The 67,858-nt window shown below is 43.1% G+C and overlaps 1 protein-coding gene across 1 annotated transcript; it reads left to right on the top strand.

The window, feature by feature from the left end:
- The first annotated feature begins 22,615 nt into the window (after positions 1-22,615).
- LOC146694679 (uncharacterized) lies at positions 22,616-65,254 on the top strand. Its single transcript, XM_085430941.1, has 4 exons — positions 22,616-22,852; positions 55,874-57,453; positions 59,664-60,200; positions 64,218-65,254. The coding sequence occupies exons 2-4, from the start codon at positions 56,085-56,087 to the stop codon at positions 64,238-64,240; spliced, it is 1,929 nt and encodes a 642-aa protein (XP_085287067.1). The 5' UTR covers positions 22,616-22,852; positions 55,874-56,084; the 3' UTR covers positions 64,241-65,254.
- The last annotated feature ends 2,604 nt before the right edge of the window (positions 65,255-67,858 follow it).

The raw sequence follows: 67,858 nt of genomic DNA, 5'->3' as shown, positions 1-67,858 counted from the left end.
CCTTTCCTGGGTGGCTGTTGGTCAGGTTAAAGGTGAGCTCAGTCATCCATCAAAAGGGACGTGTCTTCTTTCTTTATTCACAGCTCATGACCAAAGGTAGGGAGTGAAACTGTAGACTTAAATGTCCTTTTTTTCTTATTAGACCCACTTTCACATCGGGTCAAAGGTCAAGATCTTTGGTAGTAGTAGCCTTCTGATTTCCATTTGTAGTCTGAGTGGAGTCCAAGTCCACCAAAGCAGAGTGGGCTTTGGTTTCATGTTTGAGTTTGGAGAGCAAGCGAAGGACTGAGTTACAGCAGATTACCTACATTCATAAACAATAACTGGAACCCGGACTTGAGGTCTTGGTGTGGATCTTTGTCATGTTGCTGCAGTTAAGCAAACACACATACATGATGTTCATGGCTGTTTTTCTTTCATACAAACATGAAATATGAAGTTATTTTCTTCCTTTCTGTTGAAATTATGCTTCTCTATCAGGATAATATACCCAGTCTCCAACTGTGAAGCAGTCATAACTGTAATGAGATTAAAGTGATAATGCAGCACATTCCTACCAAAATTAAACCCAAGACAAGAACACATCACTATAAAAATGATTGCCAGGTTTCTTAATATTCTGCACAAAACCCAAATATGAGTTTCTGCTATTTTATTATGCTTGCAGCATAAGAATTTTCCAGACAAAACAAGAAAAGGGCAAACTAAATAAACTCAGTTCTTATTTTCTGTCTGCAGCCGTCCTGACCCTGTTTGTCCTCCTGCTGCTGCTGAGGTTTCAGGGCTGTTTGGGGATGTGACCCAAAGAGGTGAAAGACAGCAGACAGCACTAGTCAGCACAGATAACACACACACACACACGGGCTGAGCAGCCAGTAGGACTTGTGTTTGAGTGCTACCAGCCTGACTGTCATGTCAGCCCCTGCAGCTCTGCCATGAATCAGCAACACAGAGACAGACGGAAACAGGCCACCGAGACACAGAGAAGGACAAACGGATGAAGAGCTGGAAATACTGCATGTAAACAAATCAATTAAGCGACTTCATCATTTTATCTTAAATATGTGCAAAATTACCGCCCACTAAGCACAAGAGCTTCATGGGGGGTAAATTTTGTACCAAATCTGGTATTTAACCCTTTATAAGATTTATTTTCATGTTCAAATTCTATTTAAAAATCCACCCATCTATTCAACCATCATCCATCCATCCATGCATCCATTATGCATCCATCCATCTATTCAACCATCAATTTATATAGCACTTACAGAAAACTCCCAACTGAAAACAAAGTGCCATACACTGCGATACATTTAATACATGCATCCATGCATGCATCCATCCATACTTACGCTTATCCAATTCAGGGTCCTGGGGGGGGCCTACCCCCCGTGCCACAGGTTGAGAGGCAGGGTTCGCCCTGAACAGGTTGCTATTCTGACACAGGACTTGGTTAAAAAGTGAAATGTTTTGAAGACATAAACATCGGCATCAGCTTCAGGTATTGAGCTCATTAGCACACTGATACAGCAAACTACAGCTGTGTCTAAAATCATGTACATACTCACATGCTAACTATTCTGAGGGCATGCGTGTCTTCACACCATCGACTACTACCTCATAAAGGGCTCTAAGAGTATGTGACAGGTCAAAAAGCTGGATGCTCACCATCTTGGCTTCGGAGAGGAAACAGAAAGATCACAAAACATTTTTCAGCCAGTGGAAGCAAGAAATGAGGATGTCAAAGAATCCAGCGTGAATGGGGCTCTGTGAAATGTAGACTTTGTGGGGAAAACACTTTTCTTCTGGAAATTTTCATCACATTTTTGACAGAAGGGGCTGAGATAACAGATATAGTGGAATTTTTAGATTGTTTTCGACTGGTTTCTGTTATAGTAAAATACCTTTCTGTGAGTATCAGGAATGTTTGAGCACCACGAGCCGAAGCATTTGGTGAGCAGCAGAAGATTTTTAGCTGCAGCCTCCTGATGGTATCCTCTCCAACCACCACGACCAGCTGCTTCTACACACATGGAAGCTCCTGCTGGGCTTTAATTGCACCTTAACGTGTTCTAGTTATTAAAGTAAAACCTTAGCTGGTCAGTACTTATTTTTCACAAAGTTGTCTAATAATTTTTAACTATGGTTTGTTCAGAAGTTGGCATCAACTCATAAACATATAAAAGATGGACCAATCCACTTTGACATCACCCACTGGTGAGTGAATTCACAATGATCCACCTTTCTAACACAATGGCCAAAATGTATTTTAAAAAAATGCTTCATGTTTCATTCAGTAAGACCTGAAACTCGTGACTGAGACCATGAACCCATCAGGGAGGTGTTGACAGGCGTCACGGCTCATGGTTGTTTGTCACACACACGTCTATAGGACTGGAAATCTTTTGCAGCCACAGCTGGTAGTTTCACTTATTTGATTCTGCAGTTTTATGCTGGATGCTCTTCCTCACACAAACCCAAAGGAGATTTAAAAATGTTTAGTAGACATCAAGATCAAACCTCGCCTTTGTTTCAGAAGGTCAAAATAATACCACATTTGACTGACATCTGGGGAGATACGCCGAAATTCGATGTTCTTGTGATGAGTACACACACACACGTATGTAAAGCTTTGAACTTTGTGTGTTCACCATTGGTGTGCTTGTGCTCGGGTCAGTTAGGTAAAAATAGGCCAAACGTTGTGCTGAGCTGCAAACTTGATGTTGAATCAAGTGACACTAATCTCAAACTCACTCCTTTATCCAGGTTAAGGCTTAAGTAGAGGTTATTTGATGCCTCCAGCAAGCAGCTGGTGGCTCCTTACTCCTTTCATCTCAGCTCCACCTGGACTGAACTTTGGGTTTTTTTGTAAAGATGATAGAGCGAACAAACCCGAATTCCAGGATTCACGGCATCCCCTCAGCTTTTCCCTACAGTCTGCAGGATTTAGAGATGTTACAGATAAACAGCTCTCTGCTTCTACTTACAACAGCACAAACTGATGCATTTATGGAGGCCAATAAGCAGATACTCACATGGAGGATTTTCCTCATCCCTTCATATTTTCCACTATTATGGTAAAATAACAGTACAATGTCACTAAGCTTGGTGTGAGCATCTCTATTCTTCAGCATAGCTTGAAGTCTCTTCTTGTTCTGGTCCCTGTCCGGATGATCCCACACCGCTCCAGTAATGTTGAGGTTCGGGCTCCAGGGACACCGATTCATGACTGATAGTGATCACCTTGTGAAAACTGCCACCTGAGCATACCCGAGACCATTTCTGATGAGTGAACAGTAGATGGATCAGATGCATCTCTCAGGTCCTGTGTCAGGTCTTTGCTGGATGTTTTCCTGGTTCTTAACGACGTGACTTTCAGATCCTGTTTATCTGCTATGGATAGTTTTTTAGGCCCTACACTTTGGTCCTCCACTCGTCCAGTTTCCTCAGCTCCTGCACACCGCGCTGAGATATGTTTTCAGATAACAAGTCTTTAATAATGGTGCAGAAACGCTATTTTATGTCTGTCAAACGGTCTTATCCTCGATAAAGGAAATGTGACAGGCCATTAGTAACAAAGCGCCTAAATGTAGGCAATTTGTTAAATGATGTGTTATGTGTGAGTCTCTTTTTCATGCCTGAATGATTCATAGGTCAGTATTAAGTGGCTCAACAAGCAAATGACTCCTCTGAAAGCAGTCAGATACAACGACTGGAGTGAAAAAGCAGCCAATGTCAAAAGAAAAAGGAGAACTGTTGCTCAAGACTACTTTAAAACATCGCAAGAAAGCCTTTGATTCAAGATCAGCACTAGACTTCAACCAGAACATGGCTTATCAGGTAACTTCCTGCTGACTTATTCAGTTAACCCTCTTGGATGCCCGGCCACACTGATTGGTTATCACAGCTGAAAGAATTTGGACTGTTTTTGACTCTCAGGGGAGCCTGGACGTTTGTCTGAGGGAGCGTTTGGACCTGGTAATGGATAATGACGTCAGACTTAACGAGCAGATAGGTAGCGCATTGGTTTGTCATTATCATGTTAGCAAGGTGACATTAGTGTTCGACCCAGTGCAGCTTTGTAGAGCTGTGACTGCGGCATGTCTAGTTAGCCTCTCGGCCTGGGGCTCGGTCACTCAGGCACAGCTGGGGGCCGGCGGAGCTCACGGGCGCGTCACTGCAACTCCCCCTGACTTCTGCTCCGCGGCTGCTGGGCGAGCCCTCATCTGGGACTCTCCTCAGCTCTTACTGGAACAGTGGCGCGGCTGCCCCTCTGTTGGTCTTCCATGGCCTCTTGTGTTCTGGGGGCCTCTGGATATCTGGAGTTTTGATCTCCTCCATACCCGCTTCACACCCTGGAGGACGGGGCTGTGGCCCCCCCACACTCCCTAGCAGATCATTACATGGAGAAACCTTTGGAATGCAAGCATGCTGATCCACACAGGTATGCACACATGGGTATTCACAGACGCGGACTAAAGCTTTCTTGGCTGCTACCTCAAAGCACACTGTGCGCTGTCTATCTTGCGTGCTGCACAATATCGTTTATTATTTAGTAAATATTGATATCTATGGCTAGCTAGTTTATTGTGATGGTGCTTTGTTTTCTCTATTATTATGTTGCTCTTTGTTGTTTGCTGTCTCCTCTGTTTGTTTTTTTTGTTTGTTTGTTTTTTTTCTCCATACAGGTGACCCAGGAGTTCTTTTTTTTTTTTTCTCTCTCTTCCTCCCCCTTCTCACCGTCTCTTCTCCCCTTTGGTTTTCTTTCTTTCTCTCCCCCTCTTTCTCTCATTCATTCCCCCTGTCCTATTTATTAAAAAAAAAAAAAAAAAAAATGACAAAGGATGAACTGAAGCTCTGCCATCACGTAATGTCGCATACTGCTGTTTCTGATGTCATTTAGAAAGAAAAAAAAAAAAAAAGAGCTGTGACTGCGGGCTTGTAGTCTTGTTCCTTGTTTCTATCCACCATGAATAATTAAACTCAGTCCTTCCAGGTTCTGTGTGAACGGGGCTCCAGAGATTTAGCCAGGAAAAAGAGAAGCTGGAGTTTGTAGAAAAGCGGAGGAAAAAGGAAGTGAATGATGCAGAAAGAAAAACAAGAGAAGATACAGAGAGGGAACGAATGAGTAGGAAAGGTAATGGAAAATTAAGAGAGAAGAGGAGGAAATGTAGAGGAAGAAGAAAAGGAAACAGAAGAGGAAGGCCAAGGAAAAAGATAAGAGGAGGAAAGGAGGTAAAACAAGCTTCGAACCTAATTACACAGATTAATGTGGCGTGGAGAGAGCAGTTACCCAAATGGACTAAAAAGACAGAATGAGAGAGAGAGCGGGTGAGAGAGAGAGACTATTAGACTCCATGATGCTCCAGACTCTAATGTTAATAGATGACTTCCCCGCTCGCTCGCTCTCTCCGCTTCCTATACCTTTCACCCTCTCTCGCTCGTTCTCGTTAGACAGCATGTGTCAGCACTATACTTTATAATCTCCCTCACTTTTTCTAATTTCTCCTCTCCCTCTTTGTCACTTCACTTCAATTCGATGGGTTTAGTGAAATAAAGCGCAGTTCAGCGTGTGGCATGGCCGAACAAAATAACACCTCGTGGAAATGACTGAGCCCGTCCCGAGTGGGCAGATTTTCAGTGGCTTTTAAGGACAGATTAACACGTTTCCATTACACCGTTTCTGAAACAAATCACTGACATCACCAAGAATTGGAACTAATGAAATTCGAGATCCAGAGAGTTCCGTTTGATGGATTGATGTGTGAGTTTGAAGGCTGCACAGAAACAGTTTTACAACTCCGGAGAGTTATCACAGCGACGGCTGCTTTATCGTCTGTCTCACTGATTCTGAGGTAAACAGTAAATTTGGGAGGTTTCCGCCTCCGCTGCTGCAATTTTCACCATTCTTTTACAATCCCTCAACTTTATGTTTATATAAAGTGCAACATTAAATCATTGCAGAACTTTCTGAAATAACTTTTTCCAGTATTTTCTTATTGTTGACAGACAGCAAACACTGGGGAGGGGCTCCACAGACAGAACAGCTGTTCTTTCAACATCAGTAAACTTACAACGTCTGCACAATATGATCATCTTATTAACCTGTTGGCCTGAACACATCATTTATAGTGCATCAACAGGTTATAGTGCAGAACTGGAAACTGCTTATTTTCTGGCACCTTTCCTAACTATATGGTTAAGGAAAGGTGAAGGCGGTTACCCAGGCAACTTATTTCAGGTAGTACATTTGGACTGGGCTAACACCTCGTAGAAATAGTCCTGAGTGGCCTGATTTATGGACAGATTAACTCACTTCTATTACCCTCTATATTAAACATTTTTTTCTGTTTAAGTTTATTTATATAATGCCAATTTACAACAATATTCACTTTTAAAAAAGGGCTTTATGGTGTGAGGTACAGTAAATGGACTGGTTCTTATATAGCGCTTTTCCACTCTTCTGAGCACTCAAAGCGCTTTACACAACTTGTGCATTCACCCATTCACACAACTGACATTCACACTCCAATGAATGCATCGGAGAGCAATTTCGGGTTAGTATCTTGCCCAAGGATATTTGGCATGCAGACTAGGGGAAGCCGGGAATCGAACCACCAACCTTCCGATCAGTAGATGACCTGCTCTACCACCTGAGCTACAGCCACCCAATATTGGAGAAAACCTCCTTCCAACATTCAGACAACCCCCTGTGGGCAAGCACTTTTAGATGGTGGGAAGAGAAAACTCCCTTTTAACAGGAAGACACCTCTGATAGCACAAAGCTCAGGAGGGAGGAGCATCCATCTGTCATGACCAGCTGGACGTGAGGGGAAATTACAGACATTAAGAACTGGAACTAAAACCTCCTCGGTTATGTTTAAGTAACAAAACTATTTGATGAGCTTTAGATCAGTGATGGAATATTCCAGATTACTTTGGTTGTGATGATGTGAATTCGTGGTTCTAAAACATCAGGTGGAGTTGTGACCATCATAGCATAAAAAATGTAGCCTGATCTTTTTGAAATCCTATCCGATGAGTCAAAGCCAAACGTCAGGGTGAACCAGAGTGTCCTGGGTAAAACTCTTAACCAATGAGTTTCATTCTTTGTTTGGTGTTACTGTACACTTCCGTCATGGTGTTTTTCACTGTATGGTTGAGTTTAGGCACCAAAGCTGCAGAGTTAGTTTTACAATAGCAAGTGTTTCAAATCCTGGTCAACTAAATCCCAGAAAGATGATTCTGTTTGTCTAGATGGAGAAAAGACTCCGCTGGCTGAAGGGTTACCCAACCCTATGAAAGTACATCTGTATGATGACCTGCAATCCGTTTATAAGTGATGACGTATGAACAGTGTTGGGAAGGTTACTTTTAAAATGTATTCCACTACAGGTAACAGATTACATGCCCCAAAATGTATTTTGTAACGTATTCCGTTACGTTACTCAATGAGAGTAACGTATTCTGAATACTTTGGATTACTTAATATATTATCATGCTTTTTACAACTACATGAATGTGATTTATTACTATTACTGAAGGTCCGCGGCACAGAACCGTACTAAAGGGACCTCTGGCTAATACGTCGGGTTCGTGTTGGCTCGTAGCCAAAAATTAGCTTTACTTTGTTGTCTGGGTCAACTTTGAGACAGAGAGAGGCGTTGAAAGGCTGCTCCAACGGAACTTATTGTTTCAGAGGGAAACACGAACACTGTACAGTCGAGTCTTAATAGCTTACTTACAACTGGGCTCATCAGGCTCTCTTCTTGGCTGCAGTGGTTATTATTATGTTTAGACCTTAGTGCAGCATTCGATACTGTCGACCATAATATCCTATTAGAGCGATTAGAACATGCTGTAGGTATTACAGGTACTGCGCTGCAGTGGTTTGTATCATATCTATCTAATAGACTCCAATTTGTTCATGTAAATGGAGAGTCCTCTTCACACACTGAGGTTAATTATGGAGTTCCACAGGGTTCAGTGCTAGGACCAATTCTGTTTACATTATACATGCTTCCCTTAGGCAGCATCATTAGAAGACATAGCATACATTTACACTGCTATGCAGATGACACCCAGCTCTATCTGTCCATGAAGCCAGATAACACACACCAATGAGTTAAACTGCAGGAATGTCTTAAAGACATAAAGACCTGGATGGCCGCTAACTTTCTGCTTCTTAATTCAGATCAAACTGAGGTTATTGTACTCGGCCCTGAAGAGCCTAGAAATATGGTCTCTAACCAGATTCTTACTCTGGATGGCATTACCTTGGCCTCCAGTAACACTGTGAGGAACCTTGGAGTCATTTTTGACCAGGACATGTGCTTCAACGCACATATTAAAAAAATATGTAAGACTGCTTTCTTCCATTTGTGCAACATCTCTAAAATTAGAAATATCCTGTCTCAGAGTGACGCTGAAAAACTAGTTCATGCATTTATTACTTCCAGGCTGGACGACTGTAATTCATTATTATCAGGAAGTCCTAAAAACTCCCTGAAAAGCCTTCAGCTAATCCAAAATGCTGCAGCAAGAGTCCTGACAGGGACTAGAAAGAGAGAGCAGATTTCTCCTGTTTTGGCTTCCCTTCATTGGCTTCCTGTTAAATCCAGAATTGAATTCAAAATCCTGCTCCTCACATACAAGGTCTTAAATAATCAGGCCCCATCTTATCTTAATGACCTTGTAGTACCATATCACCCTATTAGAGCACTTCGCTCTCGCTCTGCAGGCCTACTTGTTGTTCCTAGAGTATTTAAAGTAGAATGGGAGGCAGAGCCTTCAGTTTTCAGGCCCCTCTTCTGTGGAACCAGCTTCCAATTTGGATTCAGGAGACAGACACTATCTCTACTTTCAAGATTAGGCTTCAAACTTTCCTTTTTGCTAAAGCATATAGTTAGGGCTGGACCAGGTGACCCTGAACCCTCCCTTAGTTATGCTGCAATAGACGTAGGCTGCCGGGGGATTCCCATGATGCATTGAGTTTTTCCTTTCCAGTCACCTTTCTCGCTCACTATGTATTAACAGACCTCTCTGCATTGAATCATATCTGTTATAATAATAATAATAATGGATACTTTATTGATCCCCATGGGGAAATTACTTGTTTTTCTCTGCATTTGACCCATTCACTCAGTGAAGCAGTGGGCAGCCCACTAAGCAGGCGCCCGGGGAGCAGTGTGTAGGGACGGTACCTTGCTCAGGGGTACCTCAGGGTAGCCGTTAAGTGGATTCGAACCGCCGACCTTCCGATCATGGGGCGACCACTTTACCTACTGAGCTATCCCTGCCCTTATTAACCTCTGTCTCTCTTCCACAGCATGTCTTTTATCCTGCCTTCCTTCTCTCACCCCAACCGGTCGCAGCAGATGGCCGCCCCTCCCTGAGCCTGGTTCTGCCGGAGGTTTCTTCCTGTTAAAAGGGAGTTTTTCCTTCCCACTGTTGCCAAAGTGCTTGCTCATAGGGGGTCATATGATTGTTGGGTTTTTCTCTGTATCTATGAAGCGCCTTGAGGCGACTTATGTTGTGATTTGGCGCTATATAAATAAAATTGAATTGAATTGAATTGAATTTACATGCTTCCAGCTCCCGTTTTTGCTCGATGACAGCTCGTACTTTTCCACTCTCATTTTTCTACCTCCTCGCGCTCACAGACACATAACGGGTATGGCAGTCCATTCTCCCTGCAGCACGGACTACACTGCCCATGAGGCTACATTCTTTAGTGTTATGCCTGTAGCATTCTGCCTATTAGCTTAGCACAACAACAACAATAAAAAGGCGCTCTCTCACCCAGGAAACACACAGTCGCAGTTTGTTCCGTTTACAGCATCCTGCCATACGACTGCATTTGTCCGTAACCATCAGGAACCCTCACGTTAACTTTTATCAAGTGGAAAAAAAGTTCGCGTTCATCCTCCAGCTTCACTGTGTTTATGCTACGCTAACATAGCTGTGTAGCTAGCCACCACATAGCACATCATTATATACCAGCTAGCCCAACTTCAGTAACCCTACAAACGTCACTGCTGTTTAGTTTTCTGCTGTTTAGTTTTTCTGTCTTCATTTATGATTTATGATAGCAGAGCTGTACGTTTGAATTTTTCATGAATCCCTCAATCTTTAGATGGAAACTAGCGAGCTAACTTCCTGCTAACTTCTAATGCCGTTAAATTTAATAAATTCTGTTTTCATGGATGCCTGGATGTTAAACTTAATTGTTACACCTGGTAGAGCAGAACGCTGATCCTTTTATTAAAGATGAAAGAATTTAGACAGTTTGTAGCTCTCAGACTTTGACTTTGGGACCTAAAGCGGAGTTTGGAACGGAAAACGGCTAATGACATCAGACTTAAAGAGCGGACGGTTGCAGCAATTCCCCAGCTCTCTGTGAATGCAGTCATGGTCATTGATGAGTCTTCACTACAGTTTGCATGTTAATGATCATGAAACTGACCTCACAGCTGAAGGTTACTCAGTGGTGCCAGTTTTAAATCAACTTTTTGAGACTTTCCTTACCTGGATCATTGAGTGCGATCAAAACACAGACCGACTAAACTTATTCCATGTTGTGCCGTGAGATGCGGTAAGTCTTAAGTGATAACTCTATAGTGCACGTTGTGTGGAGCTAACAGTTCAAAAACTGGTTTACTGCACTATCAGCAAAAACACTCACACTTTACATTTAGCACCTACACATTTGTGCACACAATTTCACACACAGTTAATGAAGCCTTGAGAAAAATGGTTTTATTTTTCACGGTTTTACTAATATCACAAGTTCACAAAGCCCTCTCCATCTGCTGTTCCAGCCCCCAGCCTCTCATTCATTTCATTTTGCTGCCATTACCTCACCTCTGTGTGAGCGTGTGTGTGTGATGAGTCATACTTTTATTTTGTGGCGGTCTTTAGTTCCAGCCGATGGCTTGGACCGCTCAGGGTGACAATGACACACACACACAGCCTTTAATTCATGTGAATGGGGGGGTTGTGGGATATTTGGGGGCGGAGGACGCTGACATGCATCAACGCACAGCCACTGAAAGGAGACCAGCTTCCTTCGTACCCCCTTCTCTTCTACTCCCTTTCCCATGTCCTCCACCTCTTCCCCCTTCCTGCTTCCCTCTTCTTCTCACTGTTATGCTACCAGTCAACATTGATTAGATATTGAAGTTAATCTCGGCTAAACTCCTACACTTACAGCCTGCACGTTTCAACCAGTCAGAGACCAGCTTGCTGCTGACTGGAAATCTAAACTGCATCCGTATTGGTCCGCAACAGCTGCATCCTGCTGCACGTGCGCACCGCATATCTGAAAATAAGCGAGCATGATAAGCGAGCGGGAAATTAATTTGACGGGTAGCACAAAGAGCTTGATGACACACACACACCCCAACCCTCGACGTATACATGAGCTCACTGATGAGTGCACAGACATGTAGCCGAGCGTGAAGAGGCCATAGGTTTATAATGTACGCTCTCACCGACAGCTCGGTCTCACAGCTGAAAACCTGTTTGCTCATCTCCACAAACACAAATTAAGTGTAACAATGTTTCCGTTACTTTTTCTTAGGACGCATCACCACACCAAGCCAGAAAATACAAAGGTCTGAAAAAGTTTCTGTTATATTTTCACCTAAACTGTGATCTCTGTCTATCGCTGAACTTAGTTTTGATTGATTAACCTGACAGGGAAGTTTTTATTGTCTAAAGCTTCTTCTTCTTGTTTCGGCTGCTCCCTTTAGGGTTCACTACAGCGGATCATGCTCCTCCATTTCACCCTATCCTCTTTGGTCACATCGACCCTTTCCGTGTCCTCCTTCACTTTGAGGTCTTCCTCTTTTCCTCCTGCCTTGCAGCCCCTCTCCCTCCTCTGTCCAAACCATCTCAGCCTTGTCCTTCTAACTTTGTCTCCACACCGCTCAGCCTGAGCTGTTCCTCTGGTGTCCTCATCTCTAGTCCTGTCCATCACTCAGGGTAAAGATCTTCAGTTCAGCTTCCTCCCCTTTTGTTGGTTCCTGTTATGGAAATCTGAAATAGTAGTCCACGCATAGAAAATCCAGAAAGGGTCAACCCTCTTGTCTCTCAACGGTGTGAGATTAGAGGCTGGAAAGCCAGCCTTCCAGGACGATCAGTCACCACCATGTAACCTCTCTTCTACCTGCTTCCTGCTCTCACTGGTCAAGCAAATAGTTTATCTGCCTAAACTTAACTAAGTAGTTATTACCTAAAGCTAACCAATAGCTGGTATCTATTAATGCAACAAGAACCAGACTTTCTCATGAGGTCTCTGTGGTCTTCCTCTTAGTCCCAGTGTTTAAAGTTCCTCCTCTCACTTCCACACTCTGGTGTTCCTTCTCTCTCGTTGCCTCCTAACACACCTTCCTCTTCTCCTCTTCCTTTGTCTTTGGTCATCAGCAGCACAGTTTCCACCCTGCTGGCCACCAGTGAACCCGGGCGGGTGGTTCTGGAATGGAAATCTCACTCTTGCTGATCCACATCATTGAACTGGCAAAGATTTTATGCATTTCGCCCTCTCTGACCCAATCCTAGGTTCACCTTGCTTCGTGCCCCCTCTTTTAGTTTGGGACGTGGCGTGTCAGTGCACCTTAAATCTTTTAGATAAACATCAGTGAACAAATCTTGAAACCAAATGTCACTGAAATCACGCCAAAGTGCAGAATTATATCCATCAAAAGATTTGAAGGTTTGCAAGATACTGCATAACTGTTGCTTTTTGCCACCAGTTCAGCTCCACCCACATGACGTGTCATCTCAGCTTGTAAACATAAAAAAGCTCTACGCCAGAACAGTGTGGTGGGAGGGGCTTATCCAATTACTTTTCCTAACAGTTTGCCATCCCTAGGACCACTGACCGTCCCTAACACCGTTTATCAAGCCTGTCTGTCTCTGTGTCTGTCTGTCTGTCTCTCTGCTGTATCCATTTCTTTCCTGACATCCCAATGACTGTTATTTATTACCCGGCAGTGTCGGCTTTACCCGAGCATGCCAAAGCTGGTCGCTCTGTCCTCAGGCAAACTCTCTCCCTCTTTCATTACCCATCTTTCTCACTTTATCGATGCCTCCCTCTCTCCCTCTCTCTCGTTTTATGCCACTGTCTGGCACATTCTGCATCTCATTTCTTCTTCCTCTGTCTTGCCGTCTGTCTGTTGTTATTCGCCTGTCGTGCTCCATCCTCTGTTTGTGTTTTTTCCCCCTCCATTGGCATCACTGTTTGCACACATACAGACACAGACTGCTGTCACCAGAGGCAGGAGGCTCTCTCCAGACACCTCTCTGTCTGGTGACATCCAGACGACATTGGATTGTGTGTGTTTGCTACGGGTGTGTGTTCACCCCCCTCTCTTTATTGAGATAGATAGATAGATAGATAGATAGATAGATAGATAGATAGATAGATAGATAGATAGATAGATAGATAGATAGATAGATAGATAGATAGATAGATAGAGATGGTATGTGGTGATGAAGAAATCAAAGAATGGAGTCAGGAGGTGGTGAGTGAGGGGAAGCGAGATGAAGTTCATGAAAGGGGGGATGAATGTGGAGGTGTGTGTAGAGGGGGGGATGAGGGCAAGTAAAAGAGAGAGAGAGAGACTTGAGATGGAATTAAAGATGAAACCATGTTGGCATGTTTGTCAACTTTACCCTAAAGCTGTGTATGAGTGTGTGTACAATTACAGCCACTTACAGCTGTGCAGCCCTAATTAGCCCTCAACACACACTCATTAGTCTACAGTGGAAGACCAAAAGAAGGATAATGTGGGCCAAAGTGGGATGGTCCCCTCACAATCACAAGGTCAAAGTGGGAAAGTCTATTCTCCTCTAGAGGGGAACATCCTAATGAATGTAGCTTCAATTAGGGAGACTTTCAGTTACGGTGTGCCAACCAATCCAGACACATCAAACATCATCCAGAGGCTTCAGGCTTGACCAAAGGGAAGCTGAATTATTAGGATAACAAGACACTTTTTCCTAAAATCATCTGTTACAACACCAAAATCAGACAACTGCTTGAGGATGACATGAAAAGGACCAAAAGCATCAGGCTTTCAGCCAAAAACCAAAAACTGGTTTCAGTCATTATGCAAATGTACTGTTTATAAGGTTGAAACCTGCAGTCAGCTGAGACTGAAGACGTCACCTGGATGAGTGACGAAACGTTTCTCTCACAAAACGCTACGTCCAGATGAACAGAATCAACTTTTGGAAAAACCGCAGTTCCTCTAATGTCCACATGAGGCTCCATAAATGTCATTCATCATTGCAAATATTCACCACAGTTTTAATCTTCGTTTGTAAGTTGTTCTCCTTCCAGCCCACAATAATACAAGCCCAAACCTCAACAAACCAACTTCATTACAAATACATAAACACCTCGGGGACTTTCTTCGCCCTGAAGTCATTTTCTCAAACACAGTGGAGTGCCAGACTGTGTGTCTCCTCCAGCAAGTTCCAATTTAGCTCTCACCTTATTTACTTTTCTTACCGAACCCCTTTATCGATTGATTTGGCTTCTTGGGAGCCAAAGCATGAAACCACCCAAAAATGTTGATTATTTAAAGTCATTATTTAAGAAATAATCTAATTCTATTTTTTTTCTTTTGCTTTGACATACACTTGAAATCTTCCTGCCGCTACTATAATTGTAAGAACCTTACCTGCGCACCAGTGAGCTTGTTGTGATCATAGACATAATGTACTTTACACAGTAAAGGATTCCCTGTTTTTTTTGTCTATTTAAACACTAATGGAGACCATAACTGAAAACAAAAACATCATGTTGTATTTAATAGGGCTTTAAAATATACACATACCCATGAAGGAAGTGTTTGCTAATGGAATAAATCAGATGAGTTGTTGGGTAATATTTTTTACAGGCTCCTATACATTTTTTTAAACAAGCAGAGGAGTCACCCCCTATTAAAACTCTTAAGAGTAGTTTTAGTTTACTAGTTTTAATACTTAAACTTAAAACCACAGTAGAACAAAAGGCAAAGTCAAAAACAAGAGCAATTAAAAATTCAAATAAGTAAAAAGAAGTGGTCCAGGTGAGAGCTTGAATTCATGCGATTGTGAATTCTTCCACCCAACTTATCTTTTAGTGCTGACACTTTTAGATTATTGTTGTTCCTCACAATTAAAAATCAGCGATGAAAAGACACAAACGCACTTTTTGAAACCAAAGAAGTCGTCCCCTGCTGACCATTACTGAGAAAGGATGTTAACGGTGCTTCTAGCTTGGCTGCATTTTTCAGACCAGAAGCCATCTTAGCCTTTGTACTCAGAGTTTGCTTTTAATGCATATTTTAATTATGAAGCGATGTTTTTGTAATTTTAGTGTCTAAATGTAACCAGACAGACAGAAAATGAAAAATGGTATGTTATAGCCAAAGGAAGATACGATAAAAGGTCATACAAAAAAGGTGATTAGTGATTAGTTTTACTTTGAAGGTTATGTGACACAACCAGCTCTTAACATGTAGATTTTGTTGTGGCTCACATGAGAAATTAATTAAATTCAATTTAATTTTATTTATATAGTGCCAAATCACAACAACAGTTGCCTCAATGTGCTTTGTATTGTAAGGTAAAGACAAGGTTAAGGCTCTGCCTCCAACTGTACTTTTAAAGACCCCAGGAACCACAAGTAAACCTGCAGTCTGAGAGCAGTGCTCTGTTGGGTGATCTATGAGGACTTTCAGATAAAAATGGCCCTGATTATTCAAGATGTTATGAGAAGGATTTTAAATTTGATTCTTGATTTAACAGGAAGCCAAAACAGGAGAAATCTGCTCTCTCTTTCTAGTCCCTGTCAGGACTCTTGCTGCAGCATTTTGGATCAGCTGAAGGCTTTTCAGGGAGTTTTTAGGACTTCCTGATAATAATGAATTACAGTCGTCCAGCCTGGAACTAATAAATGCATGAACTAGTTTTTCAGCGTCACTCTGAGACAGGATATTTCTAACTTTAGAGATGTTGCACAAATGGAAGAAAGCAGTCTGACATATTTGTTTAATATGTGCGTTGAAGGACATGTCCTGGTCAAAAATGACTCCAAGGTTCCTCACAGCGTTACTGGAGGCCAAGGTAATGCCATCCAGAGGAAGAATCTGGTTAGATACCATATTTCTAGGCTTTTCAGGGCCGAGTACAATAACCTCAGTTTGATCTGAATTAAGAAGCAGAAAGTTAGCGGCCATCCAGGTCTTTATGTCTTTAAGACATTCCTGCAGTTTAACTCATTGGTGTGTGTTATCTGGCTTCATGGACAGATAGAGCTGGGTGTCATCGGCATAGCAGTGTAAATGTATGCTATGTCTTCTAATGATGCTGCCTAAGGGAAGTCAAAGGAGCTTGCAAAGAAAAGCGTCTGGACTTCTTTAAGTTGCTTGAAGACGTTTCACCTCTCATCCGAGAAGCTTCTTCAGTTCTAAGGTCAAATGGTTGAGAGTCCCAGATATAAACCTAGTGGGAGTTTCCCCCCACAGAGGGACAAAAGGACCCCCTGATGATCCTCTAATCGCCTGAGCCAAGGTGGGAAAATGGGCGTGGGTCCCAATCAGCCAGAGTTTCGGGTGTGTTCATTGTGAAACCTGGCCCCACCTTATCAGGCGAATTCCTGAGGTCAGATGGCCCAGGATGTGAGTGGGCGTTAAGGCGTCTGGGAAGGGATCTCAAAACTGGATTATAGATGGCAGAGAGTTGGTGTCGTAAACCCCGCCTCTGTTCAAAGATGGTCGCTCACAGTGGACATAGATGGCTTCTTTCACTCCTCTTTCAAACCATCTGTCCTCTCTGTCCAAAATGTGAACATTGGCATCCTCGAAAGAGTGTCCTTTATCCTTAAGATGCAGATGGACTGCTGAGTCTTGTCCTGTGGAGGTGGCTCTTCCAGACGCTTTTCTTTGCAAGCTCCTTTGACTACGATGACCTGGATGACTGAGAACCTTCACAGACATACTGCCTAAGGGAAGCATGTATAATGTAAACAGAATTGGTCCTAGCACTGAACCCTGTGGAACTCCATAATTAACCTCAGTGTGTGAAGAGGACTCTCCATTTACATGTACAAACTGGAGTCTGTAGCCACTTTTCCATAAGTACCTAGTCACAGCACTCGAGTTGGATCGACTGGTTTTCCATTACAATCTGGTACTACCTAACATGTGTGGTTGTCATCATAGCAATGTGTCCAAGCATCATGCAACACGAACGCTACAAAACAGGTGGATGTCGAAGCAAGAATATACCTGCTGCTCGGTCTGTGGCTTTTCATTACACTCGGGGAAAACGGCGTTGTTTCTTGTTCGCCGGGTTTCGAAATGGCCGTTTTAATTTTCATGAATGAGAAACTCTCATGAGTAGTGAAGCTACTGACCAGCCAGTCGGTGGCATGCAGTCTGGCAACATCACATTTTAGTACCTGCTTGGATCGCCTGGAATCCTGGGCGGGTACTAAAAAAGTACCTGGTACCAGGAACTGTGACCTAATGGAAAACTGTGGCCAACTGTGCTGAGTCGATCCGAGTAGGTACTTATGGAAAAGGGGCTTGTTAGACAGATATAATTCTAACCACTGCAGGGCAGTGCCTTTGATACCTACAGGATGTTCAGATCACTGTAATAAAATATTATGGTCTGGTTGCCGTTAGACCGACTGCAGATTTCAGTTGCTTGCTTTGCGTTTTACTTCCCCAAACATAAGACACAAAATCTGTCAGCCCGACACACAGAATCAGACTCTCAGATTTTAAACCAGGTAGACATTTCTGCCATAAACTGTACACGTATAAGTAGGACCTCCACACGTGAAACGTAACGAGCCCATCCCTCTGCTCTGAGGAATCCCACGGAGCAGCTGTGAATGGAATTACACGCTTACCTGAAAGCATCAATGCATATTTATGTGTGTGTCAGTGCTCCTGGTCTCAAAGGCTCATTAGGTGAGCATATGGAGTGATGAGTGAAAAAGGTCTGCCGGTGATGGGGAACAGAAACAAGCCTGACTCAGCACTCCGGCTGCTGAATTACAGCTCGACGGTTTTACCTCTCTGCTTTTAATACACCGCGCTGAGTAGAACACACTAAAACTCGCACGACTTACCTTCGAATATCCGAGATTTGTTTTATTGGTCCGCAGAGATTTTATGCAGTCTTTAAAAAGGTAGAAAATGATTTTAATTTGCCTTTTAACCTTTTTTTTTATATACAGACAGGAAGTGTCCTCTGAGAGGGACGGACCTGTTACTGCTGTGCAGGAGCAGTCAGGTGAAAATGATTTTTCCTCGGTTCAGTCGGGGATTTCAGCATGCTGTGACCCTGCAGGCAGTCTGAACCACTGGTAATAAAATGGAGACACATTAATTCCTGAAATGTTTCGAGATATCAGAGCGTGCAGTAGAACATCAATATATCATTACCACTTAAATGTCGAGACAGCAGTGTAATTACTGCAGACGAGAAAGCTGCCAGCCTCTATCAGTTCAGGAGATGTTTATATTCCCTCATGAAGATGCAGGATACTGAGAATGTGCTGCACATTTTAACCCCTTAAATCCAGCCACCGCTGATGATACTGAACCTGTTGTAGAGGTTCTGGACTCCAGATTTGATGCAACAAAAAACAACAATATTGCAAACGTTCCAGTCACAGCGGTGTTAGGTGGTAGAGTGTGCCTCACAGATTAGCTTTTTTGTTTCCTGTCAGGCTATTTGACCGGTAAACCAACATCACACTAATGACTTTCTCATCGGTACACACTAATAAGACAGTGTGTCACTTTGACTGCGAGGTTTATTTCTTGTTAGCCGACATATGAGCCAAAGGAAAAGGCAGCTAACATGATGAGTTGGCTAAACTTTAAAAATGTAAACCAAACTTGCCAATGTAGCTGCCATCACCAGTGTGTGAATGTGTGTGTGAATGGGTGGATGACTGGATATGTAAAGCACTTTGGGGTCCTTAGGGACTAGTAAAGCGCTATATAAATACAGGCCATTTACCTTTTTTTTTTTTTACCAAACTTGCTACCTCAAAAAAGACTGACTGTGTAGGACTTCAAATGGATACGTTAAATACACTTAATATAATGATAATATAATATAATGAATACAAAACGTTACCTGATGAATCGTGATTTATGCTGAGACATTCAGAATTTGGTGATGTTGTCATGTCAGTATGGACTAAAAAGTTTACTTTGTTAGTCTTTTTCTGAATAATTAAGAACACATCAGATACACTTCATCTCCATCTATCTATCTATCTATCTATCTATCTATCTATCTATCTATCTATCTATCTATCTATCTATCTATCTATCTATCTATCTATCTATCTATCTATCTATCTATCTATCTATCTATCTATCTATCTGTTAACTTATGTAACATTTTTTTAGTAAATAAACTCAGAAATTCACATGATTAAATGTTTTCTATAAACCTAAGCCTGTGAGTCCACAGTATTTAAATTATGTTCTAACTCTCTATGATCTCACACTTTGCCTCATTCACATGCCCCATAACACCAGTTACAGAAACACTACTTTTAATTAACATTTAATCATTAACCCTGAACACGAGCACTGTTGCTGGTGGCCTGTTGCTGCTCTCGCTCCAAAAAACACTGGAAAGCACTTCTCATCCACTGGAATGACCAGTTAAACACATAAACATGACTAAACTAAGGCAGGTAAATATGAGTATTCTGTACTTTGAAAAACCAAGTATGAGTCACTGACTCAATATGAGTATAAATAAAGTTAAAGGCAGTCCACTGTGTGCATTTACAGTGTGAGGTCCTGTTTGCTCTGCCGGACTTTATATTGCTCACATTATGGCATGTTTGGCATCGTTAAAAAGACTGTCACGTTTTTTATGGTCAGAAGATGTTGTTGTGGGCTGAGACATCTGCAGTCATGTTTTAAGTCTCATTGCTGCCAACGTCCAAAAACTTGGAACATTTTTTAGAACATCTTATCAAAATGGCCAGATGTGCACCCCAGAAAACGGGGCTAGATCAGATTTTATGAGGGATACAATTCATGTGGAAATGTGCAGTCAAATAATACGTCTTCATCTGGTGACTTTTCTTAAACTATGAAAAAACAAGTTTGATTTCATCCACTAGGATCCTCTGTTGAATCTCCTTTGTTCTCTCCTTGGCTCTCCTCCTTTGCCCATCCACTCCTTCCCCATGTCTCCTCTCCTCAGAGGCACAGAGGGGGGATGAGGGCAGAGCAGAGGTAAAGGAGGAGCAGGAGAAAAGGAGGCTGCTGGCTGTCATGTCAAATCATCATCAGCATCAGACTGCAGAGTCAACGGCACGCTGAGTGACACATCCCTTTTCTGCTCGCTCACTCTCTCGTCTTCTTCGTGTCTCTTTTAAGATCCTTTAAGGGGTCGGCGTTGGACCGCGCTGTGTCTGCACGCGACAATTAACCCAGTCCCAGATGCTTTAGGCTTCAGAATAAAACAGCTACATTTCTTCTTTGCTCTTTAATGATCTGCAAACGAATGCACTGCAGTGTTGGGCAGTGGAGCAGACGTTTGTTTTTAAACTGGACTTATTTTTCTCATTTCCAGCTCCTCATTTCAGAGTAGCTTTGCATGATCTTCTGTGGAAAGCAACCCATGTGAAATCTTTTTAGAATGAGCATGAGCGTTTCTGGTGGGTCAATAGAAACTCTAAAAATTCATGCAGGGAAATTAAAAATCTTAACTGACACACAGCAGGGTCACTGAGTTGGGATAAATGGGATCAGTTGTAGTCAGTTCCAGCTCTATATTTTCATGCTCCTGCTAATAGATTTGCTTTGCATGATTCACAGTTCAAAATGATCCTTATTTGAATATACTGGGCCTTGGTGCAGCCCCTCAGTTTATCAGCTGTCTGAAATAAACCGTTTTAGCCCCTCCCACTTTAAGCCAACAGCTTTTTTAATTGGCTGTCCCGCATAAACAACAAGTTTAAACAACAGGTGGGTGGAGCTTTGTGAGATGATCAGATTATGGATGGTCTCACTTTGTGATATCATCCAGAGCTAAGAGCAAAAAAACAAATAAACATAAATCTGTGTTTAGAGCAATGTCCAACAATATTCAGTTATATCTGTTAAGATCCAATGAATGCAGCTTATTGAACAGTTGGCATGGAGTGAATGTTTAGCAGAGACTGTGATTTGGTTTGGTCTGTGCAGAAATTCAGAGTTGTGTTATCAGTTAAGTCTGTGAAGCAGCTTTCTTATGACTCTCCTACATAAAATAAAGCTGGTGTGTCACACTACTGCAGTAGTTACAAGGAGTAAAGTGCAGTTGCTGTTTATTGCTCTACAAACACACTTGAAATGCTGTAAAACCAACCGTATCATCCGTTGCTGCTGGACACTCCCCCAAAATGTCACATCAGGACAGCTTCTTCAGAAGCAGAGCGCAGTTAAAGGATGAAGATTATTAGACTGTGGTTGTGCCAAGTCTGTTCAGGTACATTAAAAACTAGAAATTTCGTGCCCAGAAACAGAAATGTGAATCTTTTGTCCTGTCTTGCTCCCCTAAACCCCAACTGCTGAGGATTCTTCCTGGTAAAGGGGAGTTTTTCCTTCCCACTGTCGCCAAGTTTTTGCTCATGGGGGTCATTTTTCAGTTTTCTACCTTTACTGCTGTTTACTGTAGATGCGATTAACCGCTATCTAAATAAAACTGAACTGCCTTGGATTAGTAAATTAACACTTGTGAATATTTTACAAACTGCTGTGAGACTGTTATTATCATAGTACAGCCAAATATTTTTGACACTGCCCCCTTATGACAGCAGATCCTCTCTGCAGTCCGTAGCTTCCAGCGAGCTACCAATGAGCTGCCTCCACTGAGCTATCATTTCCCCTTAAAGTGGACCTCAGAGCAACTGCAGTTCTGCAGGTTTCCAGTTGTGCTGAAAGAAAAACTGCAGCCATAATGTACACACAGTGAAGATGCAGTGTGGACACAAAAGGAGGAAATCCAGAGAAGATCTGAGCTTTTTGTGCATATTTCAAATTTAGGAGGAAGGGGCCACCTCGCCCTGCACCCTTCTCTCTTTTTCTTCTTTTCTTGCATTGATGCTTTGCCCCCATTGTTCTCCGGCCTACACACACACACACACACACACACACACACACACACACACACACACACAAAGATGGAAAACAATGCGTGAAGCGTGAATGGAGCAGCCACCACAGGGAGAGTTGTAAGCTGCTGGCGCACAGAGGAGCGCCGCTGACTATCTCACTCCATCTGCTCCCTTTGTCTCTCACTCATCTCTCTCTCTTTTAATTCAAAGTTTGCACGCGCATCCCTCGCACGAGGGATGGAGAGAAAAATCATTTTCACATTTTCTCAGAAACATTTTTTTTTGGGCAGTCTAAGGAGGTGGAGTCGGGTGAAGTGATGGTGGTGAGGGTGGAGATGATGGGGCTCCTGGACAAGGGGCGCAGAAGGGGTGGTTGCTAGGGGCAACCAAATAACGTTGAGAGGTGAACGGTGCGTGTGTGTGTGTGTGTGTGTGTGAGAGAGAGAGAGAGAGAGAGAGAGAAGAACCTGCCAACGTCCCGCTGCTCAACCCCTCGCGCCAATTTCATCTCACACAATTGGCTGAGCGAGAGAGAGAGAGAGCGACGACGCAGGCAGACGCGCGAGCGAGCAACAGAGAGAGAGAGAGAGAGAGAGAGAGGATGGCTGGTAGGATTTAGCCCCGGCAGCGTCTTTTCCCGTCCAACACAACAAGCGTATTACCTTTCTGTCCACGCGCCTGGAAACGGATTTACGCACACGAAAGGAGGTTTGTTTGCCTCTTTTATTTCTGCATTTCTCCACTCTGACCATCACTCTGCCGAGTGGCACATCTCTGGCGTCTTATTCATGTTTTCCTGCTCACCTCTTAATGAGCGGAGGCTTTTATTTCGGCTGCAGTTGGAGGCTACAGGTCGCAGGAGTGTGTTTAATGGCGATTAGCCGGCGGGTAATTAGCCTTTAACGGTCATATTAACCTGGTAGTAGTAGTAGTGGTGGAGGTGGTGGTGGTGGCGTGCGGGGCAGTGAGGGTGTGCTGATCTGGGGTCCTCGTGCGAGGGCTTGTTTTTGTCGGCGGTGACGGTTGCGGAGGGGGACAATGAGCGGGGGCTGTTGTTTGGCGACGTCGCGCGCGCTAGTGCCCAAAAAGCCTTTGATCCAATTGCGTCTGTTTGCAAAGAGACACGTTTATATATATTTATTTCCATAGATTTTTTTTTCTTTAATTGAGTTGGGGGGTGGAACACAGGATGGTTGCCGTGTTTTTGTGACGTTATGGAGCCTCACAGGAGCTGTGTGTGATAGGTGATGATACTCGCGCGGGGCTTGCGGTTGATACTTTGATGTCACACGGAGCTGTTAATGTCTCTCCGTGCTTCCACGCGGCTCCAAGGGGCGTTTGACGGACGGTTAGGTCGGTCCCTGTGGCTCTGACATGTGTATCTGTCATCACCTACTTGCGCGCGCGCGCGCGCCTGTGTGTGTTTCTGTTTTGAGCGCGTGCAGTCTGGAGAATATCCTACCACAAAAATAAAATCAGTGAATTAGAACAAATAATAATAATTTAAAAAACAACCCGTCGAGGCGCGTGAGGTTGTTTACGCGCCCGGGCAGCAGCGAGCGCAATAAACACAGAATCTCAGTCTGAATGCGCGCGCAGGAAGAAAAGAGACTGGAAAGGGGGCGGGGAGGGGAGAGGGCGCGTGAGGGTCTTTAAGCCATTTTCGATGAAGCGCGTGTTTAAAAAAAAAAAATGGTGCGCACATGGCGACAGACAGAATCACATCACAATCAGAGCCCAGCGTGCACGTGAGAAACGTAAACGAGGTCAGCGCGAGGAAAGCGGGAAAACTCGTGTATGTAGTGTCACTATCGGCTGTTTCCCGTCCTGTTGGCCCTGATGTGTCGAGGCTGGGGGTTAAAAGTGAGAAGTATGCCACTCTTTTCTTCTTCCAACAATAGACAACGACGTGCTTGTTGGGAATCTGGCGCTTCACTTGTTTTGCTCAGTGATGGATTCTCTGCGAGCCCCCCTCTCTCTGTTGTTGTTGATCGTAAAGCCATGAACCCCTCACTCATTTGCTGCTTATCTTGATTATGATTAAACTACCAGGTGGTGATTAATCGATCATTTAGCGGTTGTTTTGGGGGCCCATGTGCCGTCCATTGTTCCCTGTATAAAGCTTTTCATAAAGACACATTGAACTGTGTCGAGTTGGAGCTGAATGCGAATGTTTGCGCTGATATTTTTCTGTCCTTCTTGCATCGATGTGAAGTGTGTCTGCAGCAGGTGTAGTAAACACTGAAGTCTGCTGACCTTCTGCATCATCATGTTTTATCGCTTTGTTCATATTTCTGCAGTGTTTCAGCTCTGATTTGGATTTTTTTACTACATAACTTACAGAATTATCCTTTAAAACTGCAACATGGTGGTAGGATTTTAAGCGTTTTCCCCTCCTTTGGTGTGTTTGGGAGGAAAGACGAAGGGGCACACGATTTAAAAACATGTCGCCATATTAGAAGCTTTTTTTGCCCCCCAAAATGGAGGGGGGAGGAGGCTCAGAGAGGAGCTCATTAGCAATGCAAATTAGTTTTTTTCCCCCTCTTCATCGGGGGCTCGGGCACCTGCTGTCTCGAGCATGCGCGCGGCTGGCTGGCTGGCTGGCTTCCTCCCCTCGTCGTCCTCCTCGGGCCTCGTGTGCGCGCCTCCCTCCCTCCTTCCCTCTGCCTCCTTCTCATTAGACTTATGTTCCATTTTCCACTGCGCGCACACGCTGCAGGAGCTTTGACGGATAAAGAATAAATAAATAAAATAAGAAGGAGGAGGAGAGCTCGTGCACTCCTCTCTCTCTCATGCAGCTTCTAGCAGAACATGGTGGAAATAAACGGAGGAAAAGAGGGGAAATAAAAATGTGGGAGGACGGTTAGGGTTCAAGTTAAACTAGAAAGGGAAGAAGGACACAGAGCTAGGAGAAAGGAAAAAAGGAAGGAAAAGTGAAGAATGAGAGGTCACCTTATTTTAACTCAAATTTCACATTCACACAGGATAAAATATAGATAGTTGTGGTCTAACGCACATGTAGGGTTGTTTTATCTGCTTGGAAAGTCTGACGTCATACATTTACAGGTCCAAACGCTCCTTCAGGTTCTAAAATCAAACCAACCCTGAGACAGCACTCCAAATCCTTTCAGCTCCCTCTGACTGAAAGATGCTAAAAAAGAAGAAATTAAAGCATACAGCTGTGCTACAACAGTATTTTTATGTGATATAACACTGTTGCCTATTGTTACACCCATTTTTATGTATTTTGGGGTGCCATCAGGTGGTCTGGTGCACTGCTCCTTGCTAAATGGCGCTAGGAGAGCCAAGCGTCTCCTCGTTCAGACGGCTCATGTCTGAAATGACTGATTTGTCACAGCAGCAGATTAAATTTAGAGTTTGGTGTTTAGACTCCGGGCTTGCTGTTTTTTAATGATGGATGTAAACATTGGTGCATGATGAGTAAACGTCTGCCTGGAGGCTACAGGTGGATGCTGGGGTGGTGGAGGGGTTGAAACAAGTCAGAGGAAACTTTCAGTGTGAGTGTTTTTGGAGTTGTGATCAAAGTGAAGTGTGTTGTGACACAGGGCAGTATTTTTTATGTATTTTGTACTAAATTTAGCTTCCATAAGTTTATTAAGTACATTCAGTTTTAGTTTAGTTTTTAATAGATTATTAGAATATATATTGGTATTTATCAGGGAAAAAAATGTAGTAGTTACTTTAGTCTGAATATTAGTCATAAACTGAATTCTCACATAGTTTCTCCTGTTTCTGTTATATTTTTCTTTATATTTCTTATTTAATTTAAATGATACTCTTCTTATGACACATTGTTTAGTTTTATTTTGTTCACCTTTAGTTTAGTTTCAGTTAAATAGATTAATCTTCCTCACACAAATGCGTCAGTATATCCGTCCAACATCTATAGATTTATTGATTTTAGCGCCTGATATTTACCTGATGTTGCCTGGATTTTGTGGCTTTATAATATTTGCACATTACATAAAGAAAGAAGTAGAAGTGGAAAAACTAGAAAACCAAAATAAACATTAAAAATAATCAGAACTCAACAGTCAAAGTTAAAATATCAGCATCCAACCCAAACTCACAGTGTTTACATTTTACAAACAGGTTTAGTTTGCTTTTGCCGATGGGAGGAAACTGTTGTACATACCAGTATGAATAAATCTGCAGAATATTTGTATGTTTGCTGATATGGTTAAAGAATAAAACTGATGTCAGAATCTGACATTTATCACATAAATTTTTCATGAGATAAATGTTTAAAGATCTGAAAAAGCTAAAAGGCTGCAGTTTTTACATAACGATCAAAGGGAGGAAAAATGTCGCCATTAGCTTTGGTTGTTTTAAACATCGATGCTGGGGCAGAATTCATAGTAAACACTGATTCATTGACGCACAGAAGATGGAAATCTGGACTAGAGCCCCGTGTTTTGATCGGTATTGGCCTTGTCCACTGACATCGGCACAGAATAAAACGGCATTTACTGAAGTCAGAGCCGATGTCAGTTGCGTTACATAAGTTTTTCACCAAATTAATGGCATTTAGTAAATATTTATGATTAAGATTTCTCTGTTTGTCTGCAGGAAAGGGGGATAAATAATAATCACTAATAGAGAGAGAGAGATGTCAGCTATTGGTCCAGTTGTGATGTCACACCCAGTTCTGATTTTTCTTACAAAAATCTGTGTATAACATGTCGAACGTTTAGTTTGACCTTTGACCCTAGGCTGCTCATCGTTGCACAGTCAGTATAACGTTTAAAAACATATTTCAAGTTTTGACTCAGTACCAAGACGATATGGTCACCTTCAGCACACACGCAGTCCCAGCTTGTGTCAGAAAGAAGACTAATTAGCTGATAAGCGAAGGTTAATGGGCTGAATGATGAATGGGAGATAAATGAACGAACGCAGGAGACGAGAAGACGGGACGACGAAGATGAACGATAGACAAAAATGACAAATTATTGTTGGGGTTAAAATGGCGAAAGTAAGAAGAGAAATGGGCAGGAAGCAATGACGAGGAGCAAAAGGATGGATGATGGCTTATACGTGGAGGAACATGCATAAAGGAAAGGAGAGAGCGATGCAGAGGATGGCACGGCAAATTAAAGAGACAGAAAAAGAAGAAAAGGGTAAGAATGAGGAGAAGAAATGAGGTTAAGAAGGAGAAAGAAGGCACAAAAGGAAACAGGAAGATGTTAACAATGAAAGATGGAGCAGAAGGATATTAGGAGCCAAAGAGACAGTGAGGAAAGGAGTGAAGAAATAAGAAGGGTAATAAATGGAAGGAAGGGAGGAATGAGAAGTGGTGAAGGAGGTCTCATTTAGAGGAAGATTAAAGGAGACAAAATAGTTGAGGGTGATAATGATCAATCAGTGAGTGAAATATAAATGACAGAAGTTTTGTGGGAACCCAGGACGCTGTGTTCAGCATCACGTATCGCAGCTAACCGCGAACAATCAGCGAGGAAAATGGATCTATAGATGCCGAACGCGGCGAGCGCAGAGGAGGGGATTGTTTCCTCTGGTCATGCGTGGATCATGTGGTTGTTTTAAATTCAGTGAAATGCACAACATGTGCAAAGTCTTCGCTTTACTGTCATGCAAGACTACGATGGATCCACGAGTTTCTCCGTATACGCTCATCTTTACCATTAAAAGGTCACCTGTTTAGCATCGATGGGAAATCATTGGGATACGGCTAAACCCTGATTTCTGATTAGCTTAGTCATGCTCATTTTTTAAACTTCTCACCTTACAGCGTATTCTTTTTCAGTATGTTTGATTTATGTAATGCTCTGCATGTCTGCAGCGATGTATCTGCAGCATCGCTCTGGTAGGTCAGGAACAGAGTTTAGGATGTGAAGTGTCTGACCAGCGCTGCGTTTCTGGGTCGGATGCTGATTGATTGATATATTAGCTTATGCATTGCTCATTTTTTGGTATTAGCATTGTGATTGCGAGCTAGTTGGCACATCACATACTCCCCCTGAAAGTGTGACATGATGACAGCTTTCGTCAGACATCACCTGTGGCTTAGCAAAGGTGCCAGCTGACACAGTAGCGTTGGATGCAGGGAGACCTGCAAGGTGCACACTGGAAAGCTGTAGTAGTGGTGAGGAAGTTTTGGCTCTAAAAACTGCCTGGTCAGGTGGAGGAAACAGTACTGGGTTAGATTGTAATGTTGTAGGCTGCATATAAGAATTGGACATAAACATTAGAGGACCTGCATTAGCTTCATTTTTCAGTCAAAAAGGTTGCTGTTTGATTCAGATCTGTCCCTTTGATGAAAAATGATGAGTTTGGAATGACCGCCCTGTCACCTTAACTCCCCAGAACGAGAACGGGCTGGTTAGCAACTTAAGGTGAAGACGCAGCTCGACTCACTGTCGTCTGAGCTGCAGATTCCAGCGTGTGCTGCAGATAAGTTAAAGAGTTAAAAACACTGAAGTGAATGGACGTGGATGTGACAGCGCCATTTCTAAAGCACCCCAGTCATAAGGGTTTTATATTGGCACATACTGGATGACACAGACACTCAGGTGTCTGGATTTGGGCTATAAATAAACTGGATTTTCAAAGCTGAAGAATATATGAGTAAGGAAATATTTAACTTAATTTAACTAAAGTCCAAACACGATGTCTTTAAGGAATGCTCTGCTGCATTTTGTTCACATTCCTCTGAGAATTTAACATTTTAAGAAGAGTTAAAATCTTTTGAAGAGATAACATTAGAAAAGGTGCAGAATTAACCAGAAACTCTCAAACTTTCTTTTAATAATCACCCCCTTGTTTCTTTGAATATTTGTGGTTGTTGAGACTGTTCATCCAACAAAACAAGTGATTTGGGGAAGTTTTGAGATGTTCCAGAACAAACTGGGAATAACTAAAAACAACAGCAACCTGCACCTCCGCAGCAGGTTTTGGCTCGTCGAGGTGGCTGTTTGTGTGTTGATGCTGAATGGCTGATATGAAGAGATTATTTGACCAGAAAATAAAATGTGGCGGAAAAAAAGAAAACCTCTGCTGGAAAGACTTAAGAGATAACATCAAATCGGTATTAAGCTACGCAGACAGATAGCGCTGCCATGGATAAAATATTTAGCTGGATTTCCAAATCAGCCTTTCCCCCCCACATTACTCTGAGAGTGTGTGTGTGTGTGTGTGTGTGTCTCCCCCCAAATCCTACCCAGCATGCCTGCGGAAAACAGGGTCAGGCCGGAGAAAAAAGAGAACGAGAGCGAGCACATGATGGGCAGATAAAGGCTCGTCTGTGTCAGAGGGAGAAGAGAGCAAGGAGGAGGAGGAGGGCAGGACGATGAAGGGGCCTCTCTGTTGAAGGAGGGAGTTCAGGCTCTATAGAAATCTCCCATGGCGGACAGAAACAAGGCATTTAGTCTGTGAGTCGGCCTCTGGAACGCCATAATAGGCTCTTATAATGATGCCACTATGGACAGGGACGAGAAAACACAGAATGTCCCTTTAAACTGAGCTTTTGGTGAGAAATGCCTGTAGTGTGAAGGAGGTGGATGAGCTGTTGGAGGGCCTGCAGTAACATGGACTCTCTGTTAAAGTCGACTTATCCTACTTTTCCTTACTTCATGGGCAAAGTTTTGAATACTGAGGTCAGAGTATGTACACGTAATCCCTGAAACCGAAGGTCAGACTTCTCTCTGCTCCCAGTGCTCAGTGTTTTACTCTTAGATGTCACAGACAGCAGATTTCCTCAATATGGTCATTCACGCAGAGAAGCCACGCCCACCTGCAGTATAGACTTGCTTACGAGGGGCAGCCAATGAAAGGAAAATATGACAGATTTTTCTCCCAGGATTCAAAGTTTAAAAAAATATGTGAGTTATTAATTATGGGTGCCTAATGAATGGGTTTTAAGAATGCATGGTGAGTAAAAAGTGGATTGAAAGAAATTGATTAAAATCCCCAAAGAGGATACAGTCTGAGGAAAAACATAAATCTACCCAGATTAAATTTATCTGTAAGTGTATCAAAGATTAATTTCATGAGTTGTGCTGAAATAACACTGAGCAAAGAAAAGAAAATCTTCCACTGTGACTATTAAATCATTAAATAGACCGAATATGCTTTTCTCTGTGATTTTTGTGAGGCACAGCCAATCAGAAGACAATCGGCTTAAAGGAGGAGGAGCTAAAACAGCTTGTTTTAAATAGAATGAACTGAGTTCCCTCAGAACTGAGAAGGATTATTTTGAGTTGTGAATCATGCAAAGCTACTCTATTAGGACTTCCAAGCATTGTTTGGGGAATTTGGTTAATGCTCACACGTGAGTTCTCGTATATTCACTTAATGAGCAACTGGTCTCTTTGGAAGAGAACTTAATTGGAAGTTAATAAGTGTTAACTGGAAATGTTATAGGTTTGCAAAAATTACATATTAAGTTTGGATTCCTGTGTTGAACCTTGAATATAAATCATTCTGTCGTTAAAGAAGAGAAGCAGGGCTGATGGTTGGAGAAACTTGCCTATTGTTCAGATAATGTGGGAAGTAGTTTCACAGTTGGAATTACAGTGGATGTTTTTCATTGTCCACGATGCATCTGTGCTTCCAGTCGCCCACGCTTCCTTCACGCCAAGCTTCAAACAGAAGATGCTGTCGTTTTGGTCTTTTCTGCAGCTTCGAATTTGAACGTAAAATAAAAGGCTGACTTCTGAGAGAACGTCACATCTGTACAGCCTGGATTTCATTTTGACTTCTATAAAGAAAAACCTTTATTCTTCTCAGACTGTCAACAAATATCTGACCAGATAGAGGAAAATTCCTTCTTCCCAACTAGTGAATGATATGTTTTATTAGGACGAGCAGACAGCAGCTTCAGATCCAGGTATCCATTTAAATGAAGTCAGGAAATATACCGACTTATTATCAGTCACGTATTTCATATGTGAAATATCGTCAACACTTTTCACAGGATTCTACATTAAATGTGTGTTTGTAACATGGTGAAAAGCTGTTTTCCTATTTAATTCAATTCAGTTCGGTTTAATTTACACGGCACCAAATCACAACAACAGTCGCCTCAAGGCACTTTACATTGTGAGGTAGACCCTACAATAACACATACAGAGAAAAACCCAACAATCATATGACCCCCTATGAGCAAGCACTTCCAGGTGTGCCTCAAGATTTTATGACATATTCATTATAATGCATTTTAAAGATAATGATATATGTATAGAAAACATTGTTTAAATCACTTCTGTCAGAGGGAAGTTTGGTCTGTTGGTTCACTGGTGGATGGTGGGAATTATGGGAGGGTAACACACATGCTCTGAACCACAAATAAGGTGCAGATGATCCACTGCCTAAAGAATAGAAAGGAAGTAAGTCCACTAAAGTGGAATATTAATGCTTTGATTGGACATTTGAATGGGATATCAGTCCGATCCTGTCTTAAAAAGTTGGTTCAATTGACATTATTTGATTTCGTCACCTCGGATCAGCTCCACAACGTGTCTGTGAGGAGCAGTAAAGGAAGATAAACTCCGAGTCAGAGGAGGAAAGTCAATAACAGCAGTTTCCTAATGACTCTCAAAGTTGAAATCAAACTATCAAATTTGTTGAATAACATTAAAATATTTTTGTTCCTAGTCTCTGCTTGACAGTCGGGGTTACAGCTTTTTAATTTGACACCATTATTACAGAACCCAGCATGAGCAGATACCAGAAGCAAAGGTATCAGTATTGGACCTGGAAAAAAATTGGATTGGTGCATCCCTAACTTGGACACCAAACACCCTTTCTATTCATAGGAGGGCTGAATCTGAACCAGACACAGGAAGATTGTTAATTAGACTGTGTCAGAGTGTGAGGTGATGCAGGCAAAGAGGAAGGCATCAAATCTGAATTTTGCATATGTGAGTACTGGTGTGATATGGTCAGAAAAGGTTTCACCTTTGTTGTGTTTAAAATATTGACAAATGATTAACAGCAAAGACGGAAAACACCGGGTCCAAATTCCAAGAGGGTCCATGCAGAGTGTTTGAGTCGGCCTTTCAGCTCTCCTGTGAAGGACTTCATCAGCTTCTAAAGCTGAAGATGCCGTTCAGATGAAACTTTTGCAGAGGACATAAGTTTGTCCAGTTTGTCTTGAGTCAAGCATATTAGCCCATCGTGACCTGCATGGACCTACACACATATGTCTACAAGGAGAACCTCACACAGCTCTAACAGATCAATACAAACAATGAGCCGACAGCTCTGTTTCTTTTTTGTCTCCCAGATTGTGTGTTCATACTCTCCGGGTGTGGTGCAGATAAAATAAAACTCCTGATTTCAGCTTGTAAGAGAACCAGGAAGTAAAAACAGACCTTAAACTCTGACTTCACTGTGCATGGACAGTTTGGCCTCTGAGACTTCCTCCACTTGGCTAAATTAATGAATAACTTTCTCAAACAGAAACCGTCACTGTAGTTCTTCAGTTAAAATGTAAACCGTGCTGTTAATCAAGCTGCAAGTGAAACAGCAGGTTTTAACCAACCTGCAGGCCTGAAAAAGCCAACACTGAAGTGCAGTTTCTCTAATGACCACTAGAGGCTGCCTCCAAATCTTCAAAATGCTACCCTTCAGCCTTCTAGTAGTTGCACCTGTGGTATCAATTGAAAGTCCTTGGTAACCTTAACACAGCTGAAGTGCTAAAGTTCAAAGTAATCCTTATTTACCGTCACATTAAAGGCTTTAATGGACCTTCATGAACTGCTGTGAGAGTTTGTTGGAATGAACCTGCTGCACAAATGTTCAAGAAAGCTGAGCAAGGGTCACATGTCAGATGATTTTCGGATACATTTTGGATCAATTGTGTTTGTTAGACTTGATTTTGATTAAACCAGCAGAAACTGCTGGTTCTGCTGCAAATCCATTTAAACAAGTTTTTATGTCAACACTGAAGATGTGTGAGGGAAGTCCTTCACAGGCAAACCCGTGTGAGGACACTGTGTGTGGTCTCTGCTGCTCCTGCAGATGGATCTAACATGCTTAAAGCATGTGCCGTGTCATTTGAAACTTTATGGCTCAGCGAAATCGTCCCTTGACCCTCTGCACTCTGTGGTCAGAGATGAAGGTTAGTGTCAGAGCCAGACACCTGCCTGGAGTTGAACTGTTTTACCTTCGGCAGACAGGGTGGAGGTGACGGTGGTCCCGCGGCCCCACCGTGCATCAGGGTAGCATTTTAGATCAGAGAGCTTGTTTCATGGTTTTAATTTTAACGGCAATAAGGTCTGCGCTCAGTGGCTGTAAGGCCGGTGGTGGGGTATAAGAATAAGTCTGTCCTTTCTACTTCAGGTTCACCGGAGGCTTTAAAAAAGATGGTGGTCTGGGTTAAAACAAACCCCGTGTCACAAACCAAATCGTCCATCTGTATACGTGTGGTTACACATGTGCAAAACAGCACTAGTGTAGCTTTTTAAGAGCCAGTGTGCTTCATAGACGTTTCAGTTCAGTTTTATTTACATAGCACCAAATCACAGCAGCAGTCACCTCACGGTGCTTTACACTGTAAGGTAAAGAACCTGCGATAATGCAGAGAAAGCCCCAACAATAAAAAAGGGGCTTCCATTGAGCAAGGCGACAGCGGGACAGAAAAACTCCCTTTTAACGGGATACACCTCTGACTGAACCAGGCTCAGGGACTCATCTGCTGCGGGACAAAGGACACTAAACATATTCTCTCATATCTTCATTTTCTTTGGTAAAACGTTGGCTCTGCTGTGCAAAACTGGATTTGATTATTTCTCACTGAGAGGCGTTGCTATCAAATCCAACAACCTTGAGTTTCAGGGCAAACTGTTTAACATGTCAGCATTCGGGGGATATTTACCCTCTTTTGTGGGCTCTTTTAAACTGAAGGATGAATCAGGAGGACAGCGGTGTCTTGTCTTTCTCTGCTCTTGTAGTGGTTGAATGGGTTGCTGTGTTGTTATTGCATCTCTGCAGATGTCACGGCCCTGTGGAGACTTAACACTGTACGTGTGATCTGTTTTTAATCCACAGTAGTAATGTGTTTTCCCCCCTCTCTCTCTTTATCTGCCTTGTAGCTACTCTCCTTTTTGCAGCTCTTTGGCAGATTGAGCTGAATTGAAGGGTTTTTGATTCAGCATTGTGCCCTCATTACCATGCAGACCTATATTTTCAAAATACAATTCCCTAATTATCCGTGCTGTCGTAGTTCTGCATCAGGAGCAGGAGGGGTGCTCTGAAAAGGCTTTCATGTGCAGCGCAGTGAGGGTCCCGTTATTCTCAACTCCTTCATCAAAAAAGAAAGAAAGATTTGTGTGTGCTGGTTCAGATGAGAGCGTTTGTTCCTGGTTATTCAGGGAAAGAAAGGGCAGGAAGTCTTGCATTTTTGGGAGGATTGTTGAAGAACTGCAGCTGTTTGGTTTTTTTTAAAGGACCACCTATGAAAGTACAAATGAACAAGGGCCCAGCCAGTGGTGCATTACATGGATGGATGGCACTAAAAATTGATATTTAGGTTCAAACGGTTAACTCATTGGCCAAGCTTCTTCTTCTGTAAATGCAACACCCTGAGAACTTTCTCATTTTCCTGACACAGGTGGATGCAAGGCTAGAAGATGAGCAGCCAACTGTCCTGCATGGTGGTGTGACCCTTTAAAGTTTACCCAGAATGCATTTTTTGAGGTGAAAACAGATTGAATTGGGTGACAATGCTTGTTTCTATTCCTTTGCAGACATTAGGGGCCAGATTTACTAAACGGGGCAAAGTATCACAAAAAGCCCAAATAGTTGTGATTTTATGGGGGATTTAAAGAAATTGTGCCGTTGTCTAAATCCAGGTACTGTTAGTTCACTTCAAAATCAACAAATAAGTATTTAAATCAGTCTGCACACTGGATTTAAATATTCTTCCCCTGATATTTCGCAGCTTGAGAAAGGAAGTCCCAGAAACACACATCCAATAGGGTCAGCTGCAGAAAGCTCTGAATTCTCAGCTCTTACAGTCTTGTAGCTGCGCTGTCTTTGTAAATACAAACTTCTGCTTTTTGTCCTGGCACAGTACGCTAGGAAATTCTAAACATTGTTCTTGTTTAACTGCGTTGTATAGCACTAAATTTTGAAAGACCAAAACCAACAGTGTGCTCCTCTGGTATTCACAGGAGAAAGCCCTGCAGGTTTTCCTGTTGCTTTTCATTCTTGCTGTTGAATTTACAGACAGGACGTCACCACACATATCCTTACAGTCAAATATTCAAAAACAAAGGGGAGATAAAGACATAAATGGAGGCAACTCTCAGACAGCAGCAGAGAGACTGTGTGGTCCCATGGGCTGAATCCAGTTTAAATTGGCTGCTTTCCTCGCTCAGGATTAGACCTGGGCTTAATACCTTTACACTAAAAGGCCTTTCCGTTCTCTCCGAGGGCAATCTGCTGCAGGAACACACCCGGCTTTTAATCCACAACAACAACAACAAGTGCGTGGCTGAAGCTGGCGGAGGCGGATCGCACCACGACGAGCTCAAAGTCTAGTTTAAAAAATAACAGAAATCTGGGAAATTATTAGACAGAGTAAATCGGTTCTTATGCAAACGAGGAAGCGGTTTCTGTTTCTGGCAGCCATCTTTGTTTTGGTCAAGGAAGGTGCAGCTTATGGGGAGCTTTCAAGTTCTTTAACAACAACCGGACACGGGAGACTGGTGCCAATTAGATAAGTTCATTGACACAGATTGAATCAAGAACTGGTCTAAAAGCAGATTATTTCTTCTTCTATGGTTCTTTAATGTGAAGGTGCTGTTTTCCTCGCTGGTAACCGGAGTATCTTTGGATTTTGGTTGGATAAAATGGAGAATCTGAAGACTCCAGTTTGTTTTTATTTGACTTTATGATTGTGTCATGCAAAAACACCACCATGTCCAACTGTAAACCCCCCAAGACACAATCAAGAAGAAACTGCAGCCATGCTATGAATATTACAGAGTACTCACACAACCTGCATGTTTGTAAATCTGATGATTTTATGGGTAAGAGGAAGGATTCCTGTTACAGACCATTATCTTATTAACAGCTTGCCGTAACGTCATGTTCATGGCTGAAGTTTTACTTGATCCAAGTACGTTTGTTATGTTGTTAAAAAATATTTCAACAAGTTCTCTTAAAACAAGTCAATAACTTTATCCTAATTATGTTTCATTTTAAATTATTAACACACTGTAGCAGAGCAGTAATGTTGCTGCGATTCACGCTCAGCTCCCAGGCGACCTGTGAATCCTCCAAAAAAATAAAGACTTGCTGTTTTTAAATGTTCATATTCATACAGTCGTGGGCAGCAGCCTGCAGTTAATTGCATTAGTGACTAGTGACGTGAACTAGCCTTCGAAACATTTCAGAATCGGTACGAAGCAAGCGAGCTCTGCTGAGCTTAAGTCCGAGTACTGGAGGAAGCAGTGCAGTAAAGCTGCAGCAGTGCAAACTGAAATATGACTGAATTTTTATGTTTTCATTTGATAACTCAGAAAATGCATATTTACACTTTTCTGTTTGGTCCTAATTGGCTGTTAAGCCTGTTTGAACATGGGTTGGAAAATGTGTTTGTCTCTTTCTTGTCCGTTTATCGCAGAGAATATTGAAGCTGCATTTCACGTTGAGCTTGATCTTCTCCATCTTCAGGCTGTCGTCCGAATCGCAGCAACTGAGCTGGTTTTTTGCTGTCATAATTTTAGTGGTTATGATGTCTGTGAAGCGGGCAGCACTCAGTTATTTTGCAGGTGAGCAAAATGATGTGACGTCCTGCTGTTATGTGAGCGTGCTCAGAGCCTGAGGCCCGGGTTAGCAAAGGAAGCCGATGCTCATGTTTGGGGTGCCGTCATCTCTGACTGGGTTTTAGATTTCAGCAGCAAACCAGTGTTTGAAATTATTACTGAATATATTACCAAAATTATTCAGACTAATTATCATAAACAAATAGTTTCAAATGTATTAAATTAACCAGTAATGCTAATCCAACCAAAGCACCTTCAGACAGCAGAGGCAGGGTTCACTTTCTGTTCAGACTCACAGGAAACACCTCTGAGGAGCCTCCTTACCTGTCCTTAAACCCTCCCACTGTGAAATCAGCTCCTGGCTTTACAATCAATCAAAATGTGCTGCTTTGCGTTTTGCTTTGATCTGATTGGCTCACAGTCTCACAGTATGGTGGCCAGCAGGGACAAACTTTACAACCAGCAAGGAACAAAGAAGTAATTAGTCTCAATCAAGTAATCAAGGCGATCAGAGCAGCTGATTGAATTTAAATTCTTCTGTCATGTGTTGGGACGCTGTGTGGGATTTTTGGGCTCTGATTAATCCACCAAATGCTCTGATGTTACCTGCCGGCACACGAAACGAGGCAAAATGAACTCCTGAGGTAAAGTCCATGTTTTTGTTCAAATAATCCATTCGAGATTTTGGTTTCAGTTTCCCTGGTTCTGTTGAAATATGGCTCAAGTGTTTGGGTGCAACAGTAAGCTGCGTATTTGTGAAGTGTGATACGTTTGCTGCTCTGAAGCCAGAAATGAAATGACCACATGTGTGCCGGAGCCGGTTTTATACACACTGAAGACGGCCGCTGGTTTAAGCCCAGGTAGCTTCGCTCTGTGGTAGCTTTCAGTCGTTGTGGACTACTTCTATATTTTCTCTCTTGTTTAACAAGTGGACAAAACAACACTTTTATTCTGTTTAATATAATAACAATGAAAAACAGTTTTCAGTTCTTTATCTGTGGTGAAAACACAGAACAGTTTCTTTCTTCCACGTGATCCCAGCATCTTCCTCCGTCACACCAACCCTCAGCACGTCCTTCATCACTACATCCATCAGTCTTCTCTGAGGTCTTCCTCTTCCCTCCTGGCTAGCTGGAGTCCAGTATATCCTCTCTCCCTCCTCCGCACATATCCAAGCCATCTCAGCCTCTCTGACTTTGAGCCGTCCCTGTGATGGACTCATTTCTGATCCCGTCCATCGTGGTCATTCCTAATAAAAATCTGGACATCTTCAGCGCTGCCTCCTGTCTTTCTGTCAGCGCCGCCATCTCCAAACCTTCCCTTTCCTTTTCTCGCTGCCAGTCACAAATCACCCGCTCCACCCTGCCTGCATGCTCTTCTTATCTGAATTTAAAAATTCAGTTTTCCATTATTTAATATTTTATCTACAATGAAAACAGAGGAAACTGTCTGGTGTTTGATGGATGCGTGGTTAAAAACGTACACCTTTTTATTTAATGGAATACTAATACCATTAAATCCCACCTTATCCTTGGGTTTTTAATGGTATGCGTGGAGTGAAAATACAAACCTATACATGCCTGTGACGATACGAGGTTTTTGCATGAGGGACAAATCCACAGCCTTTAATTTTGACTTTACATGTTCCCTCTGTAATCTGTCATCCTCAGGCTGTTGATTCAGCAGGCGCCGGAATCTGTTGTCAAATGAGGTTGAATTGGTTTTGTCTGTACAGCGTTCAGCATATTAAAGACAGAGTTTTCTGTTATGTTATCAAGGTTAGTTCCTGATTTTTGCCACTTTCAATGCATCACGCTGTGTAAAGGCTGCTGTCCTGGGAAACCTGATCATCTCTCTGTTGTCGTCGTCCAGCTGTTTGTCTGAAGGCAGTTAAATTGTGAATGCTTTTGCCTTCGTCTCAGCTGCTCGGCCTCCGTCTCAAAGGTCACAGGTTCAATTCCCTCGGCAGCTACTGTGTCCCGGAGGAAGATTTTGGCTCGTTATCGCTGTACTTCTGTCAGCTCTGTAAAGTGGACCTTTTCCTGCAGGCCTGGTTTCATTTAATGGTTTTTATTACAAAGCGCTGCAGACTGCTGGAGTTCAGGGCTCGATATTTCATGAGTGTAACCTCACATCACCTGGAATGTCACCTTCACCGGTACTTTCACACAGTGAAGCTTATCGCTGTTGCATGACTTAACCTGTGAATGTCTGTTTGCTTTGTTATCTGTTATACTGTTACACATCTGGCTCCTCACAAAGTTTCAAGAAATCAAACCGTTTTTTCCCCTGTCCCTGCAACCTGATAACTTAGACAGTGGATTTTACTAATATGGTCATCTGAGACCCAGAAGCCCCGCCCACCTGTTTTCAGACTGGACAGCCAATCAGAAGAAAGCTAGCTTTCACTAAGGGCATGTTTTATAAGAAGCCTCTGCTTTTTTTTTTTTTATCAGAAAGTTTATTTTTCTACCCCAACACATCCACTGGACAGTAACGAGTCTGCACCACGTGATTCTGAAATGTTTTCCAATGAAGTCACTCTGCTGGCGTCAAACTGAGTAAGCAGAGGTTTTTACTTCTAAGTGTGTGCTAACGTCGCGCTGTCAGACTGGGCTTTTGTCACTTTGGACTGAATAGTGTGGTGTTTGTGAGCAGCAGGAATTGTGGCCTTCAGCTGTTGGAGATGTTTGTGTGTTGGACATTTTGCTTCACATGCAGCTTAAACCAAATTAGAGTAATTTAATTTGCTGTAAAACCAGAAATAAAATGAGGTCGGGGTAAAATCTACTCAATTACTAACAGAATTATGTAAATTAGCAGTGTGACGGGTAAAATGGTGGCACATCTTATTTTTGCTGTTGTTGTGCTTCCCTTTAACAACAACTAACCTCCACAAAAGCTTCCAGGTAAAGTGGCGACTGCTGAGTCAGTTATTGGACAGGAACCTGTGTTTCCATGTCATCTGTGACTTACTAAATAGATTACCCACAAATCCTCTCTGATCAGGCGTTGAGCTGTGGACCATCTTTGTCACCGATAACTAAACAATAACCAGACAAGTAAGAGCGCGAGCGACGAGCACCTGTATAAATATATTTAAAAATCAAAGTTAGGTTGTAAAGTCTTCAATGATCAGCATGTTATTTGTTGAGATTATACTTTAGAGATTTCCAACATAATGTCCCAGGGACAGAAAATGAATGAATAAAACATTACTTTATGTTAGGGCTGCAGCCTTCAACTATTACAGTAATTCAGTATTATTTATTCTATCAATGAATGAGAAAGCAATAATAACTATTAAAAAGAGAAACACAAGCCTTTTAACATCAATTAAATAGTTTAACTGCACATAATAGATGTTAAAAGCAACTAAACCTTTTGTTGTTACTTAATATTTTTGAAAGGGAACATTTTCATAAATGCAAAAATAATGACAAATGCAGTAAAATGAAATGGCCATTACTTTGTCTTCTTGGAGAGCTTTCTTACTAATGCAGGAAACCATGATGTAGCTCATCAATGGGGGGGGTGTGTGTGTGTGTGTGTGTGTGTGTGTGTGTGTGTGTGTGTGTGTGTGTGTGTGTGTGTGTGTGTGTGTGTGTGTGTGTGTGTGTCATGAATATTTTATATTAATCTAAAAATTGCAAATAATGTTACTAAAGCCTTGAAATGAATCCAGTGCCCCCCGTGCCCCCCTTTAGAAGCTCCCCTGATTATTGGAGGTATGACAGCGATGGAAAGTGGGACGGCTGCTGATTTAAACACGTAACAGTTCATCTACATACATGCACTTATATTCTACTGTAGGTTTACTGTAGAGTTTTCACTGTGTAAAACAAACAGTAACGTGTACACAGACTCAGCCTCGACATTAAACTAGTTACAAGGTGACAACTGAGTCGTTTGCATCAAGTTTTTAAAAATTTTTTTTTAAAATAGCTGAGTAATTCAAGTCACACGACGAGTCATTGGAGCCTTTTTTATATACTCAGCTTTATGTATAACATTACAACATACTGTAGATTTATGTCGCCTGTTTAATCTGTGACACAGCTTTATAATAAATGTGAAGGCTACACCGCGCCCTCTTTAGAGTCCCTGCTGCATGCTGCTGTCTTCTAGAAAAAGAGAGGAAGGACATCTGTATTCTTACGTTTACAAAAAATAAGACCAACTTAAACTAAACCAGCAGTTTATCTGAATAAGCAGAAGTTTAGTTTCAAGTTTTACTTCAGGTTTGCCGTCTCTATAAAAGAAAGCAGTGCTGAATGTGAAGCGGCTCCACCAGAAGCTTCATCTGCACTGCTGCTGTGTTTTCAACCTTTCTGTTGAGCAAAACAAAGACTGCTTGAATCTTAGGATACGTCCTGGTCACACATGTGCCCCTCAATACATGTAACGGTCCATCTGGTTCAAATGTGAGCGACATGCTGTACGGCCCTGAATCATCAGCATCGGCTTCCTGCTGTGTTTTCTGCTTCACTAAGAACAGTCTCTTTATTTCATTAACCTCAGGCATTTCCTTTAATGTGACAGCAGGAAAAATCTACTTGTTAACAATGAAACTCTACTTAAACTTAACATTGAATTTTAATTTTATATAGTGCCAAATTAGGACAACAGTCACCTTATATTGTAGTGAAAGGTACAGACTAGGTTATGCTGACAAATCAAATCATAATCAGCAATCAAACGACTAAACATTTGGCGACAGTGGGAAGGAAAAAACTCCCTTTTAACAGGAAGCAACCTTTGGCAGAACCAGGCACAGTGGGCGGAGCCATCTCCTGCAACAGGGTGGGTGTGGACTGAGATTGCTATGCCTACTTAGGCGTTGCAGGTTGGAAAATGTCTTGAAAGTAAAAGCTGGTTTAGTCTTTGTGGGCAGTATTTGTGTTGTTGATCATGTTCATACAGATCAGAACAGAATCGGAGTGAATAGCAGCTGCAGTGAACCATACTTTTGTCGTTACTGGAAGTAAAAGTATCCACGAGCGCTTCAGTTCCTCAGAAGGTTTAAATGTGGAGCTTGACAGTGAGTGTGAAACCTGCGAAGGGTTAGGTGAGGAAGCTGAGTGCTGTATTTGTGTGTGGATGCAGCACTGAGTGTTTTTATGTGTCCATGTTGGTATCAGGAAGGTGTGAAGAGGAGGGCTATTATCGCAGTGTGAAGTGGAAAACTGTGATTGGCCATTCTGACGCTTCCCCATTGACCCCCATTATAGCTGCATTAACGGGCGTCCTGCAGGATTAGATTGCCATCACAGAGAGTGAAAACACATGCAGCTGGAAATGCACCCGAGAGACGCCGAAGGCCCTCGCATGATGACAAAGTTATCTGCGCCAGCGACGGTTTACCTCCAGAACTTTCAAACTTTCTAATATGAACAGAGTAAATCTCTGCAGACAGGTGAGAAGGGAGACGATGGTGTTCACTGTAGGGCTGCCACAAACGATTATTCTGATAGTCGACTAGTCACCGATTATTTTTGCGATTAGTCGACTAATCAGATCATCATCCATTGGACGTAAAACTACAGCTTATTGCACCAGCAGCATCTGCTCTTATATAACTATCATTAGCTTACAGCTTTAAGTCTTTAAGGTGCTAACTAAAAATAAAGACAAGATGATGGTTTATTAAACTTCACCGAAACAATCTGCAAATTTCATTAAAATTTAATAAACTCCTTGCTATCTAAAATATAACAGGACACTCGAGCATCTCACACTTCTGATAATCAGCTGTCTGATTGACGTTTATTCAGCTGTGTAAAACCTATAACTTTAATCTCAGCCAAACCGATTTACTCAGGAACAAATAAAACACTGAAAAAAGCCAAACAATAACAGTTTTAAGTTATCTAAGTGACTCATATATCATGTTTAACCTGAGTAGCGAAAGACGGCGGTGGGTTTGAAAACGATTAGTCGGGAGTCCGGTGTTCTCACGGCTCTAGTGACCTAGCCCCCGGCTCGCTATCGAGCTAGTGGGTAACAGACGTCTCCGAAAACGTCGGAGCGCTTTTGAAAATATGTGGTGTCTTGATAAACTGAGCAGATATTTGATGTTTACACAGCTACATTCTCGCCTGAAAATATGTTAAACGTTTATTTTGTGACCCAGAAAGAATAATAAGAGTAACATTAAAACTAACTAGCTGCCGCCATTGTTGGAAACTGCGCTGGGCCGCGCTATGAATTCTGGGACACAGCTTCTTCTTCTTCGGGGTTTAACGGCAGCTGGCATCCTTGTACATGCAGTGCTGCCATCTTCTGTTTCAGTCCGTTATTACACTCTTAAATCCTGCTACTTATTCCTGCGTCTTTTGTGATCTTACAAAGCTTCAAACGACGCGTCGACTATTAAATCAGTCGTCGACGATTTTGATAGTCGACGTAATCGTGACTAGTCGACAAATCGTGGCAGCCCTAATTCACTGGTACATAAATATTAGATTTCTGCTTCAGTTGGCGTAGATGATGGATTAAATGTTCCCTTTCTGTCAGGTAATCTACAAAATGTACATACTGAACATTGACAGAGCCACTGATTAGTAAAGTCCAACCTCTGACTCCTTAACTGAGCATTTTCACAGCCGCCATGTTTGTTTTGTGGTAATCTAAACCAAAATGTGTAAAATGAGGATCATGTTGTTTTAAATAAGACTTGAAACCATAAACCAGGCTTTACATAAACCTTTGGATTATTCATTGATTGGTTAGCGTGAGCGTCTTACTGCTTTCAGTTCGAGTCACATGGTTTTCTCCTTTCCTGCTCTCAGTCTCACTGCGAGCACACCTCCGTGCACAAAGAGTGGAGCAGATTTTAATCACAGTGCAAGAAAAGCTGTTAGCATGTTAGTGTGAAATGCTTTCTAACTGCTGATGCTTTGCTGTTAGCTTCCGTCATGCACTGTTAGCTCTCCTCTCACCTACAGCATAATCATATAAAGCTACAGAGGCAAAATTAATTCCACTTTTGTGTGGACACGTGTTTAAATGTTGCGTCCGGCTATCTTACCTTAACTGTGCATCGAGTTGGCTCTGAAATAATAAAGATGTTTGTTGCAAGTTGCCAAAGACTGATGGAAAACAAATCAAGTAAATTGCTAGTGAACACTACGCAGCTTTCAGATGTATTCATTAAAATGTTTTCTCATTACGTTGATAAAAATGAATTCATTACATCCTCCCAAACTGTATTTGCTGTTCCAAATTGGTAGTTCATGAATTAGAAATATGCTTCAGCTCGCAGCAGTGTTGCTGTGTTTACAGTTACGATACAAAGAGGTTTCGAGTCTCATGCGTCTCACTCAGTCAGTGTTGTGCTTTGACTCCACATATTACACACGTCCTAAGCTCTGACTGTGCAGCTGTGCTTTTGCTTTCCATTGGAATTGAAGTGCAGTTGTGTGCTTTCGATCTTTTGCATGAAGTTAAACTTTGACTCCCGGCCGTACGGTGCTCACAGACAGACTGCATCATAGTGAGTCTGTACCAGCCCGGCACAGAAGGTGACTCATCCCAGCTGCTTCGTGTGCCTAAAATGTATTATTATCGACAACGCTCAACTTAACTCACAGCTGCACAAACGCAACACATCTTGTTGGTCCTTTGAGTCTTCACTTGACCTTGACAAACTACACCACATCCACTCCCTTCGTTTAAACCTTTCCAAGATGCCGGCGTCACGATAGCGGTCGTTGCTCATGTTAAACGAAGCTGGTCGTTTTCTCGTACCAGTCAGGAGCAGTGTAATCAAAAGAGATTTTATTTTTTCATATTTCCCCAAGACCTCAGAGCAGAACGAGGCAATGACGGCAGATATGATATTTATAAAGTCAGGAACAATATTTTAAAAAGGGAGGCTGGGGTGAGGTGGGCTGCACAGCTGGTTGCAGATGTGACTGTAGGTTAAATTAACATAAATAGATCCCAACTGTAGCAGGTCTGAACCAACACTGTGGTCGATTCCATTCTCTTTACTTCATTAGACCAAATTTTAATTATTTCTTCAAATACTTTCAGGAGACTCGAGCTTCAGGACTTTTCTCAGTTTCCAGAACTTGTGGTGTTGAGTTTTTACGCAGTAGTGTGGTGGTGGATTGCCAAGCGGCTTGCAGAAGCAAATGTAGGTGGTCTTAAACATCTTGGCTCAGTGTCCTTTATGATATTTGCCATTGATATGTCTAGAAGGAAGTCTGCTAAACCACCAGATGATGTGGGCTGAAACCAGATGAGCTGATCTGCCGAGCTTGACTTCATGACCTACCTGAGTGAAGGTTATGCTTGATTGAATCAATTAGATTTTAAATGTTGCTGAAATGTGTGGCTGACTCCTACTTCCTGTGGCAAACATTGAGGACATCAGCATTTAAATGTATCATTTGACTAGTTATGGGGACATGTGCTCTGTTACAATAAATAAAAATGGTGAATTTGGGTCTAACAATCAGAAAGATGAATATAAAGCTGATAAACCGGGAGAGATGAAGACTGACAAACAGGTTGGAGGAAAAAGATCAAGTCAGAGATGGAGAGACATGGGAAGGTGAACGAGAACAAACGTGATACAAAAGATGCCGAAAGAAGAAGCTGGCATCGCAAAAGACATGAAGGCAAAAACGAGACGGTGACGGCAGGAGAGACGGAAAGAGTGAAATAAATAACTGAATGTGGCTGAGAGGAAAAAGGAAGGAGGATGAATTAAAGTGAAAAGGAAGAGACAGAAGAGAACACAGCATGAAAGGAGAGGCAAAAACGCCCAAAGACAAAGATTTAATGAGAGGGAGAGAATAAAGACGAGTGCAAGAGAGAGGAAAACAAACGAGAACGAAAGAGACGGACGAGAAAAAACCAGACAGACGGAGGTGAATGGTAAGAGGCAAACGAACAGAAAGAGCGGATTCACAATCAGCCCATGTCTGCGCCACTCCTCCTCCTCCCCTTCCTCGCTCCCTCCCTCCATTTTGTCGTCGTCCTCTGTCTGATGCTGTTCCAACACCTCGGGGCTTCAGCCTCACATCCACCATCCAACACGCTAATGCTCCTCTGCTGCAGCGTAATCAGACGCCAGCAAGAAACACAACAAAAACACAATCCATCCAAAATAAAGAGCGACTGAAACAAAGCCCCAGCTCGTCTCGTGTGGGCGAACGTGCCTCAAACATCGAGGTAGAACCCAGCAGAAAGTTGGATCAACTGATGCTATAACGTCTGTTTAAAGCTGCAGTGATGAGGATTTCTATTCTCCTGTGTCGCCGTGCGATTAATCCTTAAATCCCGTTTAATGAATCCGTGGTTGAGATGATCAGTCACCTCTAATTCACAGCAGAGCAACTTTTTCTCACCGGTCCTGTTTTATTTGAAGCACTTGTCCGCTCTCTGACGGCCTTGGCTCAATGCTGATGTTCAGTGTTCTTTGAATCAGTTTATTAAAAATGTAAAGAACGGTCTGTTAGGTTATGTCAGTTTTGAAGCTCAGCGTTATGGCAAATGAGGAGCGTGAGACGAGTTTCAGACTTAGTTAGAAGCTTTAAAGACGGGATTGAAACGGCTTTCAGATGCAGACATGAAGGGTTAGGGTTACCCCTCTCTGGTCTGCTTAAGCAATCAATAAATAACAATTAATGTGTGGCCCAGGTGTGCCCCACATCTGCATTTCTGGTAAGTATTGAGACCTTTGTGCCAGACCTCCCTCACGCAGGTAGATCCTGTAAAGTCCAGCTCCTGACTTTTTAGGGCTTGTTGGACCCTCGTGATACCTGCTGTATTCCAGCTCATGAAATCTAGGGCAGTGGTCCCCAACCTTTTTTGCGCCACGCACCGGTTTATGCCCAACAATATTTTCATGAACCGGCTTTTAAGGTGTCGTTGATAAATACAAAATAAAGCTAGTACCGGTACCGAAAAAAAGATTTATTCATAACACACGTGAAAAGACCCAGGAAAACCGAGTAAACGATAAAAACGATAACAAAATAACACTAAAAACCGCTAAAACCCCTGAAAACCATACATTTTACACCTGAGCCTCAACTCTCGCAGCCCGGTACCAAACGACTCACGGACCGGTACTGGTCCGAGGCCCGGGGGTTGGGCACGGCTGATCTAGGGTAGGGGTACGTACCATAACCTCATGTCACCCGGTAGCCTAGAACACAAAACCAGTGGCTGACACTACTACTCTTTGTTTAAAGTCCAGTGGATTTGATTCGATCCAAAGAACATCCCTAAAATCCCACAGGTCTGATTCTTTGGTAGGTTTTGTAAGACTCACTTAAATGATTAATAATGATCAATATTAAAGTGAAAACAGCCAAAACAAAGCAGCCTGCAATGGAAAAACAGATGGTGGTGCCAGTGTCCATCAGTCTGTACGACTTGTTGTACTTTGGCATCAATCAGCGGCACATCAATGAAATTATTCTATTTTTCATCCTGTAAAAACGGAACTGAAATGACATATCAAAGTAAACCCGAGTCGACATTTGCTTGGGAAGTATTTTGATGAAACCAAGCCCATCGTCGTCTGAATTATTGATAAGCAGAATATTTGATCAAGAGCTTCTTTTTTTTTTAAACTTTTATTTAACTTTTTTTCCCCAACAAATATAAGACTGGTTCACATCCAAAATAATAACACTACACAGCACTAGAATATTACAACATTATGTCCATAACTGTTGTCCTCTAGGATCCAGTTTATAGGTTACTCCCAGTGCTTCCAGTGGTCTCTTCCATTTGTAAACAAAAATTCGGGAGCTCCCATCAATATAATGTCCCAGCCTGATCAGAGTCATAACTTCAATGATGAGCGACTTCCATAGAGAAATGGAGGGAGGCTCAGCCCCCACCCATCTCAACATAATGCTTTTCCTGGCCAACATTAACAGTGACTGAATTACATGCTCATGTTGTACCAGTGAGACAGGAATATATCCCAATATACACATTAATGGGTTTTCTGTCACCTGATGACCAATGGCTGTACTAATATTGGCGCAGACCTCTTTCCAAAATGACTGAATAATAGCACATTCCCACAAGCAGTGGAATCTAGTGCCCACTCTGACCTTACACTTGAGACAGTTTGGAGATATTCCCATATTATACTTACTATAAATATATGGAGAAATATACACATTGTGCAAAATTTTGTACTGCAGTTCTTTAAATCGGTTACAAACAGAGATTTTGGATGGAAGGAGCAAGATTTTGTCCCATGCCTGTATATCTATTTCACATTTAAGCAGCGTCCCCCAAGATTTTCTCAACCATGCCAGTTTATCCTCGATTAGGGCATAAATCTCGGAATAAAACTTTGATACAAAATGTTTATGCTCCCTATTATCCAAAAAAAATTTCTCCAACCGAAAAGAGGCAGTTGAGATTCGTAATGTTTTAGCATTTTTTAACACATAATTTCTCAGTTGCAAATACTTATAAAACTCAGTCTTTGACATAGAATACTGGGACTTCAAGGATTCAAATGATTTAAACTCACCATGTTTAAAGAGGTCATAAAACCTCTTTACACCTACTTTATGCCATCCCACAAAGCTTGACCCTATGTTTTGTGGCAGAAGGTCTAGATTATTTATAAACGTTGACAAGATATTAAACGGAAGACTACTGTTAAAAATTTTTCTCAGTTTTCGCCACGTCCACATAGCATTATATATCAGTGGGTTATGCTTTATTACGTGAGGTAAGTCATTTAGACGTTTCCCTAAGAAGTTAACAGGTGAGGATGGTTTACATAATACTTCCTCAATATTTAGCCATGGCAGATCAGAATGTTCATGTATCCAGGAAGAAAGAATCCTCGCTTGTATTGAGAGGACATAATTTTCTATGTTTGGCACTCCCCACCCACCCAGATCTTTCGGTAACTGTAGTGTCTCCAATTTAATTTTGGGTTTTCTTCCTGCCCAAATGAAATCCACCATAGCCTTGTTAATTACTTTAATATCTTCTGATTTCAAGATTGCAAACAACATGCCTGTGGGATATAATATTTTCGGTAGGATTACCATTTTAATGAGATTTATTCTTCCCAAAAATGATATCGGAAGTGATCTCCATCTTGTCAGCATCTCCCGAAGATCTTGAACCATTCCATTAATATTTTCTCTATATAAGTGTCCAACATTTGGTGTAACTTTAACTCCCAAATATACAAAACCTGATGGTGCCCAATGAAAGGGTTTAACATATAAAGGTTCATTATCCCCTCCACTACACAAAGTCATTATAACAGATTTATCAAAATTTACTTTGTATCCAGATATAAGACCAAAGTCCTTGATGCACCTAATAAGAACGGGTAAAGAGTTAACCGGGTCAGTCAGTGTCAGAAGAATATCGTCTGCATAAAGCAGAATTTTATGTTGTCTATCCCCAATTTTAACTCCAAGAACACTTGGATTTTGTCTAATGGCCATGGCCAAAGGCTCGATGGCCAAAGCAAATAATAGTGGTGACAATGGGCTACCTTGTGCTGTACCTCTGCTCAGTGAAAATGGGGAAGATAACAAGCCGTTAGTTAACACAGATGCTATTGGCGATTTGTATATAATTTTGATCCACCCCAGAAAGTTTTTTCCAAACCCAAATCTTCTCATTATTTCAAACATATATTCCCATTCAATTCTATCGAATGCCTTTTCGGCATCCATAGAAACAACAACCCCAGGGATCTGATTAAAATTTAAAAAATGAATAATATTAAATAGGCGTCGAGTATTATTATAAGAATTCCTCCCCTTAATAAAACCTGTCTGATCAGCATGCACGATAGAGCACATTACTTTTTCTAGCCTAAGAGCCAGTATCTTTGAAAGTATCTTATTATCAGCACCAAGAAGGCTAATAGGCCTGTAAGATGAGCATGACTCTGGATTTTTATCTTTTTTAGCTATCAATATTATATTAGCCTGGTACATAGATTCTGGGAGTTTCGATTCTTCAAATGCTTTATTAAAAACCCTTAATAATAAACTATTTAACTTCATTTTCATTACCTTAAAAAATTCTACTGGGAAACCATCTGCCCCAGGACATTTCCCTGACTGGAGTGCAGATATAGCTTTATCCACCTCTATCATTGTTATGGGTGACTCCAGCAGGCTTACCTGATCTTCAGAAAGCTGAGGGAATACTAAGTCGTTTAGGAAGAAGCCTGAGTTAAGCCTTGTTATGTCCATCTCAGATCGATATAGGTTTGTATAGAATTCTCTGAAGCACTCATTAATCTGACGGTTTCCTACTTGTCTTTCACCATTCACATCCACAATAGCTGTGATAAAGGAACTTGATGGAGTATTCCTTGCAAGACGAGCCAGAAAGCGGTTAGGCTTACTAGCTGATTCAAAAAGCCGTTGTCTGGCAAGAAGGACATCTCTTTCAGCCTTTCGCATTATCAAATTACGCAAAGATGTCCTGGCAATATTAAGCTCACTTAATGTTTCAGCTGATTTTGTTACATAGTATTGTTTCTCCAGCTTTTTGATATTATTCTCGATCTCTAACTGCCTTGTTAATCGTTGCTTCCTTTTATGACTTGTGTATGAAATAATCATCCCTCTCATGTAAGCCTTATAGCTATCCCATAAAGTTCTCGTGTCTATCTCCTCTTTGTCATTTATTTCTAGGAATACTGTTGTTTGCTCTGTTATGAAATGTATAAATTTCTCATCCAAAAGAGACAGTGTGCTCATCTTCCAAGACCTAGAGCGCTCAATATGTCTCATGGGTTGAATGGTTAAGACAACAGGAGCATGGTCAGAGAGACCTATATGACCAATATTTACCTGCTGAACTAACTGACTGATACACTTGGACATAAAAATATAATCTATACGAGATGCTGACAAGTGAGGGTTAGAATGGAAAGTGTACTCCTTAGATAGTGGATTATAGTGTCGCCAAACATCTATAAGGTCAAGCTCATTTATAATTTGCCAAAGGGCTTTGGAGTTTTTGGTCAAGATAGATTGTGGGGGAAATTTATCCATTTTAGGGCATAAAGCACAGTTAAAGTCACCCGCTAATATTATATTAGCACAGTCCATGTCCACTAATTGACTAAATAATACCGTATAAAATTCGCCATCCTGTGCATTCGGCGCATATATATTACCTAGGAGAACAGTTTCCCCATGCAACATCCCTTTAACCAATATATATCTTCCTTCATTGTCCTTGTGAGTGGCTATAACGTTGAAGGGAAGATTTTTGTGTATAAGGGTAATAACCCCCCTTTTATTTGTGGAGTAGGATGAGAAAAAAATTTGACCAACCCAATCTCTACAGTATTTTCTGTGTTCATCATCTGTCAAATGGGTTTCTTGCAAAAAAGCAATGTGAGTCAAATCTTTCTTCAGAGAATTTAAAATGGACTTTTTTTTCACCACATTGTTGGACCCTTTAACATTCCAAGTACTTATCTTAACTGACATATAGGAAAAGTAATGTATATATTGTGCTGTTTACATATTTAACCAAATCTACATTTGACCAGTCTGAGCCTATTAACCAAAATAATTGAGCATAAAACAAGAACACTGGTTCCCAGCAAAACCTGAACACAAAGCCTGGAAACCTCAACCCTCCCCAACACAAATAACACAAAATAACAAAAAATAAATTACACATCTAGATGTACCCTACTCTAAAGTACAGCTGTGGGGGGCCACAAACGCGTAACATCCCTGCACTGGAGTCTATGTCAAAAATCAAAGTCTCTATACCTTAGCTCATTATCAATACTTTAATGCTGTAAGCCTCGAGTTTGTAACTTACGTTACAATGACGCTGTCGTGCACCAACAGTTTATTTAGGTCTTGGCAATTTGCTCACATAGTCCTTGATGTCCTGGGTGGTCGCGAGGGAGATGCTGGTGCCATCGGGGTTAAATATTTTAATGATGGCTGGATAAAGGAAGGAATATTTGATCCCCGCCTCTCGGAGAGCTTTACGCGCATTCGCCGACTCCTTTCTCTTTCGAGCCACCTCGGCGGAGAAATCCTGATAGAAGGATACTTTTCCTGCCTCTGTGTTTACGGTACCTTTAGCCCTGGCAGCCTGGAGAATCCTCTGTGTATCGGTGTAGTAATGAAGCCGGACCAGTACCGCACGCGGTCCCTCCGTGCCGGTAAGCCTCATAGGTGGTCCAGTGCGATGGGCTCTGTCGACTGTAATGGCACCCTGTTGAAGGCCCAGGACTTCTGGTATCCATTTTTTAAAAAAGTCCACTGGTGTTCTACCCTCCGCGCCTTCCTTTAACCCGACAATCCTCACGTTCTGCCGCCGGCTCTGATTCTCAAAGCTTTCCAGACGCTCCATGGCCTTCTTAAGCTGGGTCTCGAGAGCGGCAATACGTGGCTCATTTGTAGCCGTGACATCTTCCAAGTCCGAGACCCGCTGCTCCACTGTTTCCATTCTTTCTATCAGATTGTCGAATTTCTCAGTGAGCTCGTTTATTGGCTTTATGACTTCGGATATCTTGATATCCATATACTTAGATATGTTAGAAGTCACCTTGTCCACAATCACGTCATCCCGCAGTGTACTTAGTGCATCCTCAGCGTCGCACACGGTCTCCTTTTCGGGGCAATTGCTAGCTACCAGGTCACTGCTAGCTTTTGCTTTGACTCCACGTTTGCTCATTTCTCTCTTTTTGCTTGATCCAGGGTGTGCGAAAAACTCGTCTAGAGACATTATATAGATATTCGAGGCAACTTGTTGGCAAAAATGAGCTAAAATACCAATATTTTACAGCTGTCCAGTGCAGAGCTCATAAACTCACGTCTGCTCAGCTCGACGCATCACGTGAGCTTCTTAATCTCTGTCCAAACTCAGCTGCTAATGTGATGTTTCCAAACAGTCTGAGCGAACGCGTCGCCAGATGAAGGAAAGAGGCAAACAAACCAATTATTGGAAGAACGGGACCAAGATGGCTGATATTTGACAAACCGTGATGAAGTCCAGTGAGCTGGAGTTAAATCAGTCAGCGCCAGCTGGGGGGGGGATAGTATAAAGGTGAATGCATGTGCTGAGCGTCATGTGGCTGCTAGCCTAATTTGTGTTTATTTCGGCTAAATGACGCAGTGATTTTAATATTGTGTGATAGTGGCGGTGTATGTGTTTCTATCCCTAGGCTACAACCTTCAGGGGCTCAGAAACCAGCCACATGGTCACATTTATTTCTGCCAATGCTTTTATTTTGTCTCTTGGATTTTAACTCTAATGTTGCTGCTTTTTCCAGTCACTTCATATAATTTGTGTATATTTTTTGTTTTTATTAAATGCTGCCCTTCTTTAAAACGCACCAAATAAATGAATAACAGCCAGTCAGGCCCATTCGTGTGCTTGACATTGGTAAAGGTGAAAAAATATTCACCATTTGAGCTTCCAGATTCAATAACTCAGACATGAAATGATACGAAACCTCTTTCTGACTGCGGTAAAGTCCAGTACAGCATGAAAAACACGAGTAAGAAGTGACCATTGTGGCTAAGGCAGCCACGGCTATAAAAGTATTTATTCAAATATATTTTTGCATAATTCAGGGCAGTATTTATTGCCCGACTGTACGGCCCACAGCTGCACACACAGTCTGGTTTCAGGTTTCCTAGCTGGATAATTTTGATGTCGATTGTTACAGCTTGGACATCATAGTCAGACTTCCAGGTCTGAGGCTGGAACAAGGCTGATTGCTCCCTCTTGGTTAAGGAGTTGTTGTCCCAAGCAAGGAGCTGAAGTATCCTGAGTTCTTGTTAATGAGTGATGGGAAGGAAGGTGCAAGACCGACGGACTGACGTGCCATCCAACGTTCGCAGTCAGTATATTTGTGGCAACGAGAGAACTGAGCTGAGCTCACACGACCACCAGCTGTGGGTCGCGGCCAAAAGAGTATAATCTCAGTTAAGAGTGCAAGAAAGGAGCTTCCTCTGAAGGGCGTGAAGGTGACTCTGATGAAGGAGATGGCGAGAGGAGATCCGGGCATCTCTGCTGAGACTGCTGCAAGCAGCAAAGAAATGATGCATGGATGGAGCACTTCGACGCCGTCCTCTGTCACCACAATCTTTTATTACAACGATTAGTTTAGCAAAAAAAAAGGGCTTTTATCACCTGCTCTCACCAAACCTTTGAAGCGTCAACACTGGCAGGCATGAATATATAAATGAGTGAGTCGGTCAGGCCGGGACACAGCAGTTTGGGGCAAAGCCACATAATGTTGGTATCAAATGTCACAGCGAAGGTAGTAAAGATAACACGTCATTTAGATGTGGCACTATGTCGCAGGGAGCTCTTTGCTCTTCCCACAGATTTCCTTTCGTTCGTATTTCCTCCGAGCAATGTCAGCGAGGTCTGTCGCAGGTGTGCAGATGTGCACACATCACTCAGTAACTGCTCTCTGTGATTGCCGTCCATTATATCTGAGAGCCCTCGTGGTTTTTTGCTGCATTGTTTTGTTTCTAGTTATTGTTTCTGCATAATGACGGGGTTTCGCTTTTTGTGTGCGTAGGTATGAAATTGAACTTGATTTGAACTAAAACCAGCAGCAGTTTATGTCATTCACTCCAGAGTAAGATGGTTGTAACAACGTGCAAAGGTAAAAGCAGTGCTGTAAAATTAGTGATTGGGGTGGCCGGGTAAACCAAGCGTCTAACACAAACGCTTCGTATCGTCCTCACCGGGATTTATTTATGCAAATCCAAATCTTTACTACAGAGGTGTTGAACAACAAATCAGACGGCCCGTAAATCTGCCTCTCGCGCCGCTCAGCCATCACGGGATAATGAGCGCAAATCATCCGTCCCATCAGCAAGCCAGAAAGACAGGCAGTCGACCAGTAAGCCATCCAGTTGGCCGGTCAGTCAGTTGTGGCAACAGCATAGTGTGAGATTATCTGGAGCATGTGATGTATGTGTTTACACCTCGCTCCCTCCGTCTGCCTCTCCTCTGTGTGATTGTCTCTCCACCCGAGTGCCTCTCCATCGGCGTCTGACTCACTCTTTTCACCTTCTCCTCTTGAGAGTGTGCGACTGTGCACACTAAACGTCTGGACTCTCAGAGCTGAAAATTACTCTGCGTCGGCACTCGTGTGTGTGTGTGTGTGTGTGTGTGTGTGTGTGTGTGTGTGTGAGTGAGTCATTGATCTGCTGATTCATTCATTAAACTGTCAAAATGTGTTACAACCGAGGAATGTTTGGAAGCAGCAGTCTGGTCGTGTTTTATAGTTTTCCTCAATGAAAACAAACCACACCAGCAGCACACTGATCTCACCAGCAGGTGTTTTATGTGCGTCTCTCAGAACAAGACGGACAGTGTCTAATTGGTGCCACGTACCAAACATATAAAATACACGATGATTACCCAAAATGTACTTTTGCTGAGTCAGTGCTTGTGTTCTTATACATCATAAAGAACACAATTGGTGTCAATATATGATTGAAGCTAACATCCCGTCCCACTCTCCTGTGATACTGATGGAGTTGTAAAGAAAAAATAAATCGTGCTGAACGACAACAAGCAAAGCAACAAATGCTTTACAAGATCCTGTGAGCGCGACACCGAGGCCTTCCACTTCTGTGTAGGTTTTGCATTTCATCCTTTTCAAGGTGTGTTGCGTGTATTTATATCTTTGTGTGGACCAAAAATTGCAAGTTTACTGTACTTATAGGGACCAAAATCCAAGTCGCACAAGTTGAAGGAATTTTAGAGACAAAATATGTGGTTTTAGTGTCAGGGTTACAGTTAGGCTATGTTTAGGGTAAGGTTAGTGCGTGTGATTAGGAAACATGCCTGTATTTTGTGTCCTGCTGAGATTCCTTATCATGTTACACTTCATTCCTCATTCGGTGCAGACCAGACCAGACTCATTGAGCGCCTATGGTGTTGCTTCAGACTATTAACCATCTGTCTCTCGCTCTCTCTCCCTTTTTTTTTCCTCCTGCAGGAGTTTGGAGGTCTAGTAGGATGCTGAGTATCTTTCCTCCTCGCCACTGCTCTCAACCCTGCTCTCCATGACCTGAGAGTGCCACCACAGCGGGAGGAACGAAACACTAGAGAGAGAGAGAGAGGAAGAGGAGGACAGAAGGCCAGGGAAGAAAGGCAGGCCGGAAGGAAGAGACTTTTTTTGTTGTTATTGTTTGGTTTCCCTTTCTGAGATGGCGGCAACGGAGGCCAGCACAGCACCAGTGCTCCAGGAAGATGGAAAAAGCACCGAAAATAAGCCAGCAGAGGTGGAGCAAGCGGCCAAAAACGCCAACACGAGCTCAGAGACTGTCAACGACGAGGCTGTCGATAAAGACGGCACAGCCGTCAACAGCGAGGTTGTCGAAAACAAAGAGACTGTGAATAACGACACAGCGGTGGCGGACACAGTGGGAACTGAGGAGGGGGGAGCCACGGCGGCAGGCGAGGATGCGCCGCCGCCTCAGAGCTGCGAAAACACCACTTCCTCTGAACCCAAGACCTCGTTCCTGGACTCCTTCCTCAACAAGAGTGGCCTGGGAAAGGTGATGGGTGGAAGGAAGAAGAAAGAGCAGAGCGCCCCTGCAGCTGGAGGCGAGGAGGGCGCGGCTGAAGGAGGGGAGAAGGAGGCCGATAAAGGAGGGGAGGAAGCTGCAGCAGCAGCAGCAGCGGAGGGAGGAGCAGAAGAAGGAGGTGCAGAAGGTGAGGCGGCGACAGAGAAGGCTGCGGAAAATGGAGAGAAGGAAGACGAGAAGAAAGCGGAGAAGGGCAAACCAGCGGAGGCGAAATCCACAGTTCGAGATTTGATCAGGAAGCCTGTGGCGAGAATCTTCTCCCATCGCAGCACTGAGAAGAAGGAGGGCGCCGCTGCAGAGCCCCAGAAACCAGTAAAGGTCCGGTCCAAGTCTCTGGACCGGCTGGAAGATCCCGAAGCACTTAACACCACTGCAGACTCCATCATAGAAGAAGGAGGAGCAGCGGGAGGTGCAGAAGGGGAACAGAAAGCCTCGGCCTCTTCAGCAACCACTAAGCACATGAAGCGCTGGCACTCCTTCAAGAAGCTCATGGCTCAGAAGGCACACAAGAAGACTGGAGGAGGTGAGGATGGGAAAGAGGAAGGAGCAGAGGGAGAAGGAGGTGGCGGAGACTCCTCCACACTTGACTCCAAAGAGTCAGGCCAGAAGAGGTGGAAGCTCAAACGCTCCTGGACCTTCCAGGGCTTGAAGAGGGACACCTCCATGTCCGGCATCAGCGGCAAGGCCAAGGGCTCCGACAAAGACTCCGCTGAAAACGCCAAGCCCGAGGAGCCTGCAGGAGGAGCTGAGGGAGGAGAGGAAGCAGCTAAGGCAGAGGGAGGAGCAGAGGAGGGCAAGACAGAGGGAGGGGAGGAGAAGGAGAAAGCAGAGGGAGGTGAGGAGGAGAAGGCGGCGGCAGCAGGTGGAACGGTGACACAACACGCCAACGAGATCTGGACCTCCTTCAAGAAGCGGGTCATCCCCAAGAGCAAACGCACCAACACGGAGTGCCACCCCGGAGGCGAGGAGGAGGCGCCTGCGGCCTCGGGTGAGTCAGCGCAGAGTCGAGCGCGCGAACATAACTGGTCTTTACGAAGTCTTCATCTGACCTCAGTCACCCTGACGTCAGCCAGCCAAAGCAGTTGCAACCGTCTTTATCCAGGCTGTCAGTGAAGCATGTGCAGGTCCAGTGGCTGCAGGTGTGTAACCGCATTCTGCAGGTATGTGGGCGTTAATGTGGGAGGAGCCAAGGCTGATAATGTTAGCCACACTCGGCAGACTCTTGCTTTAATTTAGGCTTGTTTTACTCATAAATGCAGCCTTTTAACGGCTTCAACTCTGCACATCAAGATGTTCTTCTAAAGGACAGGGTGTGGGCATCCGTGCGTGACGAGTGACCGTGTTGGTGTTACGCTCATCAACTCTTGAAACTTTAGAGGTTCCTCTTTAAAATCCCTCCATCCATCCATTCGCTTCTGCTCATCCAGTTTTTAAAATTATAACCAAATGAAACTCATTTAATATCTCGCCAGTTATCACATGACCTGCACTGGGGGTTTGGCCTTTAGATTGAGAATCGCTGCACTTTGGGCGTCGTCATTTCCAGGTTTCTGCTTCATGATCTTTTGGAGGAAGTTAAAGCGAGCAGAGATGTATTAAGAGTCTGACTGCAGGTCTTAAGCGTTGCTGTGTTTTTGTCAGCGCCACAGTTGGACACCGTTTAAAAATTCAGCTTCTGAAGCCGGCAGCTTGTTTGCACTCGTTTCAGTCTGTCGCTCTCCACCAAGGACACGCAGGAGTTAAAGGCTTGCTAACTCTGGGGGAGGTAATGTAATTGAACATTGTCCCAAATAAAATATTCAACGGGTGATGTGAAATTCAAATTGCAGCATAACTTAGGTCAACAGAAGAGACTAAATTAAGCTTTACTTTCTGCTCTTTCTTCACAAGAACACAGCAGAGTGAAAATGAGAGATTTGTTTCTTTAATGGCTGAGAAAATATTCCACCTTCTTTGGTTCAGAGTTGAAATTTCATGTTTTAATTTTAAAAATAAAAGTTTGTTCTTGTTTTTTTGCTTTAAGATAAGAAAAACTTTATTCATTGGGAAACATGGCAGCTCAAATATTCACCACAACCTGAAAAAAACTTAAATAACATGATGTCATTGTTATCCAAAAGGTTTATTCCTGTTCCTGCCTTTCACAATAAAAGACCTCAACAGAAACAGTGTAATGATCCTTGGATGATCTGATATCGTCGTGTTTGTGTTCCCAGATCATCATGAAAATGTTGTTCCAGGATCAACATTGCAAGTGACCAATCACATTGTTGTGACGTTATTCTTTTGCGCACCAAGCCATTCGTTCATTTATGAAATTCCAAATTTTGCAAGTACAATATCAGTTCTGCTTACCGTTTACCGTTTATTAAAGGGTTAGGGTCAGGGTCCGTTGATCGGCGGACAGAAGCGGTTTCTCGCAGCTTAAGTACAGTTTTTTGTTTTACGGCAGTTTTTCCCGAAGTCGCAAAAGTATGACGTCACAACATTCTGATTGGTCACTTGCAATGTTGATCCTGGAACAACATTTAATATGATGATCTGGGAACAACACCAACACGACGATATCAGATCGTGCAATGATCCTTAACGTAGAAGAAGGAAAATCTTAAAAAAGAAACCAAACTACAGAAATATGAGAAGCACTTTACAAAATAGACTCGACAGCTTGTCTTTGGTTTTACAACTTATCAACTGTTTTCTTAAAAAGGAAATGAACATTTGTCTTTTTGTTTGAAGAACCTGATTGAATGAATTTCATGAATGTTTGCCAAGTGTAAGAAAGGACCACATTAGCAAAATTAATGAAATCATAAAACAAGAAGAAAGAGAAAACAGGGATGTATTTGATAAGACGTGATATGATAAGGACTTACAGTCTTCAGTGTAATTAGATTAAATGTTGGCACCGCGCTGGGTGAGCAGCGGCGTGAATACGATAACGTGAGAATGAGGATTTTTACATTGATGCCATAGGTGGAGCTACTAAAAATATCAGACAAGTTAGAAGCTTAGAGATCTGGACCTCAAGGACGAGGTCAGACTCTAATATTTTTAATCAATAAATTTGTTTTTTAGTAATATAAATATTTGCTAACACTTGATGAACACTTCTTCCACTCACCCGCTGTAATCCTGTGCGACTAATTGATGCACACCCTGATGAACTTTAACCTCAAATGCTTTTTTCCACTCCAGGTGAGGAAGGCGCCACAGAGGACGGCAAAGACGGAAAGTCGGCCAAAGCCAAGCGCTCACATTTTGGCCGTGCGGTTTCCCTGAAGAACTTCATCATGCGGAAGGGCAAGTCCACCAGTGTGGACACGGGCGAGGGCGCCAAGGAGGAGGAGGCCACAGAGGGAGGAGAGGCAGCGGCGGCGACAGAGGAGGGAGGTGCTGACGGCGAAGCTGCCGCAGCGATCGCAGAGGCCAACGACAAAGATGCAGCGACGGCAGCTGAGAAGACACCAGCGGAGGAGAGTGGAGCGGAGCCGGAGAAGGAGCCGGCGAAGGAGCCGGAGAAGGAGCCGGAGAAGACGACGGCCGAAGCTCCGGTGACCAACGGGGAGAACGGCTGCTCCAACGGCACAGAGGAGGAGAACGCCACACATAATCACCAGGAGGAGGAGGAGAAGACGACGGGGAGCAGCCCCATGAAGAAGAGCAAGGAGGCGGGAGTGGTGAAAGATGAGGCCAACGCCAAGATCATCAACGCCACGGCGGCCGTGAACAGCGGTGAGTTAGAGCACGCCGACCGGGACTCTGACGAGCCTCAGAACAGCAGCAGCAGCAAAGATGGAGAAGCTAACGGCAAACGGCAAGAAGCGCTAATAAACGATAGCAATAAACGCGCCGCACACAGGGACCGCCAGACGCAGATAGCATTAGCTGTTAGCGGGGAGAAGGGGGAAGGGCAGGGGGTGGCGGAGTCTCCGCAGAATGGAGGTTGTCACGATGCTAAAGATTCACATGACCAGAGAGAGGGTGAGGAGGAGGAAATGAGGAAGAGGGATCTAAGAGAGGCGGCTGTGGTCATTGTTCAAAACGTGATGTCAGCAGCAACCGACCAATTAGAGAAGGAGCTGTGTATGGACAATGGGTTAAACGGGTGCTATGATGCTGATGCCAGATACTAGGAACACACGCACGTGATGCAGTGAAATGTGACAATGTAAAGTAACACACACGTTAGCACAGATTAGCACAGACGTGGTGATCATGGAGCTCTGAGGGGAGGAGCCTATCTTTGTGCAACGACTGAAAGCAGGAGGAGGAGCAGTCTCCTCAAATGTCACAAATACAAAAAAATCTGATTCAGAATGAAAACAAATGAAAAGCAGGAAAACAGCTGACGCCTGCAGGCGCTCCAGAGTTTAGCACTGAGATGTAAACTGAACTTTGTCTGCGGCCAAGGTGACTTAACAAACATGCAGTTACTGAATTTGAAACAGGATTTCCTTTGAACTTTGAAATTCAATAAGAAGACACGATTTGAAAGAATTGAATCTAATTTATTTAGTTTAAGTAATAAATTTTTTGGTGATTAGACTCAGATGAAGCTCCACAGCAGGTCAGAGTCCTGGTGAAAGATTGGCCTGGAGCAGAGTCATGAAGACTTGGCTGAGTTTAATAGTGTGGTCAGAAGAGACGATGTATAGTCTAGCAGCCCAAACACCTGAGAGCGCAGGTAGATGAGTGAATACAGATGTTTCTTACTGAACCTGTACAATAAGAGGTTAAAGAGCTGAAGGTGGCTGTTTGAAGCCCCAATCCAAGCGGCTGCTGGCCTCCGTGGTGACAGAGACCTGCACCGCAGCCGGGGTAAAATCTAGCTTATGGTCACCGTTTGCGTTACACTCTGATATCACCACAGCCCTGTAACACTGGCGCTCGACTCACTGCAGTCTCCTGCTGAAATACAGGTGCGACGGCAAACTCGAGCTGCTGGGACTGATGGTTCAAAGCTGTTTGAAAGGTTACAGTTTCACCCCGCCTGCATTCAGTCGTTAAGCTAAGCTAGGCTAACCGTGACCAGCTCCATATTCAGCCCACGCACTGACTGACGCTGTTTACTTGTACGTTGAAAGGTGCACGCACAGAACCACGCACTGTATTTATAGGCATGCCAGCTTTTCTGGGCGATCGCTTGGTAAACATAACGCAGTTCTTCCTGAATCCCTTTAAGTAAGTCGTAGAGTAGATGTTTGCTCAGCAGCGAATCACCTGCGAGTGTTCAGCAGAGAGAGAGAGAGTTCATGCACAGATGAGCAGCAAAAAGCCATCAACGGTGACCGGGACTCAGGTGGCGAGCGCGGGAGGAAGCCGGCTGCTCGTGGACTTGTATGAAAATGTAAATATCAGATCATCTGCTCTGCGGCACATCGCGTTAGAGCTAATTTGATGTTGAAGTCGCTTTGGTAGGTTTTGACCCACACACGAGAGGATCGAGGACAGGCACGAGGAAGTGTGACGATGGAGGTGAAAATTAGCATCTCCTGACATTTGGAGCCTTTTCTCTTCTTTACGTGGGGGCGGTCTGCTCCGTGGACTTGCTCTTTTCCTTCCTGTTCCCACCACTTCCCCCGTTCCCACCAGGGAGCCGGCAGGAGCTGCTGGACGCTGATCAGTAGGAGGTGAAGTGCCTGCGAACCAGAAGGTGCTCTGTTTCCTCCTCCATTATTTATCACTTCCAGCCTCCTCTTCATTCAAGCGCTACGTGAGGCTCGGTGTCCAGCGAGCGCCTCGCTTTGATCTCTTGCAGCCCGGCAGATGCTCGCAGAGAGGATCGCAGCTCCTCCTGCTGCTGCTGTGCCGTTCACGGGGAGTCTCTTTGAAGCTCCAAGTCTTTTGCTAAAATGAGCTCGGTTTAACGCCCAGCGTTTAGGACAGTGTGCCGAGCTGTCTGCGACACCAGCAGCTGGGCTCTGCTGAAACGCTCAGTAAAGGGTTTTTATTTGGTGGCACAAAGAACCAGCATGGAAATAAATGCCATACCAAAACAGATGAAAATTTCAGCTCTGATAATTAGTTTAGATTTTTGGATGAAGCATCTAAAATTTCACTCAGCAAAACTGGAGCTCAGACTTCATGGACCGTCTGCTAGCATGAATGACCTCACAGCAGCCGTATTACTGGTCACATGATGCCATTAAAAATACTCCAAAAGGCTCAAACATCACAAACGCAACCCAGAGGTCCAGTTCAGGGACTCCAGTTAGCTGAGGTGAAGCCTAGCAGACCACTAGCACCTACAGCCACCTGTGTCACCGTCCACCTGTCAGTCAAAGAGGCCACGCCCCTAACCCCTAATTGGTGGTGAGACCAGTGTCTGTATCACGCTGTAAACGTGCTTCTTTCTGATGTAAAGTTGCACATTTTAACACGGACTCTGTTTTTGGCACTTCGGCGTTGTGCTTTCAGTTTCCAGCCCTCTAACTGGCTGCTTGGTTGACATACTGGTGGAGCTTCCAACTGAAAATGCTGCAGCAATTTGGCAGCTTTTTAAGGCTCAGTGTGTGATGAGCAGAGAAGGTGAGAGGTTTGGAAACCAAATAAATGATGTGGCACAGCTCTTAGAGAAAGACTCAGATGTCTTTACATCTGTAGTAACAGAATTACCATGTTTGTGCATTTAAACCTCCTTTCTTCTCCGGCCAGTACAGAGTTGGCTTCTGTTATTTCCCATATGGATGCTGTGCAAGTCCAAACTGCCTTCGATAACGCAGGAAGATTAATTTGTGGAAACTCTCAAGTTCAGTGCATGAAGTGTTATTGTAACCGTCACTGCATTGATAATATAAAAACGCATCTTTTGGGTCTGAAGTGAAGCCAGTGCACAAGTGCCTTAAAGCTGCGTTCTTTCTGCAGGGAGCTGCAGCTCACACTTTGGGAATCAGTGATGCAGAAATGTTTTAAAAGCCTTTTAATGTTGGCAAAATAAAGCAAGGAGTTAATTTAGTAAATTACGGCCATGTTGGACTCAGAAAAGGATGTTAATCCAATGAGCTTGCAGTGTGCTTCAGTTTGTGTGCTCACGCATCACATCCGGTCTCAAAACGCAGAGGTGGCGACGGTGAAAAACGTCTCGAGGCGTTAAACAGGACTTGATGTGCTGAGTCCGTCTTTCGGACGTGTGCTGGATTCGGATCAGATTGGATACCGTGCTGACTCGCGGCTCCATCTTGTGGTTCAAACTGGAATTACGTGAAAACGCAGCTCCGTGATCGCACAAGCTCCTGTGCTTCCTGCTGCTAGTTTTACACGAATCACGTTTAAGGCACCGGTTTTGTCACAGCGCTTCGACCTCTGACCTCGATCCTCAGGTGGCTTCTAGCTCTCACTAGCTGTAGCTGAGACAGCAACGGGAGAGAAAAGCTGGGTCTGGACAGACTCTCCTCCCTCACTCGCTCTCGGAGGGTTTTCTGTGTGAGCGAGGCAAAGACAGGCTGCAGTGGGTGGTCGGGTTTATTTACTAGAGGGCAAATCTCCTCCTCAAGGTCAAGAGCACAAAGAGCACAAGCACAGGTAGAGTAGCTGTCACGTGATCCTCCATGATGTGACGACTCATTGTTGTCCTCGTCAGCTGTCGTTGTGTTGTGTTGTTCTGCTCTGTGTGCGTCCTGTGAGACCAACCTCCTCGTACTAAACCACTGAACACACGTGCAGCATTTAACCCTTTTATGTGACTGTTGCTTCTTCTTTTTTCCAATTTTTTAATCCTTTTTTTCGATCTCTTCTGTTATCATTTACCAGACAAAAAGGCGGGAAACGTGTGAGGCCACACAAAGAGGATTAGAACTGCCCGGGATTCGCTGAGCAAGGAGCTCTGAGCCCCACCCCCACCCCCCAACTCCTCCACTTTCTTGTCCTCTTATTTCCTCCCCGTCCTCCTCCTCTCTCCCTTCATCCCTCCCAATAAATGGAGTAATCACATGTTATCAAACCAACATGAGAGACGGAGAGAAAGATGCAATTCATGTAGATGAGAAGAAAAATGATTACTCGGAAAGCAATAATTCAAGCCCTTCTTTTTGTCCATCCATCCGTCATCCATCCATCCTTCATCCATCCACCCCCTCTGTCCGATACAAACATCCAGTCTTTTTCTTTTCTTAATCCTTTCTTTGCTTGTCTGTGAGATTTTATATTGTCTACGAGAGAAAATGAAGAATAAAAAATGAAAATCGAGACATTCCACTTTCCTCCCCCTTCTCTTCCCGAAGCTCTGCCGACTCCTGATTGGTGGATTACATAAAAAAAAAAAAAGAGAGAGAGAAAAAGACTGTTAGTTTTATATCGACGGCCATTTTGGTTTGTAGTCCCCCCTCTCCTCCTCCTCTTCCTCCTCCTCTTCTTCTTCCTCCCCATCTTTGCCCCCCGTAGATATTTGACAGTACAGCAGGACCATGTTGCTTCCATATATAAACCGCCCCAAGGACTGCCACTTCCCCACCAACACTGCAATGTCTTCAGCTCTGTGTGTTTAATGTTTTTAGACTGTTATATTGTGTACATGAATTTAAAACAAAGGAAAAAAAAAAAAAAAAGAAAATCCATCATTGAATATTAAAGTCAAACTGTTTCTTTTTGTTTGTTTTGTTCCCGTTTGGTTTCAATTCTTCTTTTGTTTTTATTTTTTAAAAACATCTTCTCACTATTACCGACGATTATGCTGTAATTAAAATAATAATAATAATAATGATGTTTTGTTGGTCCAAGTTTTCACATGTCCGCTAGCAAATTGTCAAGAAAAGAAATAGTACAATAAAGACTAAAATCTAACAACTAAACTGCAGGTTTCTATTTTTATCTGCACGCCTGAAGGCTCCTATGGTTTGAGGGGAGGGCGGGGCGATATGCTGAAATATGATTGGGCGCTCGTTAATCTGCATATCGATAATCTCATCCTTTTACGTAACGGGTGGAATAATACGAGATTTCTTTGTATTAAAGTAGATCTGCGTGTATTATCTGGCAGCAGGCGGCTGCTGCTTCCTGCGGACGGTCCAGGACGTCCGTATGCCGGACGCTGGTGTCGCACAGGTGGATCAAAACTTTATAAAGGACTCGGCGACCTCTGCAACATCTTCATTTTAAATAAAGCATCATGTTTGTGCAAGTAGAGTGAAAGCAGTCCATGCTGTCAGTAGCCATTTAGCATATTCATTTTAGTTCTAGTTAATGAAGTTGGGCAAAGTTTAACTGTCACGTTCCCTCAGTTACACAGAAGGGCCTCATAGTGGCTGAAATCCAGGAACAACACACATCAAAGACGCAGGATGAAGCAAGAATGCAGATCATAAAATAATGTTTGTTCATGAACAACAGAAGCAGAATGAATGTGTTTTATATAAACTCATCAGGTACCTACACAACAGGTGAGGGCTTGCAGGACCTGATACCATCACACAACAGGAAACAGGCTAGTTCATGATCCTATCATTTGGGGCTTGATACCCATTCTCAGGGTGGGGGTGATGGCGTCTCCCCCCTGACCTGCCGTCCTGGCTCCTCCTTGCCGTAGCGTGATGTCCCTCATCAATCTCTAGCCGTGAGAGTGGTCCCCTCCTCCACACAGCTGGAATTGAACTTGCAACTCCCACTCCAAAGGCATGTAGTCTTACTACTACACTATCCAGTAGGATCCAATCGGTTCACTCTGAGGGAAAACTAAAGGACATAAATGTAATTTTCCATGGCTGATAACTGCAATAAAATGCAGGCTTTGGTGTTTTAAAACAGGAAATCATTTTAGCTCCATTCACTCTCATCATCGAGGATTTGGTCCTGCTGAGTTTCAGCCAATATCTGAGCAACATTTATAAAAGAAAGTGGAATGTCGGAGCAGCAGTATAGATCCCCTTTGTAAGAAAAGCATTTGACTTGCCTGATGTTGTTACTCCTAAATCAAATAGGTCTCAAAGGGTGGAGGGGAGGGGCTAAGAGACGAGGGCCGTGCAGCAGAAAATCGTGTGCTGTATATATGTAGAAGGTTTACTGGTGGAGATTAGAGAGTCGAGCTTCCAGTGTCCGGGTGAAGGTCCGCGGGCCAAACGTTGACGCTCACGGCAGCAGTAATAACACATGTCTCGCCGTCTGTGAAGTGTGTGATGATGATAATTCCCCGCTGTCAGTTAAAATCGGCAGCATACTGTCTCGCTGTCAGGCCAAATCTCTGGGATTATGTTATTATAATGTGGGAGTACAGTAGCCGAGCGTGCGCACACACACACGGAAACACCCTGAGGAAAACTGCTGCTTTGTCATTTAAAGACATCTTAATGGACGGCGTGTGATAATACCGCTCATGTTGGGAACAGCTCTGAATAGCAGATGGAGACGATGTCGGAATAACAGCTCGGTGGTTAAAGTCGTCTTTTTCTGAGTTCAGGTCAAAGACGGAAAAAAACAGGCCGAACAGACGGATTACAAATCGGGATTATAACGCAGAGACACCAGCTGCTAATTACAGAGCAACACCTACATGAACGGGGCCCACAGGCCTCTGCTTTTAGGATTAAAGTAACACCAGCGCACAGACTAACATCCAGGCTCCAGCAGCCGTCCTCAAGTTTGGATGAATTCTATTCTTCATTTCATTAAAGACAGATAACGTAACCCAAATTTGAATGTTTTATTTAAAGAAACCCTTTCTGCTCATGCTCAGTGCCAGTTTTTCATGCTTGGAGTCTGGAGCAGCTTTGCATGATTCACAGTTTGAAACTAATTGAGGCTTTACTGGCTTTTTAAAAGTGTACTTGGACACAAATTCTTTAGCTTTCTTAGTTCAGACTCTGCTAGAGCAGCTTTGCATAAGTCCTTGTTCAAAATAAACCATCTTATTCTGAGGCTCGGTGTAACTTTTTAGTTCATCGTCCAGGTTCTCTGCGCCAACTGTGCCAGAATAAAACAGAAATAGCAGACAGCAGGAATAAATGACATACAGTGTAAATATATACAATCAAGGAGGAAACAAAATAGTTGTACTTGGAGGCGAATAGAGTCTGAGTGGCCTGAGTGATGATTCGTGGGTGGGTGGAGAGGGGTGGGGTTTGTTAGCAGTCTGATGGCCCAGGGGAGGAAGCTGTTAGTGAGTCTGGAGGTGTGGACCTGACTGACCTCAGGTGCATCGGGTCAAACAGGCGGTGGGCGGGGATGCCAGGGCTCTGTGATGGGCCTGCTTTACCTGAAACAGGAAGATGGCAATGGTCCAGGTTAGAGCAGGGGGACATGGCCAAAAATATTTATCACGATATACATTTGAAAATTTGCGATAACGATATAACTGACACGAGACAAAATACTTTACAACGCCACAACTTTATTAGTGCAAAAAAAAACATCAGTGTATTTTCACTTAAACAAGCAGCTGTTTTTTATCTGCATTAAAGTTA

Source organism: Copadichromis virginalis, linkage group LG14 (assembly GCF_057382275.1).
Source record: "Copadichromis virginalis isolate Kocher_CV1m ecotype Utaka linkage group LG14, C_Virginalis_male_GT1.1, whole genome shotgun sequence".
NCBI lineage: Eukaryota > Metazoa > Chordata > Actinopteri > Cichliformes > Cichlidae > Copadichromis > Copadichromis virginalis.
This window is presented reverse-complemented; position numbering and strand designations above follow the sequence as displayed.

Bases quoted from the DNA above. Each gene is read 5' to 3' on its own strand.
- LOC146694679 (XM_085430941.1), top strand. From the start codon at position 56,085: ATGGCGGCAACGGAGGCCAGCACAGCACCAGTGCTCCAGGAAGATGGA. The intron at 57,454-59,663 runs GTGAGTCAGCGC...TTTCCACTCCAG, and splicing joins GGAGGCGCCTGCGGCCTCGG to GTGAGGAAGGCGCCACAGAG. The intron at 60,201-64,217 runs GTGAGTTAGAGC...ATCATTTACCAG, and splicing joins CACGGCGGCCGTGAACAGCG to ACAAAAAGGCGGGAAACGTG.